General features: G+C 33.3%; 3 protein-coding genes across 3 annotated transcripts; 2 read left to right on the top strand and 1 right to left on the bottom strand.

Moving 5' to 3' along the window:
• Positions 1-35,266: 35,266 nt before the first annotated feature.
• On the bottom strand, positions 35,267-38,715 carry Mad1 (Mitotic arrest-deficient 1). The gene is made up of 7 exons (XM_018505883.1): positions 38,659-38,715; positions 37,976-38,233; positions 37,544-37,774; positions 37,027-37,463; positions 36,512-36,964; positions 35,757-36,055; positions 35,267-35,669 (listed from the first exon to the last, which is right to left on the bottom strand). The coding sequence occupies exons 2-7, from the start codon at positions 38,231-38,233 to the stop codon at positions 35,317-35,319; spliced, it is 2,031 nt and encodes a 676-aa protein (XP_018361385.1). The 5' UTR covers positions 38,659-38,715; the 3' UTR covers positions 35,267-35,316.
• A 1,159-nt stretch (positions 38,716-39,874) lies between these two features.
• par-6 (partitioning defective protein 6) lies at positions 39,875-44,125 on the top strand. The gene is made up of 5 exons (XM_018505878.1): positions 39,875-40,084; positions 40,174-40,399; positions 41,383-41,507; positions 41,636-41,914; positions 43,503-44,125. Exons 1-5 carry the CDS (start codon positions 40,031-40,033, stop codon positions 43,797-43,799), a joined length of 981 nt encoding a protein of 326 aa, XP_018361380.1. The 5' UTR covers positions 39,875-40,030; the 3' UTR covers positions 43,800-44,125.
• A 1,965-nt stretch (positions 44,126-46,090) lies between these two features.
• Positions 46,091-61,525, top strand: LOC108760099 (sporulation-specific protein 15-like). The gene is made up of 17 exons (XM_018505897.1): positions 46,091-46,450; positions 46,639-46,791; positions 46,856-47,177; positions 48,679-48,965; positions 49,781-49,885; positions 49,958-50,026; positions 50,122-50,278; positions 51,467-51,669; positions 53,041-53,446; positions 54,060-54,305; positions 55,550-56,027; positions 56,105-56,825; positions 56,952-57,182; positions 60,525-60,695; positions 60,761-61,080; positions 61,171-61,237; positions 61,315-61,525. Exons 1-17 carry the CDS (start codon positions 46,238-46,240, stop codon positions 61,381-61,383), a joined length of 4,218 nt encoding a protein of 1,405 aa, XP_018361399.1. The 5' UTR covers positions 46,091-46,237; the 3' UTR covers positions 61,384-61,525.
• Positions 61,526-67,328: the final 5,803 nt, after the last annotated feature.

Below are 67,328 nucleotides of genomic sequence, written 5' to 3'. Positions count from 1 at the left end.
TTCATACCATAAAAATTATGTCTAAGACATTTTGTCGAAAAATGAATAGTTTCGGAAATAATTGTTTGCTTCCATACTTTTTCCCCACCCTGTATATATAAATTATTTTCTCATATTTTTTGTAATTATTGCTGCTTTTTATTTATTTTCTTTGTATGTTCTTAGAAAGTTTGCTCTATTATGCTGTATCTCTCTCTTCCCCCCCCCCTCTCTCTCTCTCGTGAAGACATCCGCCCATACATACTCTTTCATATATTTGCAAACGCATATGTACGTCATGCAAATCTCGTTTTTTTGAAAATTAGAGTTGTCTCAGGCTGCTTTACATTGACGATGCATGTTGTTGCACACACTGCCGACATACAGGAAATTATGGCAGTCGTACCGTTTCCGTCACCAGTTTCAAGCAACTAGCTGAACTGACTAAAAATGATACAAAAAACAATAAAAGATATAAAAGCATAAAAATGCTATCGGCGCAACGTACGATGGAATTTCTTCTATAACACATATCGTAATACCCGTCCGTATTATGAATTATTCAAAAAATTTGAAGATTTTCTAAATGAACATTCGAAAGAAAATGAATAAGACTCGAGCAAGAGAGATCTTTCAATCTGTTTAATGAGCGGACTAGATAGTAGTATGACATAATTTATGCTTAATCGCATTAGCTACAATTAGTACTTTCCTATTCTGCAATCGTGAATCTTGACGTCATTTTTGTTCGCGCCGAATGAAAAATCTCCACAGCCAATCACGATAATTAGCTTTTCCACGACGAGTCCGCTTACGTCTGGCGTGCGTTTGTTCTACGGCGCAAGGAGACCAATGTCGCCCGAAGAATACTGCCGGAAGGCAAAACTGCGAAGCGGAGGACCCGAACCGATCGGGTCAAGTTGGGACTGGGACAAAACCTGTAATCGAATCTCTACCGTCTAGCTGGGAAACTCTCTTTTCCGGTCGCACAGTTCAACGAATTTTTTTCTATCTTACCGCCAAGTCCGGGATAAACCCGATTTCCGAAAACTCCCCTTTCTGCTGGAGTTACGTGATTATCTCATGATTGAGTTAGGGAAGTTTTTCGAACGGAGAGAATATTCTCATCGGCGGCAAAACTTCCGGAAAAAATGGTGCTCTCTCTACCGCTCTCTACCGCAGTATTGTCCAAAATTAATTGTTCGAAGAGATAAAACCAGAACTTGGTAACTGTGCGCATGGATTTTGTTTTAAAAGGGATTTTTACGCCGCCTCATTGAAGCGTTTATCAATAAATATTATTGGCCCTCGCCCCGTGTCGGTTCCTTTCCTTTATTCTATCTCTATTGATTGTATGAGAGTCTACATCTATTGATTGTCCAGGTCACAACTCTTTAGTCGTTCCCTTCTTAATTGATTATACATCCCTACGAGCGAACAAAGTGGGCATGACACTTTTTTTCCAATTGCCCCCTCAGACCGGCCATCGACTTTCTGTTTTATGTGCGATTGTGCAATCAAAGGATTTATTACTTTCGGCAATTATTACTTTCCGCTCGTAGTCGTTCGCTGGATGCAAATTGCCCTTTTGCGTGTCCTCTGTATTGTCTCGCTGTACCACAGTCGTGTATATCCTCGTTTATCCTTACGACATATAAACGCCAATAACGATGCGAGGCCGATACGAAATTATCCCAACAAGCGGGATTCGGTGCTGTGAATAAAATCTGTGACAGCCACGATGAATCCTACTCTTCCTCCCTCCTACCCTTTTCGCAATTTGCGCAAAATTCTGAAGAGGATAACCTGAAGTTTTATGTCTTTTTGTCGCCCTCTTGCCATCATCGGCCTATCCATCTATCCTCTGTTTTGTCATCCCCCTACCGCAAGTATCCCGCGGGAAATTTTAAACTCAGCCTTGCCGCTCTTGCCGGATGAAAAAGTGGGAAAGAGAAAACGGGGAGAGAGATCGTATCGCAGGAACAGAGAATAAGGCATGGGCAAAACGGAGGAACGTCTTCGGTTTCGTTGCCTGCATACTGATAAACCGTGTCGATATCGCCGCCAGGAATTTTGTCCTCCCTCGCGACGATGATATTCCTCTGCTCCAAAAGTAACGATCGTCGCGAAGACAGTATGCTTGGCCAAATTGAACTGTCGCTATTTCGTATGCCAATCGTAACAATCGTTGTTGTTGTTGTTGTTGTTTTCTTGTAACCGGAAAACCTATTCTACGCTCGTTTCCTTTGGTATCGAAGTACCTTCGACTGCTCGCGAAAGTAAATCAGCGACGTAATGGTTTTGCGCGAATCGACGTTTAATTAAAATATAAATTTACAATCCAGGCCAAAAGTTTTAAAAAATGTTTTAAAATTGACATTTTTGGAATTACTTATTTAAATGTAACATATTCACACACATAACAATGTGTTCTTTAATTTTTTAGATTCAATAACTATTATTGCATCTGAAAAATTATTAAAAATTATTATTATAAATCAGTATATTAAAAAAGATATGAAATTTAATGTGCCTTAAAATTACACAAATACACTAATATATCTGTAATTAAAAAGTATATTTGTGTACATTTGCATAAAATTTAATGTATTTTACACAAAATTATTATGAAATTTAATGTTCGCATACGTACATGATATTTCAACACAAAGATTGAAAGTATATCAATGTACACGAATGCATGGAATGTAATGTATATACACGTTACATTCAATACATGTGTACGAAATTAAATGTATGTTAACGTGATATTCAATGCAAACGTACAAAAGTATATGTATGCAATAAATAGTAATATAAAGATAGAATGAAGCTTACAGCTCGTGAGTGCTTAAACCGAACGCAGTTAGTATTGTATCTTGTATACAAGCGCCGCGCTGTGAGAACCAAAACGCACTCTATAAGAATTGTATCACGTTTGCGGTGTGACACAATTGACAAGCGAATTTCGATAGAGTTACCAACTGTACGCTCTTGATTGTATATATATGATAATCTAGATCTTTATACGATGTACGATTCAAAGAGTGGGATTGTAAAAGTACAATATTGAAGTGCATTAGATTTAAAGTATGTGAACATTAAATTTAAATTACTTGTAACTTTAATTTCATTGACAAAATCAAATGTTTTTAATGTAATTGCTTGAAATTTGCTTTTGTTACATGTACATACATGAAATTTAATGTGAATTTCAAAGAACGGTGGCAGTTTAGGACCAAAATTTGCCTGCGATGGAAACGTATGAAATCGGTCAAGTTTTATAGATTTGGAAGTGCTGAACTTAAATATAAAGTTTAAAATTCTTCAAAGTCCGGGGAACTTTGTGAAAATGCAATTTTTCTACAAAAAAGAAAAATTGCATTTTCACAAATTCCCCACATTTTGAAGAATTTTAAGCTTTACTTTGCAGCAAAATATTATATTTCCCGATGAACAAATAGTAACTGAACAAGAAACCTTTTTTTGTATTATAATGACCTCAAAAACTGCAACTTTTTGCAATGTAAAAATCAATATTACACGGCATACAATAACACGAACAAAACAAAGATGAATGAATGTTCGTACTTACGTGCGTGGGTATGAATATACGTTTCTGCTTTTTCACTATCAGCATTACCTTTACTCAAGATACCGCGTGATGGTTATTGAATTGAGTATCTCTTAAGCCCGATCTACATAAGACGCAGAACGTAGGTCGCAGGTCACAAGTGAAACGTATTTCAGATTGTAATAAGTTGCAGACCGCAATGCTTAGGACATAAGACGCAGAACGCAAAAGTTGAAGTTCACCCAACTTCCTGCGTCCTACGTTTTGCGTCCTACAATCATATTATAATCAAAATACGTAAAGCTCTACATAAGAAGCAGAACGCAGGTCGCAGGTCGCAAGTGAAACGTATTTCAGATTGTAATAAGTTGCAGACCGCAAGACGCAGGACGCGAAAGTTGAAGTTCACCCAACTTTCTGCGTCCTGCGTTCTGCGTCCTACAATCATATCGTAATTAAAATAGGTTGGTTTCTAGTTTTGCGACCTGCGACCCGTGTTCTGCGTCTTATGTAGAATGGGCTTTACAAGGAAAGGGACTCAACACCCCTTCCAATCTTAATAAGCTTTTAATATGTTATTCTCCAGACAAAAATAAGCGACACGTATTTTTTTATACGTGCCCGCTTTTACTTTTAAGGGGTGAAACACCTCTTCGAAAAATATCAGTTTTTCTCTTTCAAAATAAATATTGTCGAAACTATAACAGATAAGAAAAAATGTTTAAAATAAAAATAGCATGGTTTCAGGAGTACTTTATAACAAAAAAAATTGTTTTGAGTTTTTTATTATATTATTATATAATTAAATAAAAAAGATTTTTTTTATGTTTTTTCATTTTATTATAATATATATAATATATCTCGTTTTATTTTATTACGGACATTCATCTTTGTTTTGTTCATGTTATTGTACGCCGTGTAACATTGACTTTTACATTGCAAAAAAATTGCAGTTTTTAAGGTTATTATAACAGAAAAAGAGATTTCCTGTTCAGTTACTATTTGTTTATCGGGAAATATAATATTTTGCTGCAGAGTAAAGCTTAAAATTCTCCGAACTTTAAATATTTTAGACTTTATATTCGAGTTCAGCACTTCCAAATCTATAAAGATTGACCGATTTCATACGTTTCCATCACAGGTATATTTTGGCCCTTAACTGCCACCGTTCTTTGAACAGTGATATTTAAGCAAGAAACTTCAAAAATGACAATTTTTAAAAAGTGTTTGTAAACTTTTGGAATTTATAAAGCTTTTCTTTTTGCAATGATATAATCCTTATAATTACATAATAATTTCTAAACAGCAATATAGACATCGTGGTGTAAACTTTCAATGACACTATATTTTACTTTCAATACGTGAAAATAATAAACTCATGGCGAAGGAGACTTGTGCATTGAGTGAAAAGGGTTTACGGCGAGCGCGGCGGCGGTGGCACCGAGGTTGACAGTAAAAAAATTCGGCGACTCATTTCGACAGATACTGTCGACAGAGTCAACTTCGACGGACACCGCCGACCGAGTACAGGCCGAAATATCGCGCCACGTGTTACCTTGAAAAATTAATCGTTCTCGGACTCCCTCGAGATCGGCTGCCCACCGACCTCTCGCTGCCGTTTCGCCGACCCCTTCGTCCTAGAGGGGACGAGCTATCCGTAAATTCTAACAAACGCGACGCATCGTCCTGCCGAGGGCATGAAAATTAATGACAGAGGCGTGACAGGGGGTGGTACCTCCGGTCTGTAACGGGATGTACGAAGGTGAGGGTAGATCAGACGGGGGTGCGGCGGTGCAGCAATAATGTATACGGACACGCGATAATCCGCGGAAGGCCTTTCTTCCTCTCGTTAACGCGCCATCCGAAAGGCACACGTCAGTCATATCATACGTAACTGCCGGCTCTGCGTGACAAGGGTCGTTTTACGTCTTACCTTATACTTTTACCCTCTTTTTCTGGGGTAAGAACGCGCCTGTTACGCTGAGCGTGTTGGGGAAATACAAAGTCAACATTTCGCGTCGCGTTCTGTTATTTCACCAGTGAGATAAACCTGCTACGACAAAATTCTTTTATACCGAATATAATGTTTTTAATGATATTAACTGTCGATTATTGCTTAAAATAATTTTACGGTGCCTAAAATAATTTTACCTATTGAAATAAATGTTAAACATTTCCAAAATTTTGAAAAATTATCTAGATATATACTGGATAGACACTAATTAAGTACTTAAAAGATTTTAAGAGGTGATTCCTCATACAAATTCAAAATGAAAATTTCATACGACCATGTGTTCGAAATGGCCTAATTTTAAAGATATAGGGTATTAAAGCTCAAAGAAAAATTTTTTCTAAAAATTTCGTAGACCACTCGGGTTATTTGATGAAATTTTGTACCTACATGTTGTTTTTGAAACTAAGCTGTTTCAGACATGCGAAGTTTTCGTTTTGAATTTATGTGTGAAGAATTACGAATCACTTCTTAAAATCTTTTAGAGTACTTAATATAAATATGTAAATATATATAGGTATATAGTTATATATATTTATATATATATATATATATAAAGGTTTCTCCTTATATAGGATTTTTTTATATATATTTTTTATATAAAGGTTTTCTCATAAGGGAAAGAAAACATCTATATGTTTTCTTTCCACCAACTGATTCATCTCATTATTCTGTTCATAAAAGAGTATTAAGATACGATTATAAAAAAATTAATAGTTTACGAGATATTTAATATTTGATCTCGTAAACTATTGATTTTTTGATATCACTACTTTAATACTTTTATATGCACAATAATTAGAAGAACCATGTCGTGTAAAAAAAATTATACAATTTCGTTTAAAAAAGTGATCTTCGCATCTTTTTAGCGTCTCCACTTAGAAAAAAGACAATACAACCAAAATACGTCCCCCTTGAAACCATGCAACTTTTGTTTGGAATTTTTCCTTCTATTGTGAAAAACAAGCGAGTTGTTCAGCTGACCTGTTTTAAATGCCTCACCTTGTATATACATATATATTTATATACATATATAGGTATATTATTTTTATCAAAATATTTCAATTAAAATTAGCAGGTGATGGATAAAAAAATATCTTTCTAATATTACATATACTGTTGAAAATTATTCTTTTGTTTGCTCCGTTCTCTTCTACTCTTTCCATTAAATTTAAAAAATGTTAGATAACACATTTGATCGATTTCACAAGTAACAATAAATACAAATTATTTCTGCACTGTTTGCAAATTATTGTGTTCATATTTTTTTTATCAAAATATTTTAATTGAAATTAATTAAGACGGTTCGTTCTTTTTGTTAGACAGATAATTTTTGTAAAAAAAATTTTTATAAGTTATGCAAAATTCTTTATGCACACATACAAATATCCGCAATAATTAAAAAAACTTTTTTACAAATTAAGTAATAAAATAATTACGAAAGATCTAAGTATGATACTATATATCGCTACGGTAAATATACATATTCATCGAAAAAACGATACTGAAAATAATTTTGTAAAAGCAGCGACAAGCTCAGAGTAATATTTGTAGGACGAATGCGACCTCGTAATGTATCAAAGGCCAGCTCGGCGTTAGTGTGGCAGGAAATGTACGAAATACTTTATGTCGCGTGAAAAAAGTGCGTTATACGCTCGCACGTAATCTGATAAGTGCTACCACTATAATTGTGCGTATGTCCCGAGATCGTGTAGGTTGTGCTTGTAAATTATGTAACGGCCGACGACTGTACAGTGTGCCATATGCGAACACACCGTATAAGTCTGCACTTTGATGGATTATCTTATCAGAAATGAATGAAAACTCTGTTCTTTGTTGTGCTTGATTACAATTCTATGTCAGTGAAAGAGGGAGAGAGAGAGAGGGGGGGGAGGATACGGAAGAGCAATCTTATTTATAATAATGATCTTGACTCTTCTTGTATTTTGTCTTTTTTTACTGGTTATCAGATACTGGAACTGATAATGACAAGGCTGGAAATCTGACGAATTATGCACTTGCATGGCGTAATGTTGAGGTCCCGGATACGATGATCCTGAAAATGTTTGCGAAGCACCATAGGTCTAATTTTTCATTATTCGGTTAACTTGTGATTAAACTTAACTCGATGTTTCACTTAGTGGACTTCACCCATGGCCTCATAGGCTAATGGCCTCAAAAGCCCATTAGATAAAACATCAATTTAAATCCATGGTATAAGAACGTAAGGTATACCATTGCACATAATAGCGGCAGACTAAACTAGAACAATCAATCAAGTGCCTGCCTCAAAGTTAATGGAATGCACATGATAACAATCATATTTCTTTTTACAATTTGGAGCAATATTTTGATTGGTTAAAGAACAGTCGTCTTGTTCCAGACGACTGTGCATTCTCAGGAATGGAATTCCTTATATTCTTGTATCATAGTTAAACCTAATCATAAGTTTACCAGAAAATAAAAAACCGGACTATAGCGAGATTATAGATTCCTAGATTGGAATTCGAGGAGGTAATCATTTAATGTAATCGTGGGACAAAATCCTCGAAATAATTATAAAATTTATATGAAATCCCGATGTATAATCCTATATAATTACATATGTAACTACAGGAAATAATTGTGTGATATTATATAAAATCAATTATTTTACCAAATGACTTCATTGTGAAAAAAATTATTTGCCATCAGATAAAATCGCGTATTCAGAATAATAGCATTTTTCACTGACTGAACCAGTGCACAAAGCTTGCTGTACAACAACCTAATCTGAATGTAAAAGTGAGATATTTCAATTGATAAAATACCCAATGTATATTTTATCAAATACTATGATAAAATGTATTGAGGTTTTTGCGGTTTTATTCGTTTCTATATTTTTATTAAACGTACATCTTTACGTCGATTTGTGTATTGAACGGTTTTAAAGTGCACTGAGTGTGCATCAGCTGTGCCAGTGAAAAACGTTATAAGTTGAAACAAAAAACACCACCGAGGAAATATTCGACAATTACAAGGAATAAAATAGAAGCGCATATAAGTGCAGCGGACTTATTAGAGTTAGAGTAATTTTGGGTGGAATAAAAATATTAAAAATACAGTAAACTTGAATAATACAGTAATTGAATAATTTCTTGTAGAATAAAAATTTCTTCCAGCAGTCGTTTTATATGTCACTTTATATGTCTCTTTATATATGGTTTTGCGAAATATTTAAAAAGAGAAATGTACAAACGAGTGAACTGAATGAGCGTCACGAAAAACATGATAAACTCGTAAGGACAAGGAAATAATTTATTTGTCTAGCTTTCTATCAATAATTTATTTGTCTAATTTTCTATCACTTTAATATGTTTTATTTTATTAGAACAAAAAAGAAAATATAAGGCTTGTAAATTTGCAAAGCAAAATAAGAAGGATAGCGATTAATAACCAGCAGAATAATGAATATTGAGAAATGAGATTAATAAATAATTTATTCTTTGAGAAAATATAGAAATATAACGAAAATGTTTCGATTAATTGTTATCGTTTAATTTATTATTCTCTACATTTGATGATTATTAAATCAAGTTTAAAACGTAATTTTACTAATTTATGTGAAAATTATTATCTTTTACTCAACCTTGTTCGTTAAATTTAATCTTTTTGTATTATCTTTATTGCTTATAATAATAGTATTGGTGATGATAACAATAATGATAATAATTACTATCATCCGTACGTATCATTCATTTATTGCTCTTTAATGTATTTACATTTCGAATAAAAGCGTTATTACATAATGTTGAGCATTAGCTCGATGACGATCATACTGTAGTTTGTGAAACGGTTGTTCGTTTACTCGCATGTTTCTGAAAATGGAAGAAAGTATGAAAAGGGTAGTATAGCGTGTAATGTTTATTTCGTGCCGTCTCGCGATGCTTCACGTAATACGCTTCTCAAAAAGAAGATGAAAAAAAGAAGAAGAAGGAAAGGAAAGAGAAGAAGTTAAAAATTTAAAAATACCGTGTTAGCTTTTCGTATACATATCATTCCTTTAATTATGCATCAAGAGCTCTTGTTCGTTCTTCTGAAAAGTGCTCTTAACATACCCCGTTACGCTCGATATGCGACACGCGAGCGGAAAAGGTCGAACGCGACAATTGTCCGAGTGATTACGCTTGTTCACGATTAATTCAACGTGTTCGCCTCGCGTTCACGTTCGAAAATACGTGCGGATTATGAAATCAGGCGTGCGGAAGAAGCATCCGGATACTTGTGTATGCTGAGGCGCGATCGAGATGCGGCCGTCGTGATCGCGCGTACGGATGCGAAACGGTATTCGTTTATCTCTCCGAGAACGTGTGGCGCGAAGGCGCGCGCGGGATGAAAAAGGGCGAACGCGAAGACTCGCCCGGGGATGCTTCGTGCCGAGGTGCGAGGGATGCGAGAACTGCAATGGTAAGGTGCGATGTGGCACGGCCCTTAGGAATAGCGATTAGAAATGCCGCGGTGACCATTGCCGATCATTCGGAAGCCACTGCCCGCATAACAATTTCCTGGCGAGTCCTTCGGCCGGAACCTCGCCCCGACCCTTGAATGTATCCTCACCCTCACACCATCCGTCTGCGGATAATCAACACCCGTACTTACTTCTCTCTCACGTAAGTGCTTCATTCTGTACGTCTCGTCTCTTTTGCAGATTCGTACTTGGATTAGGAACAAACCAAGAAACGATTTCGCACAACGTTTCCCTCTTTTGCGCAACCCTTTCCGCCCTCCTCCGGTTGGCTAATTGCGGAATCTGCCGCATAATTTGTGTATATAAATATTTTATGTACATCGGCGTGCGGCAAAGTGGGCGGCAAGGTAATATTCGTATTTAATGCATTTAAATTAACGGGGAATATTTAACGAGCGAATGCAATTAATAGTCGAGCGCGCGCTGCACAGCTTACACGCGCGCACCTCTCCGGCTCTGCGCAACGCGCCGCAAATATACACATGATTATTAATGCTATGTTAATATTCGCGATGTAGCGCATCAACGTTTGTAAAGATTTTAAGAATAAAGCATAGGAGCCGAATTAACTTCACCCACAGATATAATTATCAGATATCAATGTGTTCCATATTACAGAGTGATTTTAATAATAAGACTGGATTTCTCTTTTCTGAGATAGAAAAAATGATAAAGGAAAATCTTTTACTCTTTTATGTGTGTGATATATCATTTAATGGTTATACTACTCAACGAAAAATAGGAAACATTTTCCAAATGCTCAAAATTGCACAATTTTCAGATCATCGAAACTCGGTGAAAAATCATCGCAAATAAAAAAAAATAATTTTTAAGCTTGATACTTGTACTTTAACACGCTTTCGGCTATTTAAAAAAAAATTATCATCTTTACAGTTTCGTATCTTAAAGATCATATTGTTATATTCCTCAAAATTATGTTTATTATATAGTCTACGCAGCTTTTAATAAAAAATTTCTTCTTAAAAAATTAAAGTGTTACCAGAAAGTACAGTTTTACCTATAAGATATTTTTAAAAACTTTTTTATAATTTTTTTATTAAACTGCAGATTTTGAATGTATGCAATTTTAAGGTGCTTTTTATTAAGATACAAAACTGTAAAGATTGTTTGAAAAACGGCTTTTTTCCTTATATACTTTATCAGATATTACACATTCTATGTTATATAATTACTTTATTTTTTTTTTTTAAGAATTCAAATATATATATATATACCATCACAATATTTTAAACATTTTTAACAAGTTTCTTATGTTTTTCATAACATTTATAGTAATTACGATACATTAAGGCGTTTTTAGATGATATGGATAACGTTCGTCAACATTAGCAAATATCGTACACATTTATGACATACATAATTATCTATATTGAATGTAAGTCAATATTTATTACAGTAAATGTGTGCAAAGTTGGCATATACATTGGTCATACCGTCTGGAGGCGCCTTTAGAATAAATATTAGATTAAACATCAGGGAATGGAAGTAGCTTATTACTTGTAACAAAGTAACTTGTAAGCACTATGAGCTTGTGTCTAATCGTGTGCAAAGTAACGATAAAAGTAACTGTAAAATTTGTTACCGTTACCGACAAAATGCAACTATAATACGTTACCAAAAAAAAGTAACGCAATTATAATTGCGTTACTTCCCATGGTAAAAGATTGGGACATCCATTAACATTCACCCTGTATATATATATATATATATATACAGGGTGAATGTTAATGGATGTCCCAATCTTTTACCATGGGAAGTAACGCAATTATAATTGCGTTACTTCCCATGGTAAAAGATTGGGACATCCATTAACATTCACCCTGTATATATATATATATATATATCAATCTTCTAAATAAAAAATTAATCATATAGTGAATGTAAAAAGAACATTTTAATAAATCTACAACATATGTTGAATCTTCGCGTCACACACGCGCTCCATAAGCACGGCACATTACGATGTCATTTGGGACGACATCGAGAGCTCCAACGCACGATCTTTTAACGCAAGGCGCGTCGTACAAGTAAAGGCAAGTAAGTCACTTATAGTTTCCGTCGGCGTTCTCTATCGTGCCTGCGACCTCCTTTCTCTGAACCATGAGAGCTATACTTGGCGACGTTGCGAGGGTCCCATGGAGGGTCGCTCAATCATTCATAAAATGCACGTTTTAGAGAGATCTTTCCTCCCGGAGCTTAAATATTCAACGAGCCATTCCTACCGCCCTCTTCTCCGCCCCAGACCGATTCCCGGTGGACTTCGTCTCTCCGTGAGTTCCACCGAGTATTTCCTTCTCCCCTCCGATACCGACACCAACCCCGCCATTGTCGACTACCGTCAACCCTGCCTTTCACACCCATTCCTTGCCCGACGATCACCACGTCCGGCAAGGGTTTTCTTAGTCTAGCTAGTGCGACACGTCGAACCTTTTCTCTTTACGAGCTCGCTCGATCGACCGGCGAAATCTCCCGCCAAATCTCGCCGACGAGAATTTTGCGATGCACTCGAGCCGCTACTCGCTTCGCATCGTCACGATCAAACGCGTTGTAAAATAATATACCGTGAAAACTTATGGAAACTTTATGACGTCTGTTATGCGTTTGAGAGTAGCTGTGAAATTTTTAAAGCGTAGTTCAAAAAAGAGATTTTGTCGATGTCTATGTTACGAGAAATAACTGGGAAGTAACTGCATGCTTTCGAATAAATATAATATAAGAGAAATGTTAGGATGGCAGTGGATGTTTGTAAGAATGAATAATTTGCAATCTGCACAATTGCTTGAAACATGCAAATGTTTCTTTAATCCTTTATTATTGCATTTTTTTAAAAATGTAATTACTGGCAAGGGATATTTCTAATAATGTAATATTGCATCTCAATTTTCATTGTTCTCTTCGATAATTTATACAGCAAAAGATTTAATAAATAATTTATAAACAAAGATTAAACAATATTAAGTAAAAACGACCGAAAAGTAAATATAAATAAGAGAAGAATAATCGGGTAGATACCTGAACTTTTTATTTGTACATCCTCTTTCTCAAAAAAGAGGTACTTTGTTTGGAATGATTGACAGAGTTATTCTTCTATCACATCCGAGATATCACTCTGAGAACATTAAGCATATTATAAGTATATTAATAAATAATGATTATTCTACTGAGTTTATTTTCAATACCATTAATTAATGTTTAAAGTTTTTATTTTTTAATAAAAAACTAACTAATACATCAGTAGAAAATAATTATGATAATGAGCCGCCTCCTTGGTTGTTGTTACCATATATTCCAACAATCACGGATGAATTTAAAAGAATTATGAGAAGCTTTAATATTAAGTTAGCATTCAAGAGCCTGAATAAACTGAGTAGGTACATCAAAGTGCAAAAAGATAATCTTCCAAGATATGTAAAGAAAAATGCGATTTATAAGATTAAGTGTAATGATTGTGATACGACATATGTAGGTCAAACGGGAAAGAAATTGAAGACTAGAATAAATGAGCACAAGAATCATATTAGATGGAACACTAGTAATCAGTTGATGATCACGGAACATAGAATTAATTTTAAGTATAATTTTGATTGAGAGGACGAAATCCTGGATACAGAACCTCATTTAAACAAAAGATTAATCTCGGAATTCTTTCACATTCATATGCAAAAGAATGGTTTAAATCTGCGATCCGATATAGAGGGTTTACATCACATTTGTTTACCGATATTAAACAATGCGTAATAAACTTCTATTTCTGTATGTAATGTTATTATTGGTTGTTGACGATTATCTTTCCGGTATGTGTATAATGACTGACAAGATACTTTTTTGAAAATAAAGTTCTTCAGTTATATACCTGACATATTCCAGCTAACACGTCTATTATTCCGTTTATGTTTGATATATATATATATTTATTAATGATTTATGTGCAAAATTGTTATATAATTAACGTATTTACGATGTGACTTAATAATAATTACTTATGTAATTATTATTAATTACTTATTATTAATTACTATTATTTATTATTAACTACTACTACTATTATTAATTATTATTAATTACTTATTATTAATTACTTATTAATTACTTATGTAATTGATCTAAGGTTTCAAGACGAATGCTTTGTGTGTTGGGGTGAGTTGTGTGATTTCTTAACATGTTACATTAATTACTCATTTAGTGTTTTTTAACAGATTTTGCCATCAAATCTGTCAATTTGCTGTCAATTCATCTCTTACACACAAAGGAGAGACATATACAATTGCTGAAGAGAACTCCGAAGTGAGTCGAAACGTACAATTTCATGGAATAAAGGATTCGAAGTAAAAAATTTTTTCTTTTACTTGCATACCGGTAACCACGCTGTGTTATCGATATGCAGTTCTATAGACCGTGGCCAATTGGGCTTTTCATTTATCGGATTTGCAATACAATTATAAACTAAATAATCTAACAATTAAATTAATTTATTATTGATGTAATAATAATGCTATAACTACATGGGAGAATTTTTTCTTGAAGTTTATCCCGAATATCGTGGTAATCGTGGAATAACATGATATTTTGAAGAATTTTATGTGATTCTCTCTGATATACTAATATTTTCACAATAAATTATAAAATAAGTTTAATTTATTTTATTAAAAAATATAGTAAAATTTTAATAACATAAAATACGTTAAACAGTTTGTGAGAGAGATTCTTTATTATTTTTAAATAGAATAGCTACTAAGTAAGTAGTATAGTCTTTGTTTAATCTATAGATTACACAAAGACGCCTATCATATAAGTCGCGCACGGTGTAATCGTAGCCTATATCTCTAAAACGGTTGAAATCGGGGATTTTCTCTGAAGTATGAACATAATTTTACTAGTAAAGGCGAAATCAAAATCGGAGCTTCATCCCAAAATCAGAGTGACACTTGGTGAAGTTCCCTTGTGGGCCTAAACTTGGGTTCGAAGACGAATGACAATTAATTGAGAGATGTACTTTGACATTACAGTCTTTTAATTGTATGTAAACATTAATTAAGGAATCCTGATCATTTCTGGAAGTTATATATTATATACTAAAATGGAATAATATAAATGGCAATTGATCTATATTAAAATAATGTAATTGTGTAAATTTTATAAAAGCGCTTTGTAAATATTTTGCATAAAAACAATTGATTTTAATTATTTACTTTAACGGACACCCTGCCGAGAGAGATAATCTTGATCTTGATATATGTTGTAAAAGTCATGATCCTATATATAATTATATATATATATATATATATGTCAAGACAATGGTTGTCCTTATTGTAAATAAATCCTAAATAACCTTAAAGAAGTTTTAATCGGTTGTTACTTGTTAAAAAGTTATTAACAAATTAAGTTTTACAAATGAGTTTAATTTTGTAATAACTTTCCACGCGAAGCAAGGTAAATACGATAAAATTTGTAGCAAATTTTGCGGTAAAATATAATAACAAAGTCTGTCCGTATAGTATCTTAAAAACCTGTAAATAATTTATCGCGACAAATATCACCTCAACCGAAATTCGAACCTAGATATTCCGAATTCTGTGGGCTTTTTACTAATTCGATTACCAAGACATGCGCGATGATATAAATTGCAATAAATATATATGGAAGAACGTCTTTTTTAGGCGACGTGAGGTAAACAATATTAAGTAAATCCATATACTGCACCGAGAAAAATGTCTGATTGGAGATTAATAGAAATTTTGGTTAAAAATCAGAATCAGATTTTTCTGGTTAAGTTTACTAGAATTCTAATTGAGATAATCAGAATATTGATTGATATAATCATCCATTTTTAATCCGACATTTTTCTCAATGTGATTATTGCGATGAATTATATTGCGATACCATAATTACATAGGGTTTCAACAAAAGACACACATGACACGGTGTAACACGGTGCATCAGAGAGAATCAAGGGAGAGTGGAGCGGATAGCGGTCTCTTTTCTGATGGTTCCGCCATTTATCCGCTCACTTCCGCAAATGTGCACGTGTGCATGTACGTATATGTACATACATACAATACTAGTGTCTGCAGTATCGTATGTTCCATCACGCTTCTACCATATCTCCTACTCACTCTAACAAAACTCGGACGAATGGCGGCTTCCGGCTGAATCCGCTCCACTCTCCCTTGATTCTCTCTGCTGTGCATCATTACATCCTTGTTGTTCGCCAATGTTAAACAAAGGATGAAACAATCATTGCGTTGTACTGGTGAGTCTCTTGTTGAAAGGCATCCATTGGTATCTCTCATAATCACATAGGTATACTCAATCAAATTGATAAAACGCCTGCAAGGACTTAGAGAGAGCTGGATTCGAATTCCGGTTAAAACAATATACTTCTCAATAAGTTATTTATAAGTTTTTAAGATGCATTATTATTAAATAATGCATCTTAAAAATAGCATTATTATTAAATTGATGAATTTAATTATGAGATTATTATTTCAGTTTATAATTGTGTCAAGTCCGACAAACCGAATTGGTCATAGTCTTTCAGTCTATATAGAATTGATAATTGCATTTGTATAGTCACATATAAATATTAATAAGCATCAAGACCCGAAAATGACATTCTTCTCTTATTTATATTTGAATAAAGATTGATATAGTGCTTTATATATCCTTCAGATAAAAATAAATGCAAAAAAATTCTTTTTAATTGTGAAACAATTTGCACTAAATACAATAATGTGTATATAAATAATAGATATTTAGTGAATTTATAAGGTAAAATACTCCACGTGAGTAATGAAGGATTAAACGCGATTTTCCTCTCTTTTTGAAATAAAAAATTAATTAATATGTTACTGATTAATTTAATACTAGTAATAAATTTATAATTTCTCGATGTACTAGATCAGTTTTTCCTTTCGCTTCGGTCGCTATTTCGCGTAAGGCGTCTTAAATTCTTTGCCGGAAGATAATAAATGCTCAGATCGTGCTGAAAGTTCATAGCGAAGGGTTAAATAGCGGAAAAGAGCGATCGTGAAGCGTCGGCTTTACTAGGCGATCCGTAGAACCAGCTACTATCTCGGTAAATTGTGCACACACATAAGACGATGACGTCGTGCGGCGTAGCGAAGAAGCCAAACCTTGTAATGCGCCTAAAGAGACCAAGAAGCCGCGGGATTAGGTCAAAGCGCAGGTGCACAGGGAATGCTTCTAAAAAGACAGAGTCACTTAGACGATAAAAGTATATTTTTATAATCCAGGATTCGAGTGAGATGAAAGAGTACTGTTTTTCTGAAAAAAATGAAGCGTTTTATGAGTATCGTCGTGCAAGATGGGAGCACATTAATTATTAATGCCAGCTGCGAAAATATTAATATCTAATGCCACATATATCGCAAGCGAAATAATCACTGTAATATAACAATTTTAAAAGATTTATTTTTTGTCAATTATTATTTAATCGTATTTAATTTATTTGTTAATTAAAAAAATATTTTTTAGCAGAAAGAATCAATAAATAGGAAAAAGTATTCGTAATATATTTAAAGTGATATATCGTTGTTCATAATATTGAATTGATATTGAATGTGTCATAAATCTGTAATATTTCTGCTGGAAACACAAATTTATTAACTCCGGTCTAAACAAAAATAAACATTTTATATCTAAAGTGATTTTTAGCGGATAATTTTGTGATCACGTTTTTATCGCGAATGAAAAAATAGAGTAATAAACTGCTTATAAAAGTTATGAGAATGATAGAAATTTGTGAAACGAGAATATACGCTGATACTTATGAATATACTTATGAAGCTGAAACTATACGCAAAAAGGCGAAAAGCAACGATGTTTCCCTCAAGTGAGAAAAATTATTTAAAAAAGTTATTAGAAAAAGTTATTTAAAAAAAAGTTATTAGAAAAGTTATTTCGCAGAAGCGATCTATAATGAAATATATTGTCTCTCGCGTCTCTCTCTCTTTTTCTCTCTCTCTCTTTGCTCTTTCTTCTCTCATTTGATTATTGGTACCAATATTTCCCTTTACTTCGTTCGATCAAACACCGTGCTAATTTGTTAGAGCTTGTGGCGTAGGAGAATTATACGTAATTAATTAATAACTGTGGAGTAAATTAATTTTGGGTTACACGCGCTTCGATTCGGAATATAACAACTCTCGATTAACGAGCAAATGTTTAGCCTTCTTTAATTACGTATCCAGCTTTCAGACGCAGCTTTATGAAAATTGAAAATTGGTGTACCGTAATATCTTTCACCCCTCGATGGTAAAATCAACGGTATTGAGATTAAATGGGTTTTTAACCACGCTTAAATAGCGATCTACGATCATGCATAAACGTTAAACCGGGAGAGATTTGGATGTCGAAAAATTAAAATGGCGAATTTCAGTTTTTCTCATATATTTTTTCAAAGAATAGATCCTCTCATTTTTGTTTTAATTCTGTTGATTTTCCGAATGAATTCGCATTATACGACGCATGACGTTGCAATAAAAATGATACCAGAGAACGAAGAGAGAAATATATCGATCTTTTAAAAAGTCTCGTATTTTATGATAAGTAATAAAATCATGTTAACTATTATATGTTATATAAAATGTAACATATTTCTCATATCGATAACTACTGTAAATATCTCTTAAATATATCTCTTGCTCAATTATTACATATAAAAAAATATGTTGCTCCGTTTCTTCAAAATCGACATAACCAAAAAAACGCGATGTATGAATTATTAGCATGAATTTAATAAGTAAACATTAAATATCAATTAAACATTAATATCAATCATTAAAAATAAAGAAACTTAACATCATAAAAAATTATCAAAATTGTAACTCAAAAAGAGTTTTTTAAATTGGCAAAATTATCATATCTTTTTCAAAAAAGATGATTTTTTTAAAGATTGGTTATGTTAAAAATGTATCCTTTTGACAATATTGTTTGATTAACCAATAACTTTCTGTCAAGTCGAAAAATTTTTTTTTCTTTTCTTACGAGATTTAATTTTTTAATAATAGTTCTTTAAATCGACGATCAAATTTAATTTGTGAAATTATTCTTAATATTTCAATTTCAAGTAATATTACGTTGCAAGTCCAAAAGTAATCGGCATGATAATCTAAAATAAATGTATTTAAAAAATTACATATAGAAAATTATTATTCCAATATCTAACTTTGATGGTATTTCACACTTCTAATTTTTACTTGATTTAATTATACGTCAGTCTTATTTTTAACTTATTAATTTTTTTAGTTATGTCACAAATAAGGAAATGCTATGCCTTTTAAGACAATATAGGTTTATTCGCGTCGCATACTCCAACATGCTTCAATATCATGTTCCTACCATAGCTCCTACTCACTCTAACAAGCGCGTTGAGTGAGTAGGAGCTACGGTTGGAGGAAGTAAGAGCATGTTGAAGCAAACCTAATATCTTTTTCATCAAATTAGTTGAAAGTGAAATAGGGGAAACCCGGGCAAAGTGGATACCTTAAAGTTTAAAGGGATTTAAAAAACTACTGGTTGATGGATACAAGAAACAATGTGCTAATTTTAATTGTATTTTATTTTAAAGCTTAAGATGTAATAAAGAGAACTTTTAAACATTTGATAATTGTAAAACATTAATAAAAGATATGGATATAGGCAAATCTATTCGCTTTGCCCTGATACCCGGATAAAGCGGATAGGGAGACAGGGCAAAGTGAACATCGATAGGTACAGCATTTATGCGCTATTAACAAGTTAATTATTAATTAAAAGATTAATACATATATGTTTTAAGTTCGCTATATAGTTCTTAAATAACGCTCACTAATCATACAATGCTATTCCCAATAAAAAGCTGAGTCAGAAAGTCCTCTATCATTTTGCAATTTTCGCAATAGTTGATGAGATATTAGTTTCTAAACATTGCCAAATAAACTCGAGATAAAATCGATGTATAAGACAATTTTAAGATATTTTTCAGTGTTCTTTGTGAAAAATTTTGAAGATGTTTCTTAAAGAGAGAGAGCTCTTAAAGATACCTTAAAGTTATTTTACACGTCGATTTTAGACATTTTGCTCATTGGGTAACTAAAAAAAATATTGCGAAAATCGCGAAATGGAGAGGACTTTTCGGCTCAGTTTTTTATTAGGAATAATACTATATGATTAGTGGGAGTTATTTCAGAAACACCCTGTATGTTTTAAGTTCGCTATATGTTTTCTGGCTGTTTTCTTCATAGAATTTCCAGATTTGCATTCTCTAATGGCAAGTTACATGGATTTCTCATTCCACTGATTCCCCTTGATTAGCTTTTCTTTTATTGACCATCTATAATAACAATTAAGGATGAAAAATGTAACAGGCAAAAATAATATAGCAAACGATAGACGGGCAAAACAAATAGGTGACCAGCAAATTGGATTCACTTTGCCCGGCAAGGACTTTTTGAAAAGTAATCAAAATAAAACCAAGAGCCAGTAACAATTATTTTACGAAAGTCATGGTAAACAAGACAAACACATGCACTTTAAGAACACAATATAATAATTACAAGTAATCCTATGAAATGATTTCATGGAGAAAAACTCACCTTGAAATATTGAAAGTTTATTATTGATTTCAGATTTTATTTCTCTGCATCGACATGTAGTGCGTTCTCCTAATAACTCAATTGCTTGCGACAGATAGGCAATTAATAGACGGATGAGGTTATGTTTGTTTCATTTCTTGCCAACATATAGTTTACGAGCAATGGCGAGTGTTAATTCGCTTTACTCGGGGTATCCACTTTGTCCGGGTTTCCTCTACGTGGTAAAATCGGGTAAAATCCATCATATGTTGGTAGTAACGAAAGTTAAGCCTGTATTGTGACAAAGGGTTTTTAAAAAAAATTACGGAGGAAAGTTAAGCGCACAAAACTGAATTACTGAAGCGCTGATCATCCAAAGAAGAGGCCGAGATGAGAAATAGAATAGGAAGGGATACGAAATTTGTCTATCGATCGGCTAGAAAAGTTACCCTGTAAGGAATTCCACGTAAGGAAGGTGCCACGGGACTCAGTTGGATAAGAAGAGGGTTGTTTCATCTCTCGCCCGCCCAACTCCTCGTTCCGACTCCGTTGCTATTTATATTTAATGTAGCCCATCCGGGATCCGGATGCGCCCCTATCCTGACAGAACTTCTAACCCGGTATCCAACCTGGCCTCTCCTCTGTTTCTCTCCCTTTTCTCGGGCCTGGTTCGCCCTCAATTTTGTTCCCCGTTTGGACGACCTGACCCGTGAAAAAGCATATCGACTCGCCTGATCTCCGCCACCGGGGGATTAATTTTTTCCGCCCTTCTCACCGCTGCTTAATTTAGCGTGAATGGCGAGTGTCTCGCCTAGAGAATCGTAAAGGCGAAAATCGTGTCTCACCCCGATAAGTAAATTTCATCCCCGAAACCAAGCGTTTTACGCTTCTAGAGATTCCGGAGAACAAGAATATATTCGTAGTCGGTAATTAAAAATGGAAAAACACTCTTACTTCATCGATTCGAGGATGCGCTCTCACCCGTCTTTCTTCTGGCGACGTGTCTGAGAATGGAATTTTTCTTTGATTTTTAATTAATAATAATTACTATCCGTGACTCTTATAAGAGACGTTTCGCGTCGAGCAAGGTGAGATCTCGCGATAAGAACGACGTGGTTTACAAATGAAGTGAGTCAACACGCATGCTTACTTATGGCTCTTCGTGCGTTACAACATGTTTGACTGCGATTTACTTGGAGGGGTTTTACTAGCTTAGGGGTTGCACGCGAGTGCGATGCTAACGAGGCACTGCGTTAACGCTGTACTCGCATAACTGCGTTCTGCCGATATCGTCGCAACGCGGCGTTTCTTTTTTCATCCTACTTTTTGCCGCGTTTTCGTCGCGATACGACACCAAGCCTGTAAAGTACATATTTATATGCTGCTTCTTGCATTTCTACGTACCCACGCACGCACGCACATACACACACACACACACACGTACGCGCGTGCTGTGTGTCGCGCGTGCATAAGACTTAATAAGAAAGCGGGACATATATATCCGCGATATACGACCAATCGAACGTATATCCCGGATCGATCCTATGCACGAGCCTTTTACGAGGATCTCACGAATCTCTCGGGAAGAAGAGTAATATTCTAGACGTAAACGGTGCGAGAGCGCGAGGGTCGCACGTGGCTAGGGCTGTCTGGCTGGCTGGCTGACTGGCCGGATGTAACCTACGTGTCGCTGTATTTTATATCCTTAAAAGCACCCTCTTATCCGGCCATCCGCTTTTACGCCGGAGATGTTCGAGAGTCCTGAAAGGTTCTTCTCGCATCTTACCTGCCCGATTATTTATTTATATTTATTAGGTTACGGATCCAGACGGACAGATAGCGAGACGTAAGCGCGCAGATGGATGCGTTGATGCTCGATCAAGTTCACCTTCCACTGTAAAGAGAATTACGAAATTATCCTGAAATCGGTTGATTTTGTGCTATTTAGGTTTTTCATTGATGAAAATATATTTTCACCTTTTGTAAATTATAATTACAACAATAAGGACGTATAATTACAACAATATGGACATCTAACGATCATTGTCTGCCTGTATTTTTGTGTTCTCCTCGCAATTTGCTATAATAATGATATGAATTAAAAAATTGTTATTTTGGAGTTGCTTACGAAAAAAGAACGGAGACATACTGGGTGACAAAAAAAATTAGCCGATATCATTAAGAATGTACATTTACAAAAACAAAAAACAAACTTTGGACTGTTAATTAATATCAAAAATAATAATTGGCATTCAAAATAGCTATCTTTATCTTATAATTATCTATAAAAATGAATTTGAATTAATACTAATAAGGCTCCTTTAATTAATACAATAATATATGAATATAATAACTAAAGACTATTAAAGACAACGCTGGGTATACATATGTATTACGACAATTTAAAAGATCTGCAATCAATACTAGAAAAATGCCTATTACGGTCGAAGCTGGATCTTCATTGCATTAAATAATTCATATACTATAAGTATATACGAGTACTATATTGTAGTGTTTTTAGAACTGCGCGCCGAATTGTTTTTCCGGACTATAAACCGGAAAATATACGCAATTAAAACTACTCTAATAATCGCAAATTAAATTGACAAGCAATTTAATAATTTTTGATGCTACCATCAAACATCATATTATAAAAATGTTAATATGTTGAAACTGTTAATAAATTTAAGAGATATGTATGTTTCTGTTCATGTTTGAGCCATCTTCAACATAAAAATTCCTAAAAATTATCGCAACTTGTAAGCGATATTGCATCGCAAAATAATATCTTCGAACTTTCTGTATGCGACCTTCGTTGAACAATCGTAAGGCAAGAGCCATTAGTCAATGTTGTCCTACACAGTTTCAAAGCTGAGTGGTAATGGGAAACTCAAGCTGAAATTTAGAAAATTGTTGGAAATTGATATATGGACAATAAAAATAAAAGCTCATCTCACAAAGCCAATAGACAGTTAAATATATCGTAAAATTATAGAGAATATCAGAACTTCATTACAATTTAGTTTATTTATTACATTCCAAAGCTATCTTTATCTTTAGGTTTATCTTTATCTTTATCTGATATAAGTTTTAAGGCGCTCTTGGAATTAATAACTGTCCGTATTATCTTTCGACGGATTCTCTCAAACAGTCAATAGAGCGATTTGTTTATCAATCAATAAAAATCTTTTGGTGCAGAGTTTTTTAATATTTAATAAGATGTAAATAATATTCCAGAGTTTATTTATTTAAATATACCTTACTATTTAAGTGAACAGACTATTTGTCTTCATTTTGAAGTCAAAATGATGTCTTTAATCAAATTACATCAACTTGTTAATTAAATAATGATTTGATAAACACAAAATGTCACACAAACTTTTTGTCATCTTAAAAAGAAAAAATGGAAGAACGCACATTTATTCTACCATAATCAATTATATTATTATATCGAAATCACATTTCAAAATTAATATTACAAAATTTTAATAATTCACAACAGTCAAATTCATTCTCAGAAAAACTTTGTTTTCTGAGTCTGAGTTATGTCATAGCAGCAAATGAACGATATGTATGTACGTCACAGTGTTTTATATCCTCATCGGACATGTTTTGCGTAAGAGCGATGTGAGGTTCCTTCGCGAAGTTACTGAAGAGCTCGCGGCAATCATTTATTTATGTTTATTAGAAGTGCATCTTACGTCTTAAGAGAAAGAATCATTGTATCTACAAGCGACCGCGGATCTGAAAGCATGGCCATTAAAATTTCGCACTTAACCCCCAGTTCGACGTGTGTTACCCCTGTTGTCCGCTTTACGCTTTAACGACGCTTTTACGCGTTCAAAAATGCGTCTTACATTTGTATTTTTCAAATGTATTCTCACACAACGATGGCAGCGGTGCTTTCCTCTTTACGCGCGGAGTGCACGCCCGTTGGCCCTAAAAGCCGTCCGCATCAGGAATTCTCGGGGGCCATTTTTCGAGGTCCTTCGCACACCTCGAGACACGACTACTGAATAATATTTCAGCGAACGCTGGCATACGTTACCCTGAGAGCGGCGTCGCTTATACGGCGTTCCGCCGCGCCTTTGCCGCAGCAAAATATTTGATGACTACGACCTGGATGCTGCGAGTTATATGCTATAGTTATAGTCGATGGAGAGGAGGACGGCGGGATATTTCAATATTATTATATCTTAATTAATATCGTTAGCCCAATTGCAGCAAAAATTAAGGTAAAAGAAAAAACGGATTAATAGTGCAAGCGTGAAATAATTCCGATAATTACTTTTCCTTCTCGAAATAGGAGGAAAAGTTTATTAAGAGGAATAATAAATTGTTTATATAACTTATTAATAGATAAATAATGAACTTTTACTTTTTTTCTTTAGAAGTAATAAAGAATACCTACCAAGGTATTTCTTTAAATTTTCTTTAAAAATTTCTCGTAGGATATATTAACCGCCTTCGTCGAAATTGATATTCATTGGTTATGGTTATGACACTATGCCGCTGGGTAAAGAAAGGCGATGCATCGAATGCGGTTTCACGCACGTACATTTAGAGTGATCTCCCGTGTAACTCGCTTTATTCTCCAGTATCCTGTCAATTTCTTCAAAGCGGGGACAAAGCTGGGTGCCAGACGGCTGCTCGCAGCGAATCCACCCTAAGTGATTGTGCGGTGTAACTATCGACTACGAGACACCTTTCAACTTGCAGGTCTTGAGGGTGGCAGCGGCGGTAGCGGCGTCGGCGACGAAAGGGTAGGAATGGAGAACGGCCGCACGAAGTTCGCGACGAGAGATGGGCGCGGAGAGGTGGAGACGGGGATATAAGGACCTCCAGTTATAAGGATCGCTTAGCACGCGATTGTCTTCCTGCGGAGTGCCTTTAAGGGCTTTAATCATGGAACTTCGGCGGAAACGCGCGTCGTTAATATTTCGCGATCTCGAGCGCGCGTCTTTCGCCTCGCCTTACCTTTCAGTAGCCCTCCTTCCCCTTTCCATCCTTCCTCCTCCCCACCTGATAATGCCCCGTTCTCATCCGCCTATCAGCAACTTTTTAATCAATCATCACGCCCGCGCCCCCATCGCGTGAAACAATCGCGCGCGCCGCTCAACGATGCGATGAGTCACCTAAATGAAGTTTCCCGTTGCTAGACACTAATTTCTTCTCCTAGGAAACGGGAACGTCACTCTTCTACCGCTACGGTACCACCCGCTTCTGCGATACTTCAGCTCCGCGTAGCTAGCGTTCGCTTGTAACCTGATTTATTACGGGGGCGTAAGATATTACGAACGCCGATCGACAAACACGTTATTAAAAGCGATAAGCGATAATCAATTTTGACGGTGAAGAAAAAATTCATTCCAGTTTTTTTCCAGGTGAAAAGCATCGTCCCGCGCAAATAGTATCACGTATAAACTATTAATACACGGAAAGAACAATTTTACTGAAGTAACTAAGAAAAAAAAAAATTAGCTCGATACAAATCTGAAAATAATTTTGATGGATTGTCAAAATAATTATATGGGATATTCAAGCTAGTTGCTAGAATGTCAGAACTTTTTGCAGCATTACTCGTTATGTTTGAATTTTCTATATAATTATTTCGACGGTCTCCAACAAAATTATTTTTACATCTATATTGCTATTTAAATTTTTACATTGAGAAAATTATAAATCTGTAGAACATATTGTTTATTTCACTGAAATAAGCCCTTACTTAAACACGGCGAAATAAAATGTTATTCTTAACAAATAAACTATCCATTTTATTTCTTTTACAATTAAGAAAATGGAAAAAATTAAAGATTATAAAAGGGCGATTAGAAATCGGCGCTGTAATAAGTGCGCAGGAATTGATGTAACAATATCTTCTGTAAATTATACCGTTTCTTTTGACGTGCTCCTGAGGTGATTCTCCACATCAGATTCTTGTAAGTTATAATATTATCTTGATTCTAATTCTGAATCATTAATTTTAAGGTCAAATACATACGTCGGTGACCATCCAGCCTTCAAACTGGCATGGAATTTCGGTGCATGAGGATAATCATAGGAGGAACTTATGGTTGGTTATATATTATTGTTCACTGAAGATGGCTAGAAGTTAGCCGAAACGTTCGAGGAATAAAGAAACGGTATAATTTGAAAAGATATTGTTACATCAATTCTTGGGCACTTATTACAGCATCGTTATCACAATTAAATTTTTTAATAATGAATAAATATTCAAGGAAAAACATCACAAGTAATATATATTTGCTTCTGAATATTTCGACTTTTTCTTCAATGTACTTTATCAAAATTATTCTTTCCGTGTATGGATACCAATACCGCAGAAATTAAATGCAATATAACGTTATAGTCTCTCCATGTGACCGAGAAAGATATATTATAGAGCTGCAGAAATAATCATAGATCGAGTGGTCACTCGCACTGACGCACCTGCAGCTTCTCACTCCCGGTTCTTACCTCTTTTTTTCACCGGGCGGAGGTAGAAAGTGGACGACGTGCGGTGGCGAGGAACGAGGGTTAATTTCCTATACTGGACGTATCTACCGGCAAAAGTGCCTGGGTTTTCCTTCCAAGTGTTTCCACCCCGTCGTCTCGCATCATCGCCACTGCATCTTGCCCATTCTTCTCGCTTCATCGCCTCGCACGAACGCATCGTTCATCCCGATCGCCTTGTGATTCCCTCTGGGGGTTTACGTATGCCGGACGCAGTTCGGCACCGATTCATCAAAAGGACCTCCTACCCGTTTTTCGCCATTTAAGAAAAGAGCCGCCGGTCTCTCCCCGGCAAAAAGGAAGACGGCGGTGTCGTTAGAGGCAGACTTACCTTCACCATGAACGGAAGGATCGCGAAACGATCGGGACGCGAAGGGAGAAGATATCCCCCATCCCTTCTAATAGAGGTGTGCTCGAGAGGGTATCCGGAGATTGGAGCTTGCCAGAGAGCCAACTATCGTTTCCGCGCGTCTCATCCTCGCCGTATCTGCGACGACGACGACGACGACGAACGCTGCGGCCGAATTGTCCGCAGAAAATTGTCTGTCGGATGTTAGATGCCAGCAGCGGAAGTTTCTTAGTGACCGTTACGAAGAAACGTAACATACTCGCGACAATAATGAGTGGACACGTCCGATACGAAGTACGATTGTACGATCTAGAAATACGTTCCCCATCGTTATCATCTTACTGATTTTATCTGATGTCAGCAGTATAAGATAAAAATATCTAATATATATTAGATACTTTTTATGTATAATATATTTTATATATTTAAAAGGTTTATCATTAAAGCAAAAAATTGTTTAATTAAATTTTCAGAGCATAAAAAAACTTTTCATTTTCAAACTGTTTGCTATATAAATATAGTCGTTTTTCTTTGGATATATAATAAGTAAAAAAATTAAGTTTCGGACTCTCTCTCTCTCTCTAATATTTTGAGGATCCATTTAAAAAAATAAAGAACCTTTGGATTTGTTTTCACTACTTTTTTTTATTTAAAATTATTCGTTTTTCAATATTAAATTTTTTTGTCGGTATTATATTTCTATAAAGAATTTAATTATTACCTTTTTCTTATTTAAAAATGCAAGTCCTTTTTATATACAATACATAGGTATATATATCGGATTACATTTTTAGATTAAAAGCACTGTTGTTCAATGCGTTTAATACTTCAAATAAGTATCTAATTAATTACTGTCTTTCAATATTAAATTAGCTAGTATTATGTAGACCAATATTATGTAGACTGGTATTATGTAGGCCAGTATAAAAATTAACAGACTTATATAAGGAGTGTACAAATATCTATAAAGACACAATTATAAATATCAAGTAGCTTACCTGGATTTGGATGACGGATGCATAATGACGCGTTATTGCTCCCATTAGATATATCAGATTTTACGTCGCGATAAGTACACTAATAGTTAAACGTTTGCGATAGGACTTGCCTTTATAGAAAGAATCGATTGTCATCCGCCGCGAATAACGCGAGGACATTCGAGGAACAATCGTCCAAGAGTAGTCAACGAAACTTCTTTTCCACCCGGCTATTCCCTAGTGTCTTCCGTACATATTGTCAGTTTCACTGTCAGTGCTTGCTGCTTGTAGACTCTGTAATTTCCGGCTGCCACTCGGCCTGTTCTTATTTCCCGTCACGTTCGCCACCCGCACCGGCCCGCTCCGCTTTTCTCGCCACGATAGCGGCGACGGCGGCAGTGGCGGCGCGGCGTCCGTCTCGTCCTTCAGGTGTAATGGAGCTGAGAAACAGATAATTACAACCCCCTGACCATCCCACGCTTGGTCTAGCCGGGGCGTCAGCTTTTATTTCGGTCCCTGACCTCGCCCTGTCCGTCGCTCGACCTCTCCAAGATTTAAAGTGCGGATTCGTATTCATTCGCCAGCTTAGCGCTAATATTTCTTCGTTACTCGCTCTCGTGTGCTCCCTCGTAGCCGGGGGATGAAAGGCCGAATGAAGCGAAATTCGCCGAGGTGAAATTTCCTACCATACGCGTCACTCGCGGCGGTTTCCCTATTCCGGCGAATCCAGGCGATTAATCGTAATTTCAGATTCGCCAAAGGCCTCGAAATTAAATTTGCGGCCCGCGACGGGAATGTGGAAATGGCGAGGCTCTCAAAATTGCGACTTGTAATTAAAAATTTAAATTACAGCAACATATCCGTTTGCGCATGTTACGCATGCCTCTCCTTTTCCATGAATTAAAAAGCCTTGAAAAGAGAATGAGGCGCACGAAAAAAAAAAAAAAAAAAAACCGAATGTTATTAAGCTTGTGTATACACGTTATAACACAAGCGAAAATATCTTTCGCACAATTTGTGTCGCTTAAAAGCACACGCGAGTGCACCTGAAAAGTTTTCACCGGGGTTATTGCCATAACGATTTTGAAAATTAAAGTGATTTGCTGCCTCCTCGTGCCTGCCGTGCTCCTTACTAGCTTTTTCCTCTTTAGCTGGTACTTTAAGTGTAATAGAGCCGAGAAATAGATAATTATCCTTCTCTGACCTACTTCGCGTTCGTATCCTACGTCTTCTCAGTTTTCTCGCTGAGTCTTAAGCGATCATCTCGCCAAGTTCTTCAGTGTCGCGCAATGTTGAAAATATCATTCCGCCATAAAAAGCCTCGTATATCCTAAATATTCCAGAAAGATGAATTATGACAGCGTGATTAGTTATACCGAATGTATGTATATCTATCTTTATATTAATTAAATGTCGTATTTTCTTTACATTTCCTGCGTGTATTAAAATTATTTTTCCAACTTTCACACGGAAATTTTACTGAAATATCTAAAAATTTAACTAGAGTTGTAGCTCTGAAAATAATTTTGTTGTATCATCAAAATAATTATACAGAAAATTCAAGCATGACAACGCTGCAAAAAATTTTATGTATTCTAACTTGAGTATCCTACATAATTATTTTGATACAAATAAAATTATTTTTAGATCTATATATAACTAAATTTTTAAAACTTCAGTAAAACTGTTCTTTCCGTACATGCTTTATTAAGAAGTGTAGCGCAGCAAACTACTTCATAATTTCACAGTCTAGCGTCGTCCATTTATCTGCACATCCAATTATCCGTCTGCAAGATTTCTCAGAAACAGCTTAACTTTTCCAAATTTTATTTTTGTTACATGTCTATAAAGGATTTTAACTTCACCGAGGTAAAGTATGAGTCAAATAAATTGACCACAATGGAATAAAAAGTCAAAATCAATGAGATTTTTAATATAGAACAGATCAAACTTAACTTTTTATCATATTAATTTCGATTTCATTTTTAACGAAGTTCTTCGATCTCAGTTATAAATTTTTCGCTGCATTTAGTTATATCCATCGCAAAGGGTTTATTTCTTTTTTAATTGACGCATTTTTTTCATAATAACAATGTTATGTAAGTTAAGTCTCTTATAATGATTAGATTATTACTTTGTAGGATGGCTGTGATTAGATTCTCCTATAGAGAAATTTCTGCTGCAGTTACGAGTAATCGTCACAAACGAAATTGATTGTAAACTTAAATTAGCGAAGTTTGGTAGAAATTGCTACTTTTAGTAATATTAAGAGATTAATCGTGTCGTATCAGTAGAAACAAATCGAATCGCCTGAAATGATTCCGTGGAAGAACGCGAAACGTACAGTCAGAAGCAATAAGGTTGCGACACTTTTTTTTCGATGAATTTCAGAATGCAGCTTACTCACCGAGCGATTGGTTCTTATTTGTGAATTCATGAATAAGAACCAATCGCTCGGTGAATAAGATGTATCTCGAAACCCATCGAAAAAAAAGTGTCGCAACCTCATTGTTTCTGACTGTACCTCCGGCGCGGCGGCAGGAAGCAACCCCTGCATTATTTCACCGCTGCACCGATGTATTCAACCCTTTCGCCACAAGGTCCACGACTGTTCCTCCCGAGGTATCTACGGAGGTGACACTGCCGATATAGCTGAGAATCTCCTTCGCAACTCTGATCGACAAAGTTCCTTCTAGCAGTGCCTCGGGCACACCGACGCGAAAGTTAGCATGGAGTCTACCAGTATTTCCTTCTTCCGCTCCTGCGACTCTCTCCTTTCGCCTTCTGTTTCTCTTCATCCCCTGCATCCCATACACGTTGCACATACGATCTGTCCCATCCTCAGAGAGTGCTCTCTCGCGCTCATGTCCCTCCCTTGGCCGCCTTGGGAGACGAAGACACGAGCAAGTTTCGCGAAGATGGGCCAACTTTGATAAGATACCGGTTTACCTCTACATCCCGATTGATTATCTTTCTCTGCGGTATCTTCACCACGATGACGGATCCTTGTACGTAGTACCTGTATCCTAGGCTTTTTGCGCGGCCGAAGAACGATCTCGAGGATCCACTAAAGCGACACGCGCGAGATCGAGAGAGCATCGTGCGAAACTTGATTTCGTGAGATTACGGTAGATATATCTTCGCTGAGCTCGCAGGACAAAATCTATGCGACTCGAGGGATCGACTTGAGAGTAAATGAAATTCACGTAAAATCAATTCTTTTTAAGTGATCAAAGATTGTGTTGAAACCGATATAATCATTTTGGCCAGTGCGAAATCTCTTGATGATCTCTTGATGCCGAAGGTGGGTGACAAAATAACCTCTTTGTTAACCCTCCGAAGCTAGATCTTCAAAATCTGTAACACAGTTACTGATGCTGTGTCTGTGAGATCAATTTAATTTACATTAATTATAAAGCATTGCTTAATTAATTTCAAGAAATAAAATGGCATAACTCATATAAAAAACAATAAATACTCATTGTAAGTTTATTTTAATCTTTTTTGTGGACATTTGAGGTCATCCCTTTGTTTTGTAAACTGCTTGTTCGATTTTTATGTTTGACCTATATGAGGTAATTTGAGTTGCGTTTCGTTATTTATTGCGAGTAATAAAAAAATCTGTATACATAACGTGAACTATAGATTTTAAGTACTCGCAGTAAATAACAAAAAGTAGCCTTGATGATGCTTTATCTGAATCAAAAATAAAAAAATTCAAAATGGCAGCTTCAATATAGCGGACGGAATTTAAAAAAATAATTTATATATTTAAATTTAGTGAAGAACTATAAAGACAAGACAAATCATATTAAAGAATTTTACAATACTTGTAAAGCTGATTTTTCTGCTAACGCAATCAATTCGATTATCATAAAGTTTGGTTTTAGAGAATTTTAAATTACGAAGTAACATCAAGTTTCCAATTTCGCTTCATTTAAAGCTCATCAGTACAACATAAACAGTTAGTTTACCGATTTCCAAACTGACTTTCAAACTTTGATTACGAGTCCTGTAATACTAGATGCTCCTTCATTGAAGATTACTATTCTGTTCAAATTTGCCATTTTCAGACTATATTTGAATTCAGCGAATTATCTTCTAAAACCAAGTTTCACGATAATTAGATTATTGTTTTTGAATTTTAGAAGTCTGAGGCCACAGAATCGAATTCAGACCAAAATCCCTTAGAAAATAAGATCTTCCATAATTGAGTTACTTTGTTAAAAAGCTTCGGTCTTCAAAAGGTTAATAATAATAATTCAAATTTGCAATCTAAAGAATATAATTATTATACGTTCAAACTCGCACGCACGCACAGTGATACCAATAATTTACCTCCTAAAACCGAATTTTATGATAATTCGATCGATTATATTTCTGAAATTTGAATTTTAGAAATCTGAGGTCAGAATTAAATTCAACAATCATAAAAACCTAATATAACCTAACCCTTAGAAAACGAAACCTTCTATAAGTTACTTTGTTAGAAAGCTCCGGTCCTCAAAGAGTTAATAACAATAACTCAAAAATTTGCAGATGTAACATAAAGAACATAATTAAATAGGCCCAATAGATCAGAGATTTAACTTGATAACAGAAAAACGCGACGAATTAAGATATTTTGTAAAAATACATTTTATAGTCAAAGTTTTAGTAGATAAGTTTCTACAATTATCTCGTTTTACATTTGCAGTTGTATAATCGTTGCGGCTTTTTGACATGCGCTTAAGCGGAAACTAGAAGATACTCTCGTGCTCGAAAAGATAGCTTTGATCTCGGTGGGATCGGTTGAGCTCGTCTCATCTACTCAGAAGAAATAGACGTTCCATTCGGAAAGCCGCCACACACTTTCGGAGAGAGCAACCCGAAACCGCGACACTCTATATGCCGGCGCTCTCGTGTAAATAATGTCTGATCAAAGTTAGCCCGAGGCGAGATCAAAGCGGGACAAGCGCGTTTCACACCGGTGGAAACGATCACCGATCGTCGATAGATGCAGTCCTCTTGCGTGAGGCCTCATTAGAATCAATTTCCGTATGCGATATCTCTGCGGCATGTGTTGCGGCTCCACGGCATTAATCATACACCTGCACGTGGCCCCTGGTCCAATGTCGATATTTCCCGGTACCCTCAGGGCACTTAAACCATCATCGTCAATACATCCGATGCACTTTGTAATGTGTCGATCCGGGAAAGGACGACTGCAAGCTTCTCTTTTTGCCCCCCCCCCCCTCTCTCTTTCTGCCTGTCTCTCTCGATGATATGTTAACAGATAATCTTCTTCTTCGATAAACCCGTCCGTTGCTTCACCCCCGTTGTGGAGAAACACCCTTGCGTTGATTCTGGATTGATAATCAGCAGCGGCTGCGGCTGGTGGTATGGTGAGGCGAGATGCACGTAGACGAGAACGTAGACAAGGATGAAGATGGGTCTGCGAGGCGCGAGGGCGGCATGTATGCGAGGGAGAGCGCAGGATGAGTTTGCGATTAAACGCGATTATAATTAAGGATAATGGAGTTTCAGCTCGGGAGTTCCCGTTGACTCGAGTCCCTTCGCAGCTGGCACCGTTATATCAAGTTCCCGTCGTCAACTCCAATACAGACGACCGTTCCCCCCCCCCTCTCTCTCTCTATTTATCTTTCTCTGCCTGTCTATCTCTCTTCCTTTTCGTTACCACGAAATGCTTTTGGTCAACCAGATACACACACATTTACATATAAACAAACGCTATATTTTAGAAATGTGTGAGCGCACATTTGTTCACATATAATAGGCGAATCCATATAGTGGCTCACTCACTAATGAACACCATCACAGTTTCTTCGTCGAACAAAGCAATGGGAATCGCTCTTCTGGGACAGGCCTCCCTTTTCTAGGCACGTACGAGCCTGTCTGAGACGGTAACGTCTCCCGAGGGACGACCGCTGATGGCCCGACGCGATTTTCAACTTCGACATCCTCTCATAAGATTTTTATGCGTGATAAGAGTTCAGTGAGTCTCCTCGATGTGTGCTTTTACCAAAGAATCATGAGGAGATAACATCCAAATCATATACTAAAAATTGACGATATAAAAACATATTTAGTGGTGGCCAACAAAAATTTATATAACTGAGTTTCAATAACTCCATTCGATATAACTTCATTTACAGATCTGATTTTTTATTCTGAATAAGATAGAAAGAAACATTTTCATTTCAATGTCTGCTGATGTATTTCTACCAATTCTAAAAAATTATAAACTTAGTTAACAATTAATATTAATTGTTGTTAATTTTATATAAAGTTTCAAATTTTATTTAAATATTTTTATAATTTTTTATGTGTATGTAGGTTATTCCACAGAAGAGAGATGTTTATTATATTCGAGAGATATAAATATTTTATATACGTATATTAATATCCTGTTGTAAATTATAACATAATATTTAATTAGTTTAATCATATATTTTCTTATTTATAATTAATTAAATAAGTAGAAATTTCAAGAACCCATTCGAAACTGTTATGACAGATGTTATTTCTCGTAGCAACTGAAGATAGGAAAGATATATTATCAACATAAGATAGAATAGATTCATGAAATAATAAATTAGCGATTATGAAAATTATTGTTATATCATTTATGAAGTAATTAATTTGAAATCAAAACATAACAAATTAAATGTATGAATAAATGCAGCTTTTGTATAGATAGAATTATAGAAATTTATTATTTACTGTATATTTATCATCTATTGTATATGAAGCCTGCTAAAGCTTAATGAACAGCAATGTTAGTTTTATTATTTATAAACATAAAACAATATTATATCATGACATTTGTCACTGTTTGCTGGCTAAATAGATCGGATTGTACAGCACTAAGGAACATAGGAACGCTTTGCTGTTTTTGCAAATATTGTTCGATCAAACTGCCTAAATTCGCAGAAAAGACAGTTTCCAACATATCTACACCTTCTTCACCTACATGGAAAAACAGGAAATCATCTGGTGACTCTGCATATTGACTCGATAGCTTGTAGCAGCCTTCTTTTGTTCGGTCCACCCTCCAACCGAATAACTGATAGCACGCTTGGCGGTACTCTTGTGAGGATGCTTTGAAAGCTTCCTTCAAACGCGCTATCTTTATTTCATGCGTTTGCTTCAACTCCGCGATTTCTGTATTAAAAGAAAATAAAAATGTATTGCTTCGTATAATAAAAAAATAAAAATATGCTTTATTATACTTTAATTAAGTTTATCTACCTTGCGTTTGCAACGATGAAACAGGTGCACCATAATTTCCCGACGCCACTTTAGCACGAAGTTCTTCCACTTCTTGCAACAGAGCCGCTTGTTTTTCCTCTGCTTGCTTCTCCGCCATCGATGCAGGATTCATCGTGAAATGCAGAACTCGGGCGTTGCAGTTGAAATCACCCTTTAACGTGCGGTGTTCAAGCTCGCCTCTCAGTTGCTCGATCTCTTCTTTCAATTTATTGCATTCGTTCTTCTGAGTGCCAGTCTCGGCCGTTTGAAGATCCATTTCCAATTTGCTGACTAAATCCCTAAGAAAATTTTAAATATATTTTCATGAAATAATTTAATTTCACTGAAGAGTTGCATACAGGGTGCTCTGGAAGTCGTGATACAACCAAGAAGGGAATCATTCCTCATATAAAAGTCGGAAATATAGAATAAAATATTTTCGTTTAAAACTATTAAAAAAAAATAAAGTTTAAATATTTGTTAAGTACATTTGCACTTGACTAGTCATATGCTTCGTTCATCCAATCTAATTATTCACGGCTATTTTTATATCGGTCTAAATTTGATAATTTGGTATAGTTTATATTAATGTATACGTTTCTAATATATTTATTTTGTTAATTGAAAAATTGTTAAAAATATCTATATAAAAAAATTTTATTTTATATTTTCGATTTACTTTTATATGAGGAATCACCTCCTTCTCGGTTATACTATCATTTTTACTCTGTATATGTTAGTACAAAAGAATATACCTATATCCATCTATAACACGTTCCAAAGCCGGTATTCTTTCAGTCATTGCATTGTTGCCGTCCACCGTTATCTCTTTCTCATACATATCCAATTGTTGTCTGTAACTGTCTCTCTCTCTGGTGACGAGAATCATTTTCTTCTGGAGCCTATTCACAAGCTTGCTCAATTTATCTTTCGACAACGTCATATCAGTAGCCAACTTCCTTGCCTCTTCATAATTATTTGACAAGTTCTGCGATTCTCGTATAACTGCATCCAACTTTGATCTAAGCTGGCCTTCCTCTGCTCTTAGGTCTACTTCAGCTTGCTGAAGTCTATTCAATTCCCGCTTCATCGCCATTGGTCCTCCAGTAATGCCAATAGTTTCATATTCCTGCAAGCGAAGCACAAGCTCAGATCGCTTTGCTTCTAACGTTGCCACTTGTTGCTCTACTTGTTCAGTATGCTCTAGCCTGTAATAAAACGTTTTTCGTTAACTAAGCACAATATTTTATTTCAAACACGTTAAAATTACCTTTTTGTCATGTTAGCCATTTGTTCTTCTAAAAGTAATTTCTCTCTAACTGATTCTTTTAACACTGCAATCGTCCTTTTTGCAGCATTTAATTCTTTCTCCAAGTCATTTGCTCTTGCAGCTCTTCCTGCTAATAGCTTGCCCTCTTCCCACAGTGCTCTTTCTGACTCCAGTTTTTGTAATTTCATTTCCATACTTTGTAGTTCCACATTCTGCAATTCGTAGTCCTGTTGCATCTTGAGATATTCCTTTATTTTCTCTTCCAGTATTGCTGCTCTGGCTTCCACAGTTTCCAGTTTTATTTGTAATTCATTTGATTCGTTGATATCTTTAGGAGAAGGAGATTTTTCATTTGTGGAAGTATTTCTTAGATTCTCGGATAATTTTGCGTTTTCGTTTAATAATGATGCTATTTTCCTTTCTAAATTATTTCTTGACTAAAATAAATACATAGAGTTAAAATTGACTTAATATAGTTACAAAAAATGTACAATTAATTAATATAAAAAGCAATTACTTGGGACCATTCTTTCTCTGCAGTATCATGTGTCTCTTTTACATCCTGAATTGTTCGCCGTGCAACGTCAAGTCGGACTTCCAGCTGTTGAATAGTTTGTTTATCCTGTTCTGTCTGGATTTGCAAGAGACCTTTCTCCTTCTCGAAGACTTCCTCCATCTGTCTACGTATGCTGTGTAACTGTTGTACAGCTGCCTCTTGATGCATCAGTCTGGTCTTTAACGATATAACCTATATAAAAATGTACAAGTTTTTTTTGTTTAATTGAACCAGTGTACAGCTTTCTATATTTAAAGTGAAATAATTATACATTTTAAATTTTGTGAAATCAAAAAGGAATTAAGTTTTAGTGCAGGAATAAAACATGAACTTTTCTTTCAAAGATTTTCTTTCAGATTTACTTGGATTTTTCTCATATTTATACACTCTTACCTCTCCCTTCATACGTCGCCATTCCCAAGGACTACCCGGGACAGAGTCAGACAGAGTTTTATTGTTAATGGATGTATCAGATTCATCTAATCTCGGTCGCTTGGATGAAGCAATGCTGTCATCTGAGCTTTCATTGAATTTCGAAGATACATAGCCAGTTCCTGAGAAACGTATTCCAACACTTCTGCGATACGATTCTGCTCCAGAACGTAAGTCTTTTATCATATTAATAATACTCGTTGGATCTTGATCGCTCATCTGCAAAAAATTATATTAATTTGTTTACAATATCACATCATTAATCTGATTTCATGACATTAAATGCAGTATGTAAAAATACAAGTATAAAATTTATACAATACTAAATTAAACGTTAATAGTACATCAATAATCACATTTAACGTCAATAATTACGTTATTTTTACGTTTTAATATGATAATTAGTCAGTTTAGCGGCCTCAGGTTCAATATTAGGGAGTTTCTGCAATAACAGCGAACTAAAGTCATGTTATCCTTTTCTTAATTAGTGTTGTTGTTAAGAAGATAACCTGACTTTAACGTTCACCGTATCTGGATAAACGCTATTGCAAAAACTCCCTATTAAAATTATGTTGAGACCCTTAGCTGAAAAATTACCTTTAAAAGGTTATAATTATTATTTGTTGATATTTGTCTTTCCTTACATTTATCTTGTCCTTTTCTATTATAATTCCTGTTATGAATGTTACGATTCTTACAGAATCAAACGAAACACAACTGTAAGCAGTGTTGTAGGGATGGGCGATGCAGTATCGATATTTCGAATATCGATATTTTACAGTTCGATATATCGATCGATATTTTTGCTACCGATGTTTAACAGTATCGATACGGGATGCTTCAATATCGATTTACGATATATTCAATACCAAATCTAAAATTAAACTCTAACCCCGGATTTACAATAGGTGTTTTAAGCCTTAAGTCGTAAGAAATTGACCAATTACAGTCGAATCCGAGAAGAATAAGCGACTGTGATTCGCCCATTTTTTATGGCTTAAGGCTTAAAACCCTATTGTAGATCCGGGGTAATCAAACTCTAAAGCCTTGTGTCCACGATGCTAGAAATCGGTCCGAGATCTCGGACAGAGAAAAAATTAACAAATCACATTTGAACAATTTGATCACATGACCATTGCGATTGGTCAATTCTTTCTTCATCCGAGGTCTTGGACCGATTTCTAGCATCGTGGACACAAGGCTTAGGCTGCTTTCCTTTTAGGAGACACAGTCGACACAAATCGACACAAGTGTCGTTCTATCTTTGTCACTCTCTGAATATCAAGAAGGATAGAACGACATTTGTGTCGACTTGTGTCGATTTGTGTCATCAAATGGAAAGCAGCCTTAACAAAGGCGGCGAGGGTCCGCGCGCGTTCCAGTAGGTTTTAAGGCAAACACAATAGGCACAGGCACAGGCAATAGGCACAGGCAACAGGGAATAACGAGCCGTCCAACCAGGGGCTCTATTCTTGAAAAGAAACATATACGAAAGTCTAGGGAAATACTATAGTATATGTAACGTACACTGTAGCATTTCCCTAGACTTTCGTATACGTTTCTTTTCAAGAATAGAGCCCCAGAGCTTTGGTGTGTAAATTCGATATTATATCCCAGAGCTCTGATTGGATGGCTCGTTATTCCCTGTTGCCTGTGCCTATTGTATTAAGCCTTTATATTTCAGTGAACGCACCACATGTCGAATCTTGAGCAACATCTATAGATTCCGTCCATTGTAATATAATTGACATCCACTTCTTCAGAGGGCGGTAGTGCGCAAGGCATTTGGCATTTTGCGGTTACAGAAAAAAGGCTTATGTCCGCTTTCAGGTTTCTCCGGTTTCTCTCTGCCATAGCTGTTAGGCATTCACCGTGATTGTAGTCGAATTGCGCCGTGCACGCCGTCGTGATTTGGTATGCACGTCTTTCTGTCTTCCTTGGTCTTCCTCCGTTCCTCCTAAGCTAGTTGAGTCAGCCGTAGTAGTGGCACGTCGTTAGGTGAAGCCAGTTCCGAGGATGTCCAAGAAGCAGGACAAGGTGGACAACGGCATCGTCGCCGTGAAGAGTAAAGTGGGTGTACACGTTGTACCATCAGTCGTGGATAATATGGGATATGGAGGACTTTCGCGGGATTGCGCATTATTTAAATTATTTTACAGTTCGACGCCGACATCATCAGATTCTCCATGAATCGTAACGAGCCTATGAGTTATGAGGACTTTGGAAAGCTATTGGCGCAAAGACACGACCTGGGGGCAGACTTCAGCTTTTCAATTTGGTACACGGATACAGATGGTGATCTACTTCCCATCAATAATGATAACAATCTGGCGAGAGCTCTAGCAAATGCCAAGTGCCTGCTCCGAATTTTTATACATAGGAAAGGTAAGATTTTTGCACTCTATGTGTGCCTTCCAACAAGTGACACAAATGATACGGTGTGACACAATGGATCATTACATCCTTGTTGTTTGCCAATGTTAAACAAAGATGACATGATCACTGTGTCGCATTGTGTTGCTTGTTGGAAGGCACACTATATTATACTCCTCATTCTATATGTATATATATGGGTGCAAAATGTTTAGGCTACTTTCCATTTAATTTTCCATTCTATTTTTCTTAGCATTTAGTGAATAACAAAGTTTGAATTACGCTTGTGTTAATTTCATCAAATGGAAAGCACCCTATATATTTTGCATGTGTATATTTAGAGTGTTTTCTAGCAAGAGATACAGATGACATAATAAAAGAGACTAATATTATATTTGTCTGTTTTTTATATAACAAATTTTTTAGCTTATTGATTGGCTATAGGATAGAAAGATCTAAGAACCACCCTGTCCTACTGCCAATTAACAGGTTTGAGAAATTTGTCATACTACAAATGTAATACCAGTCTACGATAGTAAATCATTATATTCTTGAATCTTTTGTGATAGAAATCAACACAAATGTAGTTTTATCTTTTTTGGTATTTCATGATGAACAATGGATGCTTTCCATTTGATAACACAAGTCGACACAAGTGTCGTTCTATCTTTGTCACTCTTTGAATGTCAACAAGGATAGAACGACACTTGTGTCATCAAATGGAAAGCACCCAATAAAGACACAAAAAAGTGGAAAACATTCCTTGTTGTTTGCGAATGTTAAACAGTTGAAATAATTCACAGTGATTAATTTTTTTTTAGAAGACATAATTGACACAAATGTCATTCTATCCTTCTTGGCATTCAATGAATAATGAAGAGAGAATGACACTTGTGTTGATTATGTCTTTTAAAAGAAAAGCAGTCTATGTTACATTGTGTTTTTACATTTATGTTTTTTGCTGGAAAACAACCTCAATTTAATTGTTATGGTAGGCGATGGAGCGTGGGATAATGGATACGGTACAATGAAACCTAAAAATTTGATATCCAGTATCTTAGGTGGTACACCAGGCAAGCCAAAATCTATAGTCATTTCAAATCCACATGATTTTAGGCAGGTAAGTTTGCTCTTTGTTGCATATTTCTCTCTCTCTCTCTCTCTCTCTCTCTCTCTCTCTCTCTCAATGCATGATGTTATCCGCCGATCATTTATTTGCATTATTTATTGACTTACACTTGCTGTCAGGTATCTGCAATTATTGATGTCGACATACTGCCAGAAACCTGTCGACGTGTACGTCTATTAAAACATGGATCTGATAAACCTTTGGGATTTTATATCAAAGATGGTGAAAGCTATCGCGTACTGCCACCGTCTGCTGGTGGTGGAATTGAGAAGGTTCCAGGTGTATTCATTAGTAGATTGGTACCGGGTGGCTTAGCAGAAAGTACAGGGCTTCTAGCTGTGAATGATGAAGTTTTGGAAGTAAACGGTATAGAAGTTGCAGGAAAAACGCTTGATCAGGTAAAGTAATTATACAAAAATGGTAATTTTACAAAAATGATTTATTAAGTTGCATTAAATTACCAAATATTGATATCTCATTTATTACAATAATGATATAACTCAATGATTGTCATTTTTTTGTTGCTTGCAAAAAGAAAATGGAAACTAAAAAAACATACTTTAAAGAAACATGTTTTATTCTCCTATTCTCGGTTATTACATCAAAATTGCATTTTAAAATTAATATTACAAAATTTAAATGATTTAATAAACAATTTAGAGTAAATAAATCAATTACGAAGGAAAAGCCTGTAAATGAGCCGATACAGAAAGTACGCGTGTAAAAGATTATAATTCAATATAATAATAGAAAAATAAAGTAATACAAATTAGAACATTTTGATAAAAACAGTTCGCAATAATAAAAGAAATACGCAATAGTAAAAGAAATATGTTTTGACCCTAAATTTGGGTCCTCTTCAGTACAAAGTAATAATAAGAGAAAAAATATATGTGTTGAAAATCGTTAATGCTCTTAAAAACTATAATTTTTGCAATATGTGTTATTTTAGTGAAACCATTAAGATGTGGTATTGTTGTAAAAGTCGTCTCTCATGGAACATGTCACCGACGCATTAAATTGCCAAATTTACTGTACATTACAATATTTTTTGTTGTTCATTTGATTCATTGAAATTTTATTTAAGAAATAAAAATTATGGAATTAAATTAAACTTACATAAATTTGGTAGACGATACATGTCAAGAGATGTCGATCGTTTGATAGTTAGCGTGCGAATGGAAACATTTTATGATGAGAAGTCAAATGACAAGAACAAAGAACAAAATAGAATTGGAGAGAAGAAAGAGACAAGTCAAATTATGTTAAAATATAAAGGACTGAGAAGTGTTGTATCATTTTTTAAGTTTAATCCATTATTCTGTTGTTTTATATGTAACATTTCAGAGATCAGTCGTTTTTGTAAAATTTTTTCTTCTCGTCTAATATCTTTATATTTATTCAGTCAAATTCATGTGACGTATCCAATCTGGATTTTCATCAATTAACATGACGTCAAGAAAATTTAAGGATTTACCACCTTCTTCTATTGTAAATTTGAGTCTGGGATGGTAGTTATTAAAAGTTGTTAGTATGCGAAACGTATGTGTATTTCTTTTACTTGTGAACTGTTTTTATGAGAATGTTCTGATTTGTATTATTTCGTTTTTCTATTATTGTATTTAATTATAATCTTTTATACATATATTTCCTGTGTCAATTCGTTTACAAAATTTTAATGATTCCAACCGTTCAAACTTATTTTCTAGAAAACTTTGTTTTTTTGAGTTGTATTATTGTTGTGTAGCAAAAGAGGAATATTAGAATTATAGTCACAAGCAGAATTACGAAATAATATTCATTTACTTGATTTCAATAAAACTATATTTTCACTAAATACATACAATATATTAATTATATTACACTATGTTATTCTAATATGTTTTCTAACCTTTGAAATAATATAAATCTTATATAAATAATAAGTACATCTACATAGAATAGAATACTTACTTTTTCTTTTTTTTTTATTCATGTATGGGACAGGTGACAGATATGATGATAGCAAATTCCTCTAATCTCATCATAACTGTCAAGCCGGCAAATCAGAGAGCAGCATTAACAGCACCTCGTCGTGGTTCATTCTCACGTAACAGTCAATTGTCGTCAGGAAGTCGTCAGTCTACGCAGAGTGCCGGTAGTGATGAAGAGGCAGACGAGATTGTCGATCTTACAGGCATGACGATGCAAGATGATGCTTCGGCATCGTCCACTCAGCACCATCACTATCACCATCATCATCATCATCATCAAAATTACGATCAGGGTGTACTGCACCTGTAGGGTAACGCGTTTTATATTTACAAACTATAGAATGGTAATAGATAATTCGTTATAAAGTATCGAAATATAGGCGTGTAGGAAAATAAAATATATAATAGCGAAAGGAAGATAATTTCTACGCAGTATTATGAATTGTGTATGACTGATCTCTGAGGTGATGCTTTGTGAATTCTATGATTAAGAAAACTTTTATCTCGATACTTTGTAACCAGTTGTCTATTGCTTTGGGACGTCATGTATTAGGCAGATTAGATTACACTATCGCGAAGAATATAAATTTTGCTGCCTGACAAATAACGTTCCAAAAGTAACAGTGGCCTTACATAGGGTGCGTTCAGAGAGCTCATCACCGCACTACCAACGCTAACGCTACCATCTCTGTTCACGGAGCCAAGATAGTGCTAGCGAATACAAGCTCTGTGAACAATAATAGTGTAGTGTTTGCCCTAACCATACCACATACGACAAAATGGAGCAAAAGCAAGATTTTTTAGATTCTGCTAGATTCTTTCGTTTTATGCAAAAACGCGTTGAACTAGTCTAATTTGATTTTTGAGCTAAACTGTATAATTACAAAATATTGGACAACCATAACACCTTATAATTTTTTGATTTAATGACATCCGTTGGACTCAATTTTAACATAACTTTCCTATAACTCTTCATCATGCAATTCCATTTCCACGTAATCCATTTTAAAAGCTAAGTGTAATGAATACTATTGTGATCATTAATTTCGAAGTATCAGCCAACAATGTTCACTTCAGTATTCACTATCGTTGTTCATGGAGCACACGAACGCTACGCTATCAACACACTACCTCTTTGGCGATAGCATTTGTAGCGCGAGTCATGACGTCAAACGCTACCAACAATAACATCACGATAGTGTTTCATAATGCTATCAATTAACTCCCTGAACAGTGGTAGCGCTACATAACACTGGTAGTGAGCTCCCTGAACACACCCATAATATATCATTCCCGCTAGTTTAAAAAAATAATAGAAAAAGAAGTGTTCCATTATAATGCAGCCACACGCCTATTCGTGTATCTATTTCGTCCACACCACCGCATGTTTAGACTGTTGAAGTTTTCGAATTTTAATTTCATTTTTATCTATGTTATCTGTTATCCAATTGCGGACTAAGGATTGAAGGGTAATGCTTTATAGGACGGTAAGTATCGACAGAAACGTCAGGAAAAACGATTGTATTTTTATGTGTGTAAAATATTGTTCTTTGCGTGCCTTCATCAAAGTGGAATTAATATGTTAGGGAATGTTAAATTCCAATTATATTTACATCGTTGAAAACATTGATGAGAAGACATCGTTTTTAAAATATCTATACTGCCTTTGTAGTTACATGAGTCCATTTTTATATACGCTCAAGCCCACTTTTTCTACTTAATTCGAAAAGACATGTACATATATAAATATATACAAAGATATATTTATAATATTCTAGATATTTTTCTATTGAGTGTATTTTTTTCGTAATCGCAAATCTATCACTTGGACTTCCGCGCTGTTTTTAACGGGCCATATCATGCATCATTGTGAAATTATTAATCGCATTAATTATATTATTAATTCCGCGATATCTGAGATATATTTCTTTTTAAGTTTAATGCGTTTCTTATCTTATACCATCTGTCCATGCATCATAGATCATGTATAATATCTAAAAAGTAATATCTTTTTGAAAAAGATATTTATGGTATATGAGTCCAAGAAAGAGAGCGAAAGAGTACGCGCGCGCACGCGAGAGAGAGAGAGAGAGAGAGAGAGAGAGAGAGAGAATGCTTGAACGAGAATATGAATTGAAGAATTAGTATTATTGTAAGATAATCATTTTAAGTTTAATTTGTATGTATTTTCGCTCGAAGCGAGAAATCACTTTTGTACTTAACCAAATGGAATACGGATGAATATGGACTAGATACGTTTGCAAGAAGTACTTATTCGTCTGTACTAAGTGCTTTATTGAGCACTGTAATTGTTATTTGGAGGGAGTGCTAAATTAGTGTTTGTGAAATGAAATTAGATATATTTTTAACACGGTACGTCGCATTGTACTCCTTAGTGCGGATAAGAGTTAATGAATTACGAGGATGAAAATATACTTATTAACGCTGTAATTCTTTTTAATGGCAGCTTATGAAATAAAGATATTTTATTGTATTTTTCCTAAATCTTATTTACTCAATAATCCCACATAAAGCGTCCCTCGGAATCACGCTCAGTATCGATGTCTTCTCTGTCACGGTTACTATGGTGTGTAAATAAAATATGGTAGAAAGCCCCAACCAAAAATTTGTAACTTTGTGTGGAATATGATGTTCGCAAAAATTGGACGCAATCGTTAATTGAAGTTACGAGAACGACGGAAAATTTTGCAAATATTAGCTCGTGAGGTTTCGCGGCACCAACAAGAGATGTCTTACGCCGAGCATGGACCCCGTATTTTTTTGACGGGCAGACCAAGCAGTGGTGTACCTTTGACTTATGGGGATTATGTTCTGCCACAGAAAAGATCGGAGGGTCGCTTGAAGCTGTACAATTCGTGCACGGATATTCGAGCATGGAGCCCGAATGTCTTGGAGAACACGCGCTACTTCCACGAGCTCAACGAACATGAGAAACCTGCGGTTCGTTTCCCACGTGGATCTTTTCTTTTTAAAAGAACACCTTCGAGCTAGTTTCAAAAAAAGATTTATTTCTTTATTTACATATATTTACATAGTTGTCACAATTCAAAAATTTTTTAATGAATGATCTCGAAATCCAAATTGTTATTGGAAAATTAAGGTTGTCTCTTAGTTCTCTTTGTGTGCAGCCAGTAAAACTGATACCATCCAGCGTGATAATGGAAAACATGATGACACTTACGACTCAAGCTCAGCGTGAGCTTCGCATTGCGCGACGAGAACTGCAGAAATACAGATCCTTGAGTTTCACCCCGGAGCAACGGGAGCACCTAAAGAATTTTGTGAGCTTTCCAGGCGCGTTAAATCTTTCAGTCGAATACATAATAATCCTTGGTTATTTTGTAGGATAGAGCTCTTAACAAAATAGATATTGACGGGACCGATAAAACAGAAGATATGAGAACTGGATCTATTATAAAACCGCTTTCTCAGGGGCATATATTATTCAATGCAAACAAGATTGCATCCTTGCAATATTCTGACACTTATCTGTCAATATACTTTCGTCCTGATAGATTTCGATACAGTACAGGTGGTTATCCGCTATTAACTAATACATGCGTTCTGAGAGAGAATCTGAGCGGGAATCCACTATTGGAAAATAATACTTATTTGATGTCGCGCGTAACGTCCTGCAATATACTAACTGAAGTAAAAGCTACACAAGGTAAATGTCCAAGCTGCAAGGTAAAAATTAAAGTTTTCCAGTTAACACTAACTAAAAGTAACACAATGTTATAATTTCGCATTCAACAATATAAATATAATATAACACACAGTGTTATATAACAGTTACATTGTTGAGTGTGAAATTATAACACTGATAGTATGTTTACTTTTAATTTGTTTCGACTGGATAGTTTTTTATTGCTACATTAGATTGCACTAGAACTTTCCCTCTTAAATATAAAAGGTATACACTAATTTACCTATTAAAAAACAAATGTTTATTCTACAAGAACATATCCAGTAAACTAACAATAACATAACTGTTAATTATAATTTCTTATATAACAATATAATTATAATATAATATAACTGTTATATATGTATCCCTAGTAAAACTTTTTATCAGAATTTTTATATAAATTGGAATACTCTTCAGAAATATTGAGACAATCTATACCTTTTTTAGAATTTTTCGTATGTATATGAATTTTAAAATATTCTCCGATTTTTAAACTTAAACTATAATTTCTGCAAAAATACCTTAAACTTTCTCATACTCTTTTTTTTATAAGATTACGTAAAAAATTATAGGATGAGACATAATATTTCACAGTTCATATATATGAAGAATTCTGGAAAAGATATAGACTTTCTCGACACTTTTGAAAAATATTCCAATTTATGTCTTATCCGAGAAATTCTTTAAAAAGTTTATAAAATTATTCAGAAATTCTGATAGATTTTGAAATTTATATAAAAATTCCCAGTAAAAAATTTTTCATGCATGAATATGTATAAATACGTATAAATATACACAAATATTCATAAATATATATGAAATATGTTCATATATCCTTCTTTCTTTTGTAAAATTATTTTTTAGTGTAATAGAAATAATAATAGCAATGCGAAAACATAAAAAATAGTTAAAGTGATAATTTTTGCATTGTTTAGAAAAAAATAAGTTCGAAAAAATGTAAAAAAATTGCTCATACACAATTATGCATAATTTCATATATAATTGTACATAAGTAATATTTTTACATTTCTTCAAACTTGATTTTTTCTAAAACAAATGTGAAAATCGCCCTTTTAATTATTTTTAATGTTTTCACATTAATATTAATATTTCTATTACATTAAAAAGTAATTTTACAAAAAAAAAGAAGGATATATGGACATATATATGATTATACATGTTACGTAAATATTTATGTATGTTTATACATATTTATACATATTCATGCATGACAATTTTTTTACCGAGAATTCTGAAAAATCATGAAAAACTTTAAGAAAAATTTTCAGCAAGAATAACATGTTATATTGTTGAGCGGGAAATTACAACTAACGGTTATATTATTGTTAGTTGATATTTGCTATATATCTATTAATTTTTAATATTTATCGAAAATTGAAAGAGGTGAGATTGATATTTTTTATAAAAAAATTTTCTTTGGTTTGAAATAATCTGTTGCAAACCGCGATAAATTTTGCAGAGCACAACGAGCAAGTGAGCATTTGCATAGAGTATGTCGACGCATCTTCCCAAGCGGCGCAAGATGTTTGTGAAGTGGGTGTGCAAACAGAAGAGTATAAGGAAAACGACGACAAACAGTCTAATGTCGATTCGCCTTCGAGTCAATATTACGAGACTACCGAAAGTGTATCTACGTCTGAAAGCGAATTAGGGATGAACTCGTATCCTGAGATCTGCGAGAGGAATCATAAGGGAGTGATTATTCAAAAGGATTCAGAAATTATTGTCCTGAAAAACGAGCTTGGTGTATGAAATGATACCATTCGATTTTATCAAAACAGTCCTTTTTTTAGAATTTTTTGTATAGTTTTTTAGACTTTCTCTATAAATTTTCTAAAAATATTTCAAAAAATTCCTGTATCATTTTATCATTTTTTAAAGAAAACTTCTTCGATACTTTTGTAAGAATTGAAACACTTTTAAAGAGTGCTGTAAAAGTTCATTTTCTAAAATCTATTTTCTAAAAATTCCTTGGAAAAATTCTTATATAATTTCTCATAATAATTTTAAGAATTTTTTATATTTTAAATTTATGAAGATTTCTAAAAAATATCTTAAATTTCTTCAGATTCTAAATTTCTTCGAAAATTATGGAATAAATGAGACATCTTAGAATATTTCGAACCATGTATTGTATATAAAAAATTTTAGAAAAAACATAGATTTTTTTAGCATTTCTGAAAATTATTCTAATTTGTATTTTCAAAATCTGAAACATTTTCTAAAAACTTATAAAATTATACACAAAAATTCTGAAAAATTAAAAAATTTATAGAGAAATTTTGAAAAATTACGTTATAAAAATTCTTAGAAAAAATTTTGCAATTTTATATAAATAAATTCTGAAATATTCTAAGATTTCTAAAACTTCTTATTCTATAATTTTTGAGAAAAACTTGTAAAATCTGAAAAATGCATTTTTAAAGAAATCTTTATAAATTTATATAATATATATGGACGAATTCTAATAATTATAAAATAAATGAAAAATTTATTTACAAGAGCCAATATATGGTTATAACGAACATGCCTGATGAATTTTACTCACGTTGACTTTTCAGATGAAGGAGGATGAGCTGGAAGAGCTGCGGGAGCTGAATAGGCATATGCAAACGCTGTTAAAAGAGAAGGATGAAAATACAAGTATTCTGAGACGTAACGTTAATGTAAATCGCAGTATTTACTCGGGACTAGTTCAATTAAAAGTTTGTGTAATTATTTGAATCTCGCGTCTATAGACCCTGCAAGAAAAGTTGAAAGTAGTGAGCGACAGGCGCGACGACGAGGTAGAAGATTTAAATGCAAAAGTAATAGTATCGAATAATTTTATACATTTTATACAATTTTACACTTTTCTTTATCCTAAAATTTGTGGATACTATCGTATTGTTTTTTTTTACAGCTTTCCTCCTTCGAGTGTCTGGTGGATCAGTTGAAGGCGGAGTTAGCTAGAAAATGTCAAGTTTGTTATTTCCAGACGCAGGAAATCCAGAAACTTAGAAAGGAAGTTAAGGAGACAGAATTACTTTCCATGGAAAACGAGTCGCTTACGGTTCGTACATACAAAACGTATAGTAAACACTGTGCAATATATTTAATTCCTTAGAGCAATGGTGCGCCTTTTTTAAGAGTTATTTTTTAAAAACCATTTTCAGAAACAGATAAAATTTGACGTATAATGTTTTTTATTTTATTTTCTTAAAATAGAAAATGTGATGTATTTTAAAATATGAAAAAACAAAAGAAAGTATAAATAAAATAATAAAAAAAATTACTATTATATTTTAAATAAAATAATATAATATACTGTAATTGATTAAAATACAACATGTTTCAATCTCACGATTGAGCCTTCTTCAGATATGCATACAGGAGATTTTACATTGACCTACAAACAGATACCGAGGATCTACATAAAGCTTACATACCGTTAATAAATAAACTCTGACATTGCAATATCAAGATTATTCTATTATTCGTCAGTCAATGTTCGTCCGTCTTGACGGTAACATATATGTTTATCAAGTGTCTCATTATTAATATCTTTTTATACATTATTTATTATCTATATACATCTTTAATTTTATATTGTGACTAATTATTTTACTATGGACTAACACACTGACGCTTAGTAATTCAGAAATTGACGAACATCTTCTCGACATGCGAAATTTTATTTTATGGCCAGTTAGGTGAGTTGTTTTGACCAGAGTAACGATTTTACTCAAAAATTTTTTATTATTTTCTTAATTTTTTTCTAACTTGGCTTGTTACCAGAACACCGGAAAATTTCAAACAACCGGTCGTCCAGTCGTTTGCGAGTGATTTCCGTTTCTCAGCAAAGCATCTTACTGGTCATCATCATATGTATAATTTTTTCTATCTATTCGACTGCTCTCATCCAATGTAATATCTCCTGTATGCATATCTGAAGAAGGCTCAATCGTGAGACCGAAACATGTTATATTTTAATCAATTATATTATATTATATTATTTATACTTTTTTTTGTTTTTTCATGTTTTAAAATACTTCATTATATTTGACTCTTATGTGCCCTTTATTCTCTCGTTATTGTTTTTTAAATTAAGAGTCCTTCGTTCTTGTAACTTAGAAAATATGATTTTATATTTTGAGTTATGCGGGTCGTAAAAAATTCGCAAGCGGGCCGTAAGTTACGCATCACTGTCTTAGAAGAAACCGCGGATTTGTTTTAATGTATTAACATGTGTAAATGTGTGATGAATTAGCGGAAGGAAATGGAGCATTTATCAAGAGAGGCTGAGAGCTGCGGTATCGCTTTAGAGCAGATGAAAAATGTCTGGCGGGAACGTGATATGCTTCAAAAGCAATATCACGAGCAAAGTTGCACGTTGGCGGACAGAGAAGACGAAATAAAACGACTATTGACGTTGATAAAGCAAATGTCTGTTACGGCTGACACTCGTGAGGTGCGTCATTTGGCTACGTGCGTCACATCGCAATTCATTAATTTTAACGTCGATTCAATTAATAATAGGAAATAAATTATTCGAGAATACCGGTGCGACGGCTACATTGTCCTAATTTATAATTAGGATGGAACAGTATGAATATAATCAAAGAGATTTTACGAATTGCAGGTTTTATCGATCATTGCGAAGATATGTCATCACAGAAAAATTTATAGCTTTAAATAATAAAAAAAAATTGTAGGACCGCAGAATACACGTAGAGATCATTTTTAATAAATACTTTCTTCATTTCGCAGATATATCTACAGTCTTGGCTATAAGTATAAAGCACACACAGGAAAATACATGTCACATGAACTACATGTAGCACAGTAGCGCTTGTAAAGCGCTTAAAAAACGTTTATGGAAGTGAATTTCAGGCACTGCTGTGTTACATGGAATATATCGCATTTGATTAATGACTTGTTTCAAATATTTCAAAAATTTATACATCCACAAATCTATTATAAGTTTATCACAAATTTATTTTAAATTCTAGTAAGTTCAATACTTAATTAATACTCAATACTCAAGATTACCAAATTAAAACAAATCGATTTGTTTATTATATAAAGTCTCTTCTTCGATAAAATTTTATAATATATTCTTCAAAATAAAATTAATTCTTATTTTGAATACACGATAACGAATTTTTCTCTAAAATTTGTAATAAGTATATTTTAAGATTATTATTAAGAAAATATTCTTTGTCAAAGATAACTGTTATTTTTTAAAGGAAAGAAATTAAAATGAGCAATCACTTTTCTTAACAAAATTCTTACTAAAATAATATTTTTCTGTGTGTGTGTGTGTGCACCTTCAATTTATTATATTTTCTAGAAAAGGTGGTAATAAATAAAACAAAAATAAACAAAATATTAAAATTGTCATACAAATAAATATTATTTTTTAATAAACTGTTTTTTAACTTATTCTTTGTCAAAATGTTAAAACGTTAGATCGTTATTTTTTTAAGAACATTCCTATTTATGGGAGTATTTTATATTTATATAAAGTACTTATATAAAGGCCAAGACTGTTGCATAAACTTGCAAGGAAATGTAAAATAACAGACAAATAAATCAAATCGTGATTAAATATTTAACATTAATGAATTTGGTTACTGTCTAGAGTACACGTCGTGATCCAAGATATTAAATCATTTTTAAAGAAAATATGTAAATAGATATATAATGTAAGCGCGGTTTAATTCATTTATGTGTACATCTTTTCTTGAAAAATTTTCTTGGAATCTCTTTTTTGAAATTTTGTACCTTTATTCATTATTTGTTTATGTAGATTTCTTCCACTAATAATTTTCACGATCAGGTAGAGATGAATGGTGTAGTGGCCGACTTGAGAAATGAGATTCAGGCAAAAAATGACAAGATCTCGCAGTGCGAAATGCAGCTAGTTTGCATGGAGCGGGAAGTCGGTAATCTGACTAACATGCTGAAAAGTAGTCTGAATAATTTCGACGAGTCTAAGATAGCGTACGAAGGCGTTTACGATTACACCAAGTGCGAGCACGATACTTGCTTAGACGTGCAGAGCGCGTTGTCTGCTTTAAAATCGTTCATAGCCGAGTTGAAGGAGTGTAAACTAGAACGACGTAATCGTCTACGAAAGATAGATAACTTAAAGGCTTATATGACATGTTACAGCCAAGAGACCGTCAACGAAATTACAAACACAGATTTTGATACCGGATATGGATTGATTCAGCCGGCTGCAGGTATATCTCGAGACACAGACAGATCTTTCCATCTTGCCCAGATTGCTATTCCAATAATCCGATGCCGTATTCACGTCCATCTGCGCTATTACAGTTCGGATCAGTGATTCTTAAGAAAGAAAGAATTATGTTTTATTTCTTATTCTTTGTATTAGTTGCTCCGTTACGATACAATAATGCACGATTCAAATCCTTGAGATATCATAAATCTAAAAATCTGATCCGCTCTTTAATTTCTCTTCCATTAAAAGTTGTAAGAAAGTTTTGCTAATTAATTCTATCAATCAAATATGTATATACACGATAAAAATTATTTAGATACTGTAGATCTTTTTAGTGTTCTATTGTGCACTTTAAACAAAATTTATTTGTATGTTATTTCTTGAAAAACTTTTTTTTTAATTTTATGTCTTTTCTGTTTATGTATTTGTGTAAACTTCTGTTATTTATTGTATAGATTTCTTCTACTAATAATTCTGTCCCAAATTTTGTATTCTTTATTAAATAAGCAAATAAGTAATATAATAACGATACTACATTGTGTAAAAAAATAATTAATTGCGTATTAATAGATAATCTGATGCAGATTTGAGTCAAGTTTATAATATTACAGAAGATATTTCCACATCGAGTAATGGCGGCTGTCATTCATCTAAAGAACTAGTTAATGTTCAAATTCAGTCGGATGACATTGATACTACAACAACATGTTCGGAAGAATCGGAAAAAGTAGAGTTGAACGAAATAATTTTATGTCGAGACTCTACAGTGTCTCCTGATAAAGATATCGATCGAGCTCTCGCAACGCATATTAAACGTTCCATCGATAAGATGCATAAAATATCTGCGGTTCTTCAAGGTGTTACATCTAAAGTACATCTCATGTATAATTTTTTTAAGAAGATTACTTTTATTTTGTCGCGCTGGTCTTTTAATTCTATTAATCAAATATGTATATATACGAAAAAAATTATTTAGATACTGTAGATCTTATTAGTGTTCTATTGTGCACTTTAAACAAAATTTATTTGCATTTCTGCCGGAGAATTTTAGGTACTTTTTCTTTTTCAAGGAAAAAAGGATAAATATTTTTTAAGGATAATAATTGTTTGTCCTTTATTTATTATTTATTGTTTAAAATAGATTTGCTATTTTTTTTAAAACAAAATTTAAATAATTAATAGATTTATTTGATTTTTACACATGGTACAACACACACACACACACGTACAGTTTAGCTGCAATCATGATTCCAGATCTCTCAGTGGGCTGAAATTGAAACATGAGATGTCATTTTAATCAGAATAATCATAGATATCTTTGAAATTAGAATTATTTATTCCGTTCAATAAACAAATAACTGACAGTTGTTTATAACAAAAAGTTCGATATTCACTCTTTTTCGAAAAAATATGAAAAATTAACTTATCAAAACAGTTCCAATTCCGACGAATAGTCATAAAAATTCTGATTAAATTAACGTCTTATTTATAACAGGGGCTTCCACAAGTACTTTTTACAATGAAGCTATACACTATACGCGAGTTAATATTTTCGAATTCGAATCTAGATTCATTGTTAAATCCCAAATGATTCGTAAACATTGCAGTTCACTTCATTAGAGCAAGGAGTTATACAGTATCCGGCTGCTCCTCGCCTTTATGAAATAAACTGCAATGTTTACAAAATTTTGATTCAAACAATGGATCTAGACATGGAAAGATAATCTACGAAACGCAGTTTCTTTATGTCTCATTTTTTAAATTTCAATTCACTGAGAGAGAATTCCTGAACCATAATTGTAGATGAACCTTGCATACGATATGTAGAAATCAAATAAATATATTATTTATACTTTTCAATTATTTATACTTTTTTATAAGGAAAAATAGTAAATTTTTATTTTGAAACAATAATGAATAGTTGATGAAATATATAATAGAGGATAAAAAGGAATTAAAAAAAAATATTGTATTTACCCACTTTTCCAAACAAATACCTAAAAACTTCCTAAGAAAATAGCGACAATGTAGAAAATTCCCTTAAAAAACCGATATGTGATGAATAATTGATAATAATCTAAGATGATGAAAATGTATTAAGGTGCTGGAGATCACCACATACAAATCCTCAAAGAGTACACGAGGCAGCAGCAGGAGCTGCAAAAGAAGGATCTCGAGATTATGGAATTAAAGCAAAAAGTGGCGGAGCACATATTGCGAAGGGGCGAGGGCGACTGCGCAATTCAGGAGCAGTTGAGGAAAAAGATGTTGGAGAAAGAGAAGGTGTTGGAGGCTATAATAAGTAAAAGGGATTCGAAGATCGAGAAGCTGCACGGACACCTTACTGCGTTGGAGAGTGACAATTTTTCTTATCGTGCGGAGTGCGATTCGTTAAAAGTCGAGAATGCTGATCTCGTCGATGCGAGAAGTTTACTTTTGAAGGAGAACAATGCGCTGAATGAAGAGCTGAGAGCACAAAGGGACCAGATATGTAAGTTAACTCAGCAGATAGACGAATTGAACCAGACTATCGATATCTTAAAGGAAGAAACGAAAAATGTTGAGTGCATGAAAAAGAAGTTAGTAATTTCATTATTATTTTTATCTTTATCAATACTCGATCCGTCATCCTTAAAACAATTTATCGATCCAACAGATTGATTGATCTGGAAATGAAGAATAACGATCTTACAAATAAGCTTATAGAAACAAATGAGACTATTTCCAAAAACGCCGAGATCATAACGGAGCTAGAATGTGAGGATAAGAAAAACAGGGTGGCTTTGACTCACGAGAGCATTAAATACGACGCGATGTTGACGCAGAAACACAGCGATATCGTGAAATTGCGAGACGAGAATCAATCGCTGCACGATCTGTTAAGGGATGCCGAAGTTAAACTCGCTCAGAGTAACGACATGATCTTATTGTTGAGGCAAGAGAGCGACAATGTGGCGGCGATAAATATCCTGCGGGCGAGTCTGTCGGACTTGGACGTGGATAACATGGAGAGATTGTTGGCGAAAGTGGACTATCTAAAGGGTGAAATAGCGAATTACCGAAGCTCCACCGCAAGCGTCGAAAGCAAACTGCAAGCGTTATCGCACGGAAATGAGACATTGCAGGCAGACATAGAAACAGTAAGAAGTACTAATGATCAGTTGTTGTATCCGCATGAAGACACGGTAAAGTTATCTCTAAAGGACGCGTTGTACACGATTCCTAAGAAACTTTGCGAGACACTTCTGCGTCTTCGCACAGAAATTAGGGAATATGGTAATGAGACCGAAAACGCGTCTGAACATTGTCTAGATAAAAAGGTTCCCGAAATAAAAGATGAAATAGGAAAGCAACAGATAAAAGTATATGCTGATAAGGTATACGTAAATGAGCTTATTAAATTTCATTGTTCAATAAAATTTTTTAAACTTTTTTTCCAAAATGTTTATTATAAACGTCTCGGTATTGAATGCAATCGAATTAACGCTCGCACTTTTCCTTAGTCTTGTCAACAAGATGAGGATACATTAGATCCGGTCGTTCGAGAAGTAGATTGCAATTCTGAAAATACTGCGCACAAGTTAAGATTGCTCGAAGGACAATACGAGGAAAAACTGAAAGAAATTCAAAAGTTGATGGATGATGTAAAATTAAGAGATCGGGAAATAAAAAGTCTTCAAGAGTACATTACCCATTTGTTGCAGGAGAAAAATGATTTGCAAACTAAAGCTAAAGTACATAAATTCATATATTTATTGGTTCAATATAATTTAAATTAAATCTAAATTTCGAAGCCATTTAAGCCTGTCTAGTTCGCTTACGTTAATTCTTGTATTATAAACTTCTTTCGCGCAAAATATAATCTATTAAGTCAAACATTTTAACCTTCAATAAGGTCCTTCTCAGTGAAATAATTTAAAATACAACTACAGACAATATGATAATCTATATCTTCATATTTGAAGAACAATTTAATCGTTGTCTAATGTCCTCACTATATTATGTACTCGTATGTAGACTTCTTAGTGACTCTCCGCTTTAAGATGTCCTGTGCAATTATGTTATTCCTTGTCCACTAGTGTATCAATCCGATGTAGATTCGTTGTACAAATAAATCGATTCAATGGAGAATATGAAGATATAGGTTATCATATATTGTACGTAATTGTATTTTAAATTGTTTTTAATAGAATACAATTTTGTTTTATGGAAATAATTCAGTAGATATTTATGTGACGTAACTATTTTTGGAACAAGTTTGTTAGTCATAGAATGATGTCAATTATATATAGAAGTAGAATATATCCGATGAAAAAATTCGTAATTGAGCTACAAATTTTACTTATTCAAAATTTTCATATATTTCATACATTTATCCGAAACTGTAGGTTCTGAAAATATATTTATTTATGAATATATATTTTGTGATTATTTTATAAGTCACATTTATTCAAACAAAATATAAACTAAAAAGAGCTCTAATAAGACTTATTTTGCTGCTTTCATGCCAAATTCTGTTGTATAATTTTACTTTTCTGTTTAAAACTTGAATATAGAATCACAAAAATGCTTAGCAAAGTTACCAAAGACAATTTGTCAGCTTCTGGTACAAGTGTACAATAGAGCATGTATTTTCTTATCTTGATTTTAGAATTGGAAAAGTTACTTCACAAAAATAATTTATAGTTACTTTTACTTATAGTTTTTTTTTTTTTTTTTAATAACTAGTTAATGTTGTTTGGAAATTACTAACTCTGAAAAGTAACACATTACAGTTATAATTACTTAAAAAGTAACAAGTCGTTACTTTTCAGTTTCTTTTGCATTAATTCTTTTATAACTTATACATTGCTAATTTAAATATAAGACTTATCCATTTCTAACTTAATATATTTATTATTTTATTGATTATACCAAATATTTAATTATACACTATATTATACAGATATAATAAATTATAGGTACATTTAATATATACACATTTAAATGTTAATATATACACTTAGAGTAAAAATTATAAAATATTAAAATGCGTTTACATACTGAAAAGATCCTAGCTTAATTCTTAATACAGATTAGAAGTAAAGATATAATCCAATCACAAGAAATAATCATTGATTATTCACTGAATGTTCCATTATGTGATAACCATGTGTTGACGTTGCATATAGTTTAATATAAAGTAACTATAAATATAAAAAATTATTAAATTAGTTATTACAATAGTTACAGTTACTATAAAATGTAACTAATTATAAATTGAACTAATTATAAATAACTAATTATAAATTGAATTACGGTTATAGATGGAAAAAATTGAAGAAGTTAAATTACAGTTACTAAAAAAAGTAACTAATCGTTACTTCGTTAACAAGTAACGAGTTATTTCTTAATTAACCTTGGCTTGACTTACTTGTAAACAAGTATAATCGCTTAACTGCTCTGATGCAGTCTATGAAATATTCTGCTTTTGAACTTGGTTAAAGTTTGAGAAATATAATTATACTGAAAAGAAAATGAGAGCTATATTTTACCAATGCTTTTACTAAGAAATGTATTAAATAATGTAGTTACGGTCACACACACATAGAATGGGAATGAATGTAAAATAAAAAAAATTCTTAATCATAGTCACAAATATATTCATTCAAATCAAATAAAAAGACATATTTTTTGTAATAGGTTATTAGTAGATTTACGATTCTTATATTAATATGAGATTATATATTAATATTCTTACGAAGATGCCTAAAAATTACTTGTCAATTTAATATGTGGTATTGCTATACTTTGGTTCCATTTATGATTGCGTTTTAAGATCGAAAAAGATTTGCGCGATTTGCAGAACCAGATAAATTCACACATGAATATTTAAGTATAGATTCGCTTCAATCGAAAAATAGGATTTTTCTTATTTAATCAGATATTTATTTTTATTTGTTTATTTCAAATTGTAATCGAATAAAAAGTATTTATTCATTTATAAATATAAAAAATATTTCAATTATATTCATATACTTGTAATCAATTCATTATTTATTCATTTATTTGAGTATTAGATATATTTATCGAATACACTAGAGGTAGAAGTTCTTCGAATACATTTTATCAAATTTAGTTCAATTGTATCATTTGAAAGCTACGTTCGAGGCTAGATTGAAGTTACAAATTAATATCAACATATTTCTCAAAATTAGTAAAGTGTACACATCCGCAAAACTACCTGCTACCTGCTGATAAAACTGAAATGTAGCTTTTACATAACGTAGTAAACACTAACGATGAGTAGCCATGTTATAATTTGCGGTGCAGTCTGGGAGCATTCGTTAAAATTACTTCTACTTAAACAGACAGAAGTAATTTTGACGATTGCCCCCCAGAATGAACCACAAACGAGATATTGTGATATTCTATAATTCCCCACCAATTTCATAACTGCCTTCTTTTCTTTAATTATGATTAATAACACTATGTTACAAGGTTTCTGTTTCTCAACATTTAAATAGTGATTTTTATGTATTTTTAGCTACTGAAAGGAATATAAAGTTAAAACGTTTCCATTACCCTCAGATTTCGAAAAATCGAAGATGTTATTTTCTAGAAAACTCTACAAATTTAAACAATTTCAAACTTTGTTTTACTTTACGTAAGAATTATTATTTAGATAGTGATAGAATTATTATTTAGATAGTGAAATAAGAATTTTGTGAATTACAATAATTTTTTACATTACATAACTTTCCAATAAATCTTATTATTTTAATATGTCACTTAAAATTACATAATAATAAAAGGAATTTTATCATCACATTTATATCATTACATTTTCACATATTGGGGGTATCACTTTATTAGATAAGAAATTCAAAGTAGAGTGTCTGAAAATTAAAGGTGATAAAGTTTGTTGAGAACATATCCTTTTTCAGTATAAAAAATCCTATAAAAAATATTCATTATTTGTTGAAAAACAAAAAGTTGATTAATATTATATATTTCACTATAATTTTTAATAACTAAAAAAAAATTTTAATTTCAAGTTATTTAATTTTAAATACTCTAATTTTTCAATCTAACAGCGCCAAGTAGAAGAATATCAGAACAAATTGACGTTACTGAAGAAAAAGTATGACAGCAGTTTAATTGCTTTTCGTAAAAGACATAACGAAAATGTCGAAAGATTACAAGCGAGATTCGACGATATTTTAAAAATCGAAAAGAGTCCATTTGACGCAGAGAGTTGGTTGCAAGTACGTGAGGAAATTGATTAATAAGTAACTTTTTGCATGAATTCGTTATTGGTTATTCTTTCTAGTCGCTGAATTTGAAGGAACTGTCGGAGCTGCATAATCAAATCAATATTTTGAGCTCCCAAGCGGCCGAGAGTACAGAATCGAATATCGCGCATATCGAAATCAAGAAGGATCACGATAGCTGTCGGAATAATTCTCAAGGGCACAGGTTTTACAATAAATTCACCTTATGTAAGCAGTACACGAGAAAAGACGAATCATCTTTAAGTAAAAAAATAAGTAAAGATAAGTTCCACTCTAAAATTCTCGATGCTGAAAATAATGAGACAGTTGCCATAATGGAATTATATTCTCGGGATCTAAGGCTTAAACAGGAATACAAGTAATTTATACTTTGTATACATTTATTATAATCGTTAATTTTGAAACGAGTGTTTTAATCTCGTATATTCTTCTCGTGATAACGACTTAGTTTTCACGAGGATGAAAAGAGACGAACGGGAAATACGGGATCGCCTAAGTCTAGAATAGACAGAACTGTGAGTATGCAATTTTTTAATCACCTTTATATTGTTACATTAAATATGTAACAGTATGTAGTAATAATACATTACAGCTCGATTGGCAGAGAGAGAAGTTTATTTATCAATGTAGTATACATCACAAATTAAGTAACGCCCATTGATATCCGCGCAGCGATATTTTATGATGCAGAGAGATCTTTAGCGTGAAAAGGGATACGAGAGGCCAGATGTTTTATCACTTTTATGTAATATCGTATTCCGCAATTTCGCACATTAAGATTGGCGATGAATATTTTATAAATCCGAGAGATAGAGAATATAATTTTTTTACTTGTCCTTTATTCTTAGTATACATACAATTTTTGATGATGTTTTTTCTCCTATGTACTGTTATTATTTGTCTAAACAAGGTTGTACTCGTGTTATTTCATTCGTAAAAAAAAACATGTATTTAAAATGGACTTTGTAATAAATGCATAAATTATATAAAAAAATAGATCTCTGTATATGTAAATTTTTACTAATTGCCAATGACATGTATGAAAAATATTTGAACTCAATTCTCTAGCTCTAATTTGCTGAGTAAAAATCAAATAGAAGTAATGTTGATTAAGAGCAAATATTCAATATAGTGAGTGCAGAAAATAGGCGGTAATATGGGCTCCCATTTTATGTAACTTTTTATTTTTTATAAGTATACTTAAATAAACGTACCAAAAACAATAATTTATTAATACGTTTGAAAAATTAAAATAACTCATAAAAAAATTTATTAAATAAAAAGAAACGTAATGATGTAATTATCTGAATGTGAGGTAAAAAAAAAATGAGTTTTTTCCCTTTATATTTTTACAGACTGTGATTTCTTCGGTCTATTTAAACTTTCCACGAAATTCAAGCATTCCTTGAATTCATAAAAATTCTGCATATGTTGAGATACAATCAGATTTAGAAATTTCTTTTCATGAATATTTCTCCTAGTAATACCTTTGCACTGGTTATTGCACTGGTTCTATTCTCGTGAACGTATACCACGACTCTTTACCGAACACTTTTCCTGCTATCTCTAGAGACTCCTTAAAATTATTTTTGAAATGATGGTAATTAATGAATACAACAATTTTTAAAAACGAAAACAACGCTGTAACAATTAAAATATATACCTTAATAATAAATGAAAATGAAAAATTATGTACTATTTAAAGGCACAAAAAGTACTCGTGCAATTGAGAAATTTAACTTCTAAGATCATATAAACACGGTTATTTTTGTGAAGCTCTTTTGTTTATATTGGAACAGATACAGAATATTCGTATTCATTGTTAATAACTTTGCTAATTAATGTTTATTTTCCACTAAAGCTTTTTTTGAGCTTTATAAAAAGAAAATAAACAAGTTTTGTCTCTTGCTGTAAAGTTTTTCTGTAAAGTTGATAGTATTTGAGTACAAAATTATTGAAAATCAATATTTATTGATTTTTAGTAATTAATACCTTGTTAACTATTGCGAAAGTTGCAAAATGGTAGAGAACTTTTCGATTCATTGTTCATCAGTTTAATCCATTCCGCTATGCGAGAGTTTTGTTATTAATTATCAGACACCCTGTATATATACCACGAGATGTTGTTTACAAAACGTGTATTTAAAAAAATTTCTTTGTTGCTTTGTGTTTGATGAAAAGCTATATCCTGAGGAATGTAAACCAAGGAACTCGCTTGAAGCTTCCGCCGTAATACGAATCTATGTGCATATATACATTATACATACATTCATGTATAATGTGTTGTAATATTCCATTTATATTATTCAAACATACAGAAATTAACAAAAATGCCCCTTTGATACACACGCAATTTGGAGGAAAGAACACTTCTCTACGTAGTACATACGCGTAGCGAATGCATGCGGGCGACGTGTTTCGCAATAAATCCGGAGGCGGTAAGTTGCGTCTGTTGCATTCAACGCGGAATTCATCATCTAACGCAGGAAGTGCCCGATTGCACTTTACAATAGACCGATTGCGCCGACGATAGTAAATCCGATTACAGCCAAAGGAACGTATAATTCCATTTTGCGGGGAACAATGCGACTGTTTGCTTATTATTATCGTTAAGTCAATTATGCCGTTTTGCGTTCGCGATCATTTCCTTTACTGTATGACGCTTACATATATGGCATAACACCGAATTATTGCAAAACGGATTGGCGTCTTTTATATAGATTACGAGAATGGGAACAGATTTTATTATTAAAAAATGACTCACTTTAAAAGCGATACAATTAAAAAAAATATTCCGGTAAAAAGATTTTTAATGTATGAACATATATAAATATATCTGAACATACATAAACATATATAAATATATAAAAACATATATAATTATAATATATGAAATATGTCCATACATGGTCATACATTCTTCTTTCTTTTGTAAAATTACTGCTTAGTACAAGAAAAATAATAATAATAATAATAAGAAAAACATAAAAAATAAGTAAAAAGATAAATTTTTCTAGAACAAGTTTGGAAAATTGTAGAAGAATTGCTCGTACATAATTATATATATTTTATTTATAATTATGTACGAGCAACTTTTTTATATTCTTCCAAACTTAATTTAAAAAAAACAATATGAAAATTATTCTTTTAATTATTTTTTATGTTTTCTCATTATTATTATTTTTTTTTTACTAAACAGTAATTTTATAAAAGAAGGAAAAATATATGACCACACATGTATGGATATATTTCATGTATAATTATATATGTTTATGTATGTTTAGATATATATTTATATATATTTATGTATAAAAAGTTTTTTAATGAGTATAATTTTTGAGCTACTTCATGGTGTTAGATAAACATTCTATATCAATCCTCAAAAGTGAACTAACTTAACTTTATAACAAAATTATCACAAAGAGCGCCAAAGAGGGCAATTAACAAAAATATTAAAATTGTCGCAATACAAAAAGTGCGATTTTTAAATTATTACTACGAATGTGTTAGTTAAATGTTACTCTATCAATGTTTAAAAATAAACTAATTCATTAAAAAAAAATAATCAAATTTATCACAATTCAAAAAGGGCGATTAAAATAGATTATTAATATCGTTGCAAGTGTGATTTTTTGAGAATTGTGAAATAAAAATGACATTCAATCATTTTAAAACCCCTATTCACTCACTACTATTATCTCAGATTATAATATCAGAAGCGAGAAAGTATACAATAAAAATTTTTAGGAATTTATTTGAATAGAAATATTTTTCAATATATATATAAAACAACGTTTGCAATTTAATACACTAAACATTAAACATTATATAAGGAGTGAAATATATTTTTGTGAAATCAAAACGTATGAATTACGCGAATTTTTGGCTTTCAATCGTTTATTTTTCTAATCATTGTATTTTATTATCTCGAGAGCTCAATATTATTTTTATTTTAAACATTAAACTTATGAAATATATTGAAAACAGTGAAAACTATTTTCTTGTGTGTATGTATACAATGTATTATTAAATTAATAATTTTTTATATATGTATTTATATATATACAATATTATTAATTTGGTAGTCTGTCGTAATTATGAACATAGCTCATTTTGTTTTTTATTATATATAATTAATTATCACATATATGGTTTATTATTAATTGATGAAACAAAAGGAGAAAGGTGATGATGAGCAAGGTTAATGATGAAGCATTATTTCTTTTGTTCTCCGGGACAAAGTTCCCTTAAGCACAGAGACAAAAAGATACATAAGTAGCACAAAAATAAAAAAGTGTAACAATTATCACAAAAACAAAATACATGAAGAGCTACATTAATTGACAGAAGCGCAAGTGCATTTGCGAACTAAAGTCGTATAATTCACATTAACCATATATGTAGAAACCTAGTTATTAGTGATTAGAAGATAATTAAAACATTTTCTCTTGAATATTTCAAGAGACATTGCTCCGCATATGTCTACCCATTCCACAGTTCCATAGCACAATATCTGAAAGAATTTTTAAAGAGTTCAATTTGACACAACGGCTGCACGAGCACGTCAACACGAGCTCTAGTATCAAGCAGTTTTCTATCATTTCTAAATTCGGACTCGCTAAACAAAGCGGCAGATCTCTTACAGCTGAAAATAGTGAAGATGAGACAACCGATGAAATAATCCTTCTTAGCTCTGATCTTGAGCTATCTCTTAATGCTACATAATATGTTACATGTTCGTTCCATCTGGAAAATAAATCTGATACAGGCATTCAAAGACTTCTGCAATTTCAAGTTAAACTGGCTAGTGATGTCAAAGAGAACCATCCAACAATAATCGATGAGGGGGAATATCAAGGATACAATCAGATGGTACCACAAATTAACAGGAATTAGCTACCTACAAATCTTAAGCTGATGCAGGGAAGCATTAATCCTGGAGCTCATTTTAGTAATTTACCTCTTCCTCCTAAGATACATTACTAGAAATAGTGAATCCAAGATATTCGACGTAATCCTTGAAGGGAATGACATTATCACAAACCATAATAGAAGACAACTCGCACGTGTTGATACAATTAATATACTTAAACATTCCCAGAATCATGAAGTGCCTGTTTGAACGTGCATTTAGAGCAGGAAAGTATTGTCCAAAAAGTAATTTAAATGTACCTAAACAAAGGTACTGGGATATACAAGAAATTATATTAATATTTATAAATGTACATACCAAAAAAAATATCTAGAAAAAAATAGTAAGTACCTACGCGTAAATTTTTACATAAACTACACGTTACCAAAAATAAAATAATCGAATTAAGATAAATTTCTGTAAAAAAGGTAATTTTTTTTTCACAAAAACACCAACATAATTATAAATTACTCAAGAATGAAAGTATTCTCAGAAATCCAGCTCAAAAGATGCAAATTTTGCCTCCAGAACAAAATCCTGCTTTTTATTGAAATCTAATTAAGTAGTCTTAATATACTTTTAATTAATACTTTTTCCGCGTGAAAAATGAGAATCTATACGCAATTTATTTTTTAATAACTTTAAAATACAAATTTTAAGAAGAATTTCTTCTTTGAAAGGATAATTTTTATCAAAAAAGCACTCATTACGAATATTCATTCTAGCTATACATAAATAAAACATGATAAAAATGTCGTAGATTTTGGTGGATTAGCTTGGGTCACAATTAATGTAATCCTTGTCACGCAACAACACATTACATTAATTTTCAGAAATAAAATACGCTACCCCTGTGAATTCTGCGATATCTTTGCTTGTATACTCGGTGTATATATCAAACTACTTCATTAATTTTAATACAAAGAGTTCTCATATTTAACGGACAAATCATGAAAGTCTAAACAAATTGTAAAGATAGAAGACTTCGTTAATGGAAGCTAGATCATAATATTTCGTTTCAAACAGGACTGTCTCTTTGAAAGCAGAGAATAGCGTGTCCATTAAATTAAAAACTTAAAAATATGTATTATATATGGAGAAAAACTAATGGATTGTAAAATGTATACACGTATGCTATATGTATATAACATGCGTTACATTTTTAATAATAATAATAATATTTTTGTATTCACTTTGTATTGCATTTTCCACACTCTCTTATTTGTTTATACATTTCAAGAAGTTTTGTCTAGTATACTGTACTTGTTGCGCTTATCCATCGAGAGATTTTCTTTAGAACTAAAATAAACTCTTTTCGCTATTAACGCTAATATATACAACCCAACTTGGTTCGACCTGGATTGCATGGCCAACGGGGGTGTTCTCGAGGTTGGATCCAAGGTGGCTTGGCAAGAGCCAGGCGGCATTTTTCCCCCCCCCCCCCCCCCTCTCTCTCTCTCTCTCGCTCGATCGCTCGCTATCTCTGTCTATCTATCCACTTCTATCTCTCCTTCTTGCTCGTAAAGGGTGGTCGAGAAGGTGAGGTGCCTATACAGGCAGAGGGTGAGTACGAGGCTTGTGAGCTTGCGCATTCGCGGGCCCATCCGGCGCAGCCTCCAGGATCCTTTCACGGGGCGGTGGACGCGCGCGTGTCGCGATATATAGACGGTGGACGGAGCTTGTCGGTCGGTCGG

The sequence above is a fragment of the Trachymyrmex cornetzi genome, unplaced genomic scaffold (assembly GCF_001594075.2).
Source record: "Trachymyrmex cornetzi isolate Tcor2-1 unplaced genomic scaffold, Tcor1.1 scaffold218, whole genome shotgun sequence".
Lineage (NCBI taxonomy): Eukaryota > Metazoa > Arthropoda > Insecta > Hymenoptera > Formicidae > Trachymyrmex > Trachymyrmex cornetzi.
This window is presented reverse-complemented; position numbering and strand designations above follow the sequence as displayed.

What these genes read in the sequence shown, in the direction of transcription:
- Mad1 (XM_018505883.1), bottom strand. Translation starts at nt 38,233, where the DNA reads ATGAGCGATCAAGATCCAACGAGTATTATTAATATGATAAAAGACTTA. An exon ending in CAGAGAAAGAATGGTCCCAA is followed by an intron (nt 37,464 to 37,543) that starts GTAATTGCTTTT and finishes TATTTATTTTAG; the next exon opens with TCAAGAAATAATTTAGAAAG. An exon ending in CGTGTTATAGATGGATATAG is followed by an intron (nt 36,056 to 36,511) that starts GTATATTCTTTT and finishes AAATTTTCTTAG; the next exon opens with GGATTTAGTCAGCAAATTGG.
- par-6 (XM_018505878.1), top strand. Translation starts at nt 40,031, where the DNA reads ATGTCCAAGAAGCAGGACAAGGTGGACAACGGCATCGTCGCCGTGAAG. An exon ending in TCGTCGCCGTGAAGAGTAAA is followed by an intron (nt 40,085 to 40,173) that starts GTGGGTGTACAC and finishes ATTATTTTACAG; the next exon opens with TTCGACGCCGACATCATCAG. An exon ending in AATTTTTATACATAGGAAAG is followed by an intron (nt 40,400 to 41,382) that starts GTAAGATTTTTG and finishes TTGTTATGGTAG; the next exon opens with GCGATGGAGCGTGGGATAAT.
- LOC108760099 (XM_018505897.1), top strand. Translation starts at nt 46,238, where the DNA reads ATGTCTTACGCCGAGCATGGACCCCGTATTTTTTTGACGGGCAGACCA. An exon ending in TAGAAGATTTAAATGCAAAA is followed by an intron (nt 50,027 to 50,121) that starts GTAATAGTATCG and finishes TTTTTTTTACAG; the next exon opens with CTTTCCTCCTTCGAGTGTCT. An exon ending in AATATCTGCGGTTCTTCAAG is followed by an intron (nt 54,306 to 55,549) that starts GTGTTACATCTA and finishes AAATGTATTAAG; the next exon opens with GTGCTGGAGATCACCACATA.